The sequence below is a fragment of the Thamnophis elegans genome, chromosome 2 (genome assembly GCF_009769535.1).
Source record: "Thamnophis elegans isolate rThaEle1 chromosome 2, rThaEle1.pri, whole genome shotgun sequence".
NCBI classification, from domain to species: domain Eukaryota; kingdom Metazoa; phylum Chordata; class Lepidosauria; order Squamata; family Colubridae; genus Thamnophis; species Thamnophis elegans.
In genome coordinates, this window is record NC_045542.1 from 38,341,575 (window position 1) to 38,413,663 (window position 72,089).

General features: G+C 41.7%; 1 protein-coding gene across 1 annotated transcript; it reads right to left on the minus strand.

Annotated features, from left to right (window-relative positions):
- Positions 1 to 31,249: 31,249 nt before the first annotated feature.
- On the minus strand, positions 31,250 to 43,643 carry CACNG5 (calcium voltage-gated channel auxiliary subunit gamma 5). The gene is made up of 5 exons (XM_032212220.1): positions 43,436 to 43,643; positions 40,320 to 40,406; positions 38,543 to 38,683; positions 33,308 to 33,453; positions 31,250 to 31,507 (listed from the first exon to the last, which is right to left on the minus strand). The coding sequence occupies exons 1-5, from the start codon at positions 43,641 to 43,643 to the stop codon at positions 31,250 to 31,252; spliced, it is 840 nt and encodes a 279-aa protein (XP_032068111.1).
- Positions 43,644 to 72,089: the final 28,446 nt, after the last annotated feature.

Sequence of the window (72,089 nt, forward strand, 5' to 3'; positions counted from 1 at the left end):
CCAATGCGCCCATCACATTTACCCAACAGCGTTTTTCCACCTCTGGGTACTTGCAATCCTGACCGGAATTGCAAAATACAGAAAAAAGTTTTGGAGCCTCTGTGGAAGAAAGCCTCCCTCCTTTTCAAAATCATAACTCAGCACAAACAGGCTTTTGGGATGGCAGAAAGAGAATCCTTCTGATATAAGTTTTAATGAAGCTTGCTTAAACCTGATTTTTCATTCCTTCTACATGACTTCATCCATTTATTATTTATTTGGGGCATACACTTATAAAAAAAAAGTGGAACATGCATTTTCAAACGAAAACACTATTATCAGCAATGGGAGGCTAAGATTTTAAAACGGGGAAGAGGAAGGAGATGGTGAAATTCATTCATTTAGAATGCCTTAAAGCACTCTAGCTAAAACAAGGGACTTCTTATCTATGTATTGCATTGAGAAGTCATTTTGCCTGGCTTCAGCTTTCTTGTTCATCATTTGCACTAGATAAGGCCGATTTCTGGTTTTATAACATGAAGGAAAATCTACTCAGTTTCTCCAAAGCAAGAACCTACTTCAATTAAGGGCTAATAGTTCTTAGGGGAAACCCTGAAATATATCTACTAATAAGACTTTTGATTGCATGTCGGTGCCATCAATAAATCTAAATATTACATGCCTACAACTGGAATGCTGTTATTCTCTATAAACGGCTTTCTCAGATTGGGATTCACAGACTAAAAACAGTGCAATAGTTCTGCTCCTTAATCATGGGTTTGGGGTGAGGGTAGAGGCAAGATTGGGAGTGGCAAAGGACAGCAGATGGATTAATGGAATTTAATGGACCGCCCAACTCTATGAAACTCAAAACACTGAGAGCAATGGAATCAAAAATAGCAAGAAAGGAACAATAGTTAGCTGGCAGATTTCATGAAAGTTCTCCATTGGCTCAAGGATAGATGGATAGTACTTCAACTCAACAAGAAGGCTCTTATAATGGCCTTATCTCCTAGTTCCTTCAAGGTGGTGGTGATGATGTCACAATGATGTGTAAGAAATAGTGAGGGCTATATAGCAAAGGGTTTATTCAATGGGACCACTGATTTCTGATACAGGTGGTCCTTAACCTATGACCATAATTGGGCCAAAAAATGTCTGCTGCTAATCATTCAGTTGTTAATAAGTGAGTCACTGCAGTTGTTAAATTAGTAACATGGTTGTTAAGTGAATCTGGCCGCCCCATTGTCTTTGCTTGCCAGATGGTCACAAAAGGAGATCACATGACCCTGGGACACTGCAACTGCCCTAAATGATGTTCATCCATCCTGTTCAAAGAGGACCTTGACATCTTATTGAGGGGATGTCAAGACTTGTGCGTAAATTGGACTAAAGTGAGGGAGAGGTTCACAGAGTCAGACTCACTCTCTCTTCCCAGATTCCATCTTGCTCCATTAGCAGGACAAGTCGAGACAGTTGGGCTATCTTTCATGTCTTGCCATGCTCTTAGCGTACCACATCGTTTGCACATCACCTTCATGACCATTGTCCTATTCTAGCCTGGTTTGGCCAGCCTGTTGAAGATGTTGCCCGGGGTGTGGCCACTGCGCATGCTACAGCTACTAGGAGCCACAGGTGAGAGCTGAGTGACAGGTGGGAACCAAAGGTGGATGAGCTGCCCCAAAAGCTGCCCTAAAACAAGCTGCCCTAAAAGGACTCAACATGCCCCTACACCAGGGGTGCTACCCCTCCCTGAATACCCCATACACTCCTGTCATAAATACCTGCCAGTTGCCAAGCACCCATGTTTTGAACCTGTGACCACAGCGAAGCTATAATGATTGTAAGTGTGGAAAAAATGGTCCTATGTCACGTTTTTCAGTGATGGTGTAACTTTGTAACTCTAAATATGTCTGCTCCTGGAATCTGCTGTTCTTGTACTATATAAAACACATCAGTTCTGCCTTTGGTTTTCGCCCCCGTTTCAGTTAACCCAAAAACAAAAAGAAAATGGAGCGGAGGGAAACAGACCGAGTCTATGGAACAAATATTGTTTTCCTAATCTACATGTTCAAATGGTTACCGATGCAGCCTGGTGGTGTGACAGAGGTTTTGTAGATTCTCAATTCCTGAAAATCTCCGACGTCAACATTTTAGCTTCCGACTATCTCAAAATGAAGCAGGCAAGGTAAAGGTTAGAAATACTCTTTTTTTAAAAAATAAAATTGGGTGGCCAAGGGTGGGGGAAGGCTTCAAAATCCCGCAAGGCAATTACATCAGTGAAAGGCTCACAACTGAGTCTTGCAGAATTAACACTGTTAGTCATCTGCTGCTTTTAAGATAATCGTCTGCTGAATCTACCGAGGCCTTTGAATTTATTTTCTAGCCAGCCGCTTTAGTAAGTGGCCTTCCATGCTGGGTGAGCCTGAACCCAAGAGAATAACTTATTTGTACTTCATGTGTACCACAGCTTTGACTTTAAACTATCCACCGTGGACCTCACACGTTTCCTAAGAGGTCTGCAAGGGGGTGTGCATAAGCGTACCAGCGTGCCTACCATCCCTGTCCTACTGTCCCCATTGATTTGTACTCATTTCATGTGCTCATGTCCATGCTTATACTTATTTGTAATCATTTATTTATATTCTTTTCATCTACTCATGTCCATGTTTATACTTATACCTAATACCTGAACATGTTTGACAAACTAACTAGCATTTTTTTGGAGTATAAGATGCACTAAGGTTTTGAAGAGGCAATTTAAAAAAATAAGTTTTTGCACTCTGCAAACCTCCCAAAAAACAGCCTGTTTTTCGCAAAAACACCCCCCCCCCTTTTAAAGGCATGAATAGCCTTTAGGAGGCTTGTAGAGTGCTCCTGGGGGATGCCCCCCAACGAGCAAAAAACAGCCCATTTTTTGTCAAAAGAATTGCATGCGTAGCCTTTAGGAGACTTATAGAGTGCTCCTGAGGGGTGGAAGGGGGGTAAAATTGAGCAAAAAAGGCTCGTTTTTTCACTCATTTCTGCCCTCCCCAGCCCCCAAGAGCATTCTGAAAGCTTCCTAGAGGCTCTGCATGGCCATTTTGGTGAAGGGGGTGGGGTTTCGGGAGACAAAAATGCTGTATTCAGTGTATAAGATGCACCCAGATTTTAAGCCTCTATTTTGCGGGAAAAAGGTGCGTCTTATACTCCGAAAAAATATGGTAACTAAATAAATACATTTCTAACTGGACTTTTCATTGACTTCCACAGTCTCCCTGCAACAGGGTGGGAAGGTCTTAAGATTAAAATGTGAATGCCAAAGTAACATTTAACCAGCATAAAATCACAGGGTCCTTCGATTACGCCAAAGCTTCTCAACATTTATGGAAATGTAACCATCTGAAATGATATAGGAATTTGTGCAGCTCTTGCATGTATACAATTAAAGATTTCATCTGGGGTTTAAGATGAGGAAGAAATAAATGTGCAAGTAGTTCTTGATTTATAATCATTCATTTAACAACTTTTCAAAGTTATAGCAGGGCTGAAAAATGTTATGTGATCCAGTCATCCCAGTTACAACTGATAAACCAATGAATCAAAGCAAATTATAAAAATCTCTTGGTCCAGGAATGAATGCAGCCAACATCCGGGACCGATCTGTGCAAAGGCCTTCCTAGACACAGATGCCACCTGCTCTTCAACCAAGAGCTGCATATCAGAAAAAAACAACCCTCAGAATGCACATGCAGTCCCAAATGAAGAAGTCCTACCCAGACTACTACAGAACATCTTGTTGAAATCATCTAATTTCTCCAAAGTCATCTCTGTGAGATGGAACATTTTCACACTTGGCAATATCTTAGTCAGCTTTAAGAAGCTGCTAAATGGCCATTCCAGGCATACCCACGCTGATGATATCCAATTTGGTAATGAGGAGATAAAGGAGGAAGGAAGGAAGATGAAAGAAACCCACCAAGCTCAGAGAGCACCAAGGGATCACATAAAGCATACCCTCACACTTACATCCCACCCCACATTAGGGAGCAATTGTGCTTGTTTTCCCACCAACAACCACCAAGGAGTAGTGGGAAGGAAAAAGAAACTGGGAAAATCCCCCAATCATGTTCCTGAAATTATCCCATATTAAATCAGTAAGGGCAGTACCTTGTTTCTCAGGCACAATAGGAATTAACAAAAAGCACAGTTTCTGCCAACATATTCTTCTGCCACTTGAAGGACTAGACAATAGAATAATGCAGCCACCTGCTGCATTGCTTACTCTTAAAGAGATAAATGCCTATTTGTGCAAAGAAAAGGCAATAACATTCATTCATTCAATGATATAAAAAGAATTTTAAAAATTGCTACTTCTTTTAATAGTGTGGGAAGGAAGAGATGAAGGAAGAGATGGAGGAGATAAAGGAGGAAGGAAGGAAGATAAAAGAGGAAGGTAGGTGGATAGGTAGGTACAGGGATGGGCTTCAAAAATTTCAGCAACAGGTTCTCTGCCCGGTTGCTGGGTGGGCATGGCCGAGTCAGCCTCCTGCACAATGATGGAGGGAGGAGCGTTTTTGCCTTCCCCTGGCTTCCCCTGGTTCCTTGAACCTCTGGGAGGACGAAAACTGCCTCCCCCAGGCTCCATCAGCCCTCCATTTCCCTCTGGAACTGGGCCTGTTTCCGGCCTTCCAGAACTTCCGGGAGGCCCATTTCCCCCCCTCCCCGAGCCTCCGTGTGAGCCCTACACTGACCTTGCATCCAAAACGGGCCGCATGGAGATTCCTGGGAGGGGCAGGGTGAGGTGGGGTGGGAGGGGAGGGGAGGGCGGACAGGGCCAGCCAGGGGTGGGATATAGAGGTTCTCTGAACTGGCCATAGAGTTAGCTACTGGTTCTCCCGAACCCGGGCGAATCTGTAGCAGCCCACCCCTGGGAAGGTAGGGAGGTAAGAAGGGAGGGAGGGAGGAAAAAAATGACTTAAAATGCATATATCATTACAGAATAGAAAAGTCTATTGAAACTGTCTGCCTTTTCTATTTCTTTTGTTGGCTAACCTCTGTCAAACTTTGAAGGACTGTAATGAAAACTGGCAGAATTTTGTTTCCACGGTGCCGAGAGTCCAGAGGCTGCAATTTCCAGATATAAATACCTATCAATTGGTTTCCCACAAGCATCAGAGAGGTGAGGGAAGAAAACCTTTTCTTTGAAGTAAAATCAGACATTATGTGTGTGGGATGGGGGGGGGAGGTGAGGCTGTCATTTACTTTTCATAAAAGCTAGCAAGTGTTAAAAAAAAAGAGGGGATAGAGTTTTCTTTGTACTGCCACACTTTTCCATCTTTGCCTTTTTAGCAGGGGGATAATTTTTTAGAAGAAATTGGAGGACGTGATCTGTTAAGTAAAAGCTGCCAAAGCGAGTGAGTTTTGTTTATTTCAAGTTTTAAGTACAATTCAGTTGCTTTCCTGGTAAACAATCAAATGCAGCTTAGTGTGTGACGCCACCCAATATCTACTGAATTGAAAGAGCCACCTGGGCTAAGTGGGACTTTACTCTGATGGAGGCAGATGAATAGGTTTGCAGCCTAAAGTCATTGAAAAAACCAGCAGGCAATCATGTCAGACCAAGAACCGCCTGTGCCATATCTGGTCAAGGGTTAGTTCCCAGAATGGTAAAAATTCAGAGGATTGTTATGTAAAGAGACAGCATCAAACTTAATAATACATATTATTATTGCAGCAAGAATGGTCATTGCCCAAAACTGGAAAAACAGGGAAATTCCACAAGTGGGGAAGTAATTAGGAAAATTCTAATTTGTGCTGAAATGAATAATTTGACATGGGAACTGAAGAACAAAGACGAATCAGAATATTATAAGATCTGGGATAAATTTTATCGATGGTTGGAACAAAAAAGGAAAGACCCCAAATAAGCAATGACTAAGATCTATAGAATGGAGATTAGAATTATGTATGAAATCATAACAGTGAAAATGTATAACACAAGAACAAAGCAACATGGATGGAAATACGATATCCTTATATTTGTAAATACTGAATAGGCCAATTGTAAATAAACATGGTGGTTATAATATTTAACTTTATATTCTAGTATGCATGGCAAAGACATTGCCAGGACGGTTACACTGTGTCCAATGTTTTAATGTGTGTTTAATTAAAAAACGATATTAATAATAAAAAAAACTTTTCCAATACAAGCAAAGAGACCAGGCACTTTCCCGGATGACAGGAAGACTGTTGGGAACAAAATTTTAAAAAAGGTCTCCAACTAACATCCATGAGATTATAATGGGTTCAAAATGGAAAGAGTTCAGCTGAAATTCTTGTCATCTCCTTCCTTTCATCCCAGCAAATCTTGCCAAAGAGAATACGGTGAGAATCTCACTAGGAGGAGAATCGCTGGAAGCAGCTTCTAAAAAGTCTGACATCTCTCGGAAGGATCAGAGGATAAATACTGTAGCTCTCCAAGGCTGCTCAAGGGCTTGAATTAAATCGAGAAAACAAACCTGTTCCACCGCAAATGAGGAATACTATATTTCAAGACTACACCACATCATCATCTAAGGAACTCTTGATGACCTCATGAACAGACCCATGCAGGGTTTTTTTTGGTGTTGGTGACAGTGCAACAATGGGTTGTCATCAGGGATAGTATTCATTTACCCTCCCTACTGGTTCGCAAATGTGGGTGCGCGCATGTGAGTGCCCACCTTCGAACATGCACTCAGCCTTCTGTGCATGCGCTTTTGGCTAAAAAAAGGGCCTAAATGGGATGCCATAGTTTTGCTGCAACCATCCACTTTACACTCTATTTGTGAACTATTGGAAAGCAGTAGAAGAATGAAATTTTATATTTGAAAACCTTGTGTTGCTAAGTTATTACGCACAAAGCTTCACGTTTCTCATACCTTTCCTTTCAGAGATATAAAAAGCCAAACGTTTTTTGAGTCACAGTCATTTTCAGCCAACTTTGCTCCAAATTATCTAAATGGAGATTGCTCATGAGAATGTTTTTGCTATTTTGTTTAATAGAGCACAACTTTGTACAAGATCAGTGACGTGCAGTCACTAGAGGCAGGGGAGGCGGGGGCCTCACCAGTCTCCTGAGGAAAAGGAAATGACTTTTAAAATAATTTAAAAGGCCAGGGTAGTTGCTCTCAGATTCTAAGTCACAGTGACTCTGAGTCTGCTTAGTGCAGTTAGTAGGAGGAGGCTAGAGAACTATGGGCCTCCTTTGCATAAGGAATTTTTCGCCTTTTAAGAGTTAACCAAGGGTTAAAAGGCAAAAAAATTCCTTATGCAAATGAGGCATGTGATTCTCCTGCCTCCTCCTGCAGAGGGCACTTTGTTTAGAGGCTATTTTAAAACATTTAAGCAGAGTCATCCACGTGGTGACTCTAGCAGCAACTATCCTAGCCTGCCTGGCCCTGGCTAGATCAAATCTTGCATTTTTGACGCAGCTGGAAGGTATGTGGGTCAGAGGGAGGGGGCAGGGGGGAGGAATTCAATTTATTTGTAATGTAAGTAATTGTAATTTGTTTTTATTATGTGTATGTGCATGTGTGTGTGTGTGTGTGTGTTTTTTAGCCGCCTCTGCTGGTGCGCGGGCTGGCACATCTATTTTTATTTTTCATTTTTTCATTTTTTTTCATTTTTTAAAGCCATGCCGCCTCGGTGCGCCATAGAGCGAAACATGTCCTGGTTTGTGGCCGGGCGGCATGCACTTTAAAGTGCAAGCGTGCCGCCTGGCCACAAACCAGGACATGTTTCGCTGAATGGCGGCCGAGCCCTGCTGGCACTCTAAAGTGCCGGCTTGCCTTCCGCACCAGCCAGCCTGGAAGGCAAACCGGCACTTTAGAGCTCGGCCGCCATTCCGGGCCGGCCGGCCATTCAGCGCTCACACCCAGCGCTCGCACCCAGTGGTCGCATGTCCACCGGACGGCGCCGGGGAGGAAAGGAACTGCGCGGGTCCCACCGCTGATGGTACGGGCGAGGGTTGGCTGGCTAGGGGTGGGGGTGGCTGCTGCCGAGGCCTCCAGCTTTGCAATCCTGGGCAGGGAAGGCGAAGGTTCGCTCCGGAACTGCGGAAGACCGTTGCACCGGGAGGCCTCCGCCCCGGGGATCCCCCGCTCCCCCCATTCAGATTACCCCTGAACCCAAAGGAGTCTGGGCGCAGGGGTGCAGGCCAGGGAAGACGGGGTTTGGGGGCGCGGAGGAGGAAGGGGCGATCTCCTTCTCCGTTCATCTGTCCTGCTGCAGAGCTCCTCCCGGGGGAGGGGGAGGCAGCGAGTGCGCTGATCCCTGTTTGCAAGACCAGCCCTCCGCCTTCTTGTCCCATTGGGAAGGGGGGGGTTGGAGACATTGCTGCTTGCAATTCCCCTATTCCCCCCCTCCCAATATATGTGCAGAGAAAGAGCCAGGCTTCAGAAAGGAAAAGATATTTTTAATAATTTTCTTTGTCTGAATATGATTTCCCATTGAGGAAAAGGGGAGTTTTAATTCCCCACCAGTAAAAAAAAAGTTTAGTCTTTGAAGGGCCCTTGTGTGACATCTGCCTCTGTGTGTGTGTGTGTGTCTGTGTGTGTGTGACATCAGTGCCTCACCAGCCATAAACCTCACCGCACGTCACTGTACAAGATGGCCAAGTTTTGTTTCTCTCAACAAAATATTGCCAGAGATATTAAGTCTCAAAGTTGCTGAAACCTCAGAGTCATACTGTAGAAGGCTGCGATATGGGTCAAACAAATGACTATATCTCTGCAAATATTGCATTGGCAAATGTAACACTTTATCAATGTTCATTGGAGATGTGTGTGTATGTTCACACCAAATTGCATCGGAATCTGTGATGGTCGAGCAGGGCACTTTTCTGAAATCAGACCACTTGGCATGGAATGACCCAGTGTCCTGGGGTCATGTGACCATTTTGTCAGCCCGGGCACTCTCAGCAGCTTGGGGTTGCCATTCCGTTGTGGGGAGATTTGTGACTGGGGTGTTTCGTGACTTGGATTGCTGCTGTGCCACACGTGTTTCCCTGCCGCAGCAAGAGCTTGAAGGACTCCTGCAGTGACTTTCATATGGAATGGCACCAGTGCAGGCGTGCCAATGTAATCCAGCATGGTCTGCCACATCATTGGAGTATCGGGTGTATTGCCTGTGTGTAGGAGAGGCCGGGGCACAGGAGGGTGGGGCACAGGAGGGCTTAAATGGTGGAGGGAAGTATGGAATTACAGGTTTGACTTTAATTCACTCGTGTTTTGCACTGTGTGTTTGTTGGAAGTACCAGAACAGGCTTATAAAGATTATATTTACCATGAACTACCTGCTTAGTTGTCTTGTTTGTTTTCTTTGCCTGAACAGAACCTGACACATCTTTTGTGACTTTCTGGCAAGCAAACTCCATGGGGAAACCAGATTCACTTAACAACCATGTTACTAATTTAACAACTGCACTGATTCAATTAAGAAATATGGCAAGAAAAGTTGTAGAATGCGGCAAAATTCACTTAACAAATTTCTCACTTAACATTATCAATCTTCGCTCAATTGTAGTCGTAAGTTGAGGACTACCTGTAAATAGGTGTGAAGGTATGCTCTGTAATGATTGAAGGACATATTGATTCCCTATAGAATTTCTGCCGACTTTCATACCTCCGCCTCAAAGGAATTGGTTTTGCTCACTTCAAAAACATACTAAAGTACTGCCTTGAAATTTCTAATGGGCAGCCCATCCAGACATTGATCATCTGATTCACAATAGTTAACTCCAAACAATGCACTAAACCAGACAGTTCCAGACCATTTGCTGAGCTCCAGTGAAACACCTCAGGGCCTTACACCAGCTCTAATTAATAACCAATCAATGCTATTTATTAAGTAATATTTGTGACTAATGGCACACAAGGCAATCAAATAAGTCACTGACTTTTTATGGGAAATTTAGCTCAAAGACTATTCTGAGATTAGCATACAAAGCAATACATCTATGGAGAATGTAATATATTCAATTCAATTAAGGAGAAACTAACAGTTCAAAGAAAGATGAGAAAGCAAGGGATTCTGAGAAGCGGCTCACTTTAACTGAGCACATACAGGGCTTAGCTCTAGAAGGGGGACGAAAATAAAGATGTAGCAGCCTTAACATTTTTTTTTGGTACAGCAAAGAAATGGACAAATTCTAAGGCTTGTTGCAGCAAAGAAAGAAAAGCATCTGGGTAGGATAAAGAATGGGAAGATGGAGGCTATGACGTTGCAATGAAAATTGTATCCCTTTCATTTGTGTAATGTCACACTTACATATGGGGGGAAAAAGAAGGGCTTGTATCATGGCACCACTTCTGCCAACTTTTCTGATTTCTCCCCATGGATATCACTGCAATGGGTGGAGTGGAAGACAAAAGAGACACCAATTCCAAAAGAAGCCCTGAGATACCAACTCCATCTGTTTTCGGCATATATCATGGTGAGGCATGACAAGACCATTGAATTCTTTGAATGCTTCAAAGTCTTAGTAACAGACAACCATAAATAAACTTCTACGTACCTTCACTGGCTCCATTATTTTTCTTAATGTTTCCTATCTTCTGTTTGACATGTACAACCTGCATGACTATTTGAATCCAAGGCTCAGCTGTATCCACTTGCATGCTGAGGCAACTCTCAAAATTTCTGGTGATGAATCTGAATATCCCAGTGCAATCCCTTCAAAAAGGCCTTTTAGCTAAAAAAAATTATCATTTACAATATCTATTACTCATCATTCTTTTCCCTCATCCCCTTACCCTAGGAATGAAAAGATAAAAGCACCCTATTAATTCCCTAAGTTCTCAAAGTCATTTGATTTTCACTTCTGTTCATTTGCTGAACTTCCCTAGAAAAGTATAAAAATGATGCTCCAACAAAGTAACAGAAGAACAAGAATCCCAAAAATTTCTATTGTTTCAAAAAAGAAAAGGTTAAAATAAAAGAGAGTAATTTTGTGTTTTAACTTTTTCTTTATTTTTCAATAAAATTTGTATTTAAAAAAGAGAAAAGAAGATTCAAAGATCCATTTTTTGATGACATCCAGGATCCAATTAGTAAATAAGCACCCCATTTTCTAGCTTTTTTAAATTTTGAAATACATTTTGAAAGATCTTGTCAGCATTATAGATACATAACTGTCACTTGTTTCAAGAAAGTGAGCGAGAGGGGCTACTTTCAGCATGTCTACCTAGCACAGTGATGGCTAACCTTTTTGCTATCATGTGCCAAAAGCAAGGGGAGCGTGAGGGGGATGTGCATGCGCATCAGGGAAGCCTCCAGAGTGCAAAAAAGGCCAAAAATGAAGGACGAAATCATCTGGCACACTGGAGCTGACAGGGCAATGCCTCGCGTGCCCTAAGAAATGGCTTCGCATGCCACGGACCTAGCATAATGGCATATTTGGTATAATAACAGTCATGCAGGAAATGTAGAAAATGAACTAGACCGGGAGGGGGGGGGTCAAACTTGATTTCATTGAAGGCCGCATCAGGGTTGTGTTTGATCTTGGAAGGCCGGGGTGGGTGTGGCCAGTTCGACATTACTCGTGTGGTGACCCAAGCGCTCTACCAGTGAAAACAGGCTCCTGAGCTCAGTTTCCGGTTGTGATGGCCTCCTGTGGTCCTCCCAAGCTCCATTTTTGATGGCAGAGGCATCGTGGGCTGCTCCCTCGCTGTTTCCAGGGTGGCCCCACAGGCCTAAACTAAGCACCCCGCAGAACAGATCTGGCCCGTGGGCCTTCAGTTTGACACCCTGAACTAGATGAATACATGTCTTCCTAAACAAAAACAAATATGCTCTGATGTGAGGTTTCCCCACTCTACTATGCTGTTTTACCCATGAATTACAAGGAATTCCAGCACGTAACAGTGCTGTAGCATAATAAACATTTGTAATTTAATGCCAGCACAGCAGTTTAATAATTTTATGTCACCAGCCACAGGAGAAAAAAAAGGGGAATGTTTTACAGAGCAAAGAAGGGCATCTACTATACACTGTGTATTTGGAGGCAGAAGAAATATTGAGCCTTGGTGCAAAGAGATGGCGTGCTTTTAGGGAGAAGAAAATGCATTTTAACCTCCTAGACCTGTCATCTTTACAGTGGAAGCTTTCAAGTTAAACTCTTCTGCCACCTCATGGCCAGGGAAAGCAATTGTCAATGTCTCTCTCAGTCTCTCTGTTGGTCCCTCCCAAGGCTAATCCAAAATAAGTGGCAGGCTAAGGCCAAAAGACTGGATGGCTCCATAGCATCCCAGCTATTGCAAGTGACAGAGCTGGGAGTTGATGGCCTAGATAGCATGTTCTACCACCCTCGAGAGTGGCAGGCTATTTTAAAGGGGCTGAACGAAGTTATAGGGTACCCACAACGCTGTTCTTCAATAGAGGAAAAATGAACTCTGTCTTCTCATGCGGTTGCCTAAGGTATCTTCCTTCCTTTGCTACATGGTGGGATAGGCCCCATAGTGAGTACCTTTGATAAACTTTGGATACCATGAAATAACAGTGGAGATTCTGATCTTATTTCCAGCCTGATTTCTAGCTGTAAGCCAGTGAAGTCCATATCCAAACAAAGCTTCCTTATTGGATTATCTCAGCTGGACAGGTAGATAATAAGATTTGAGTGGCATGTGATCTTCTACACAAACAAGGCAGGAATGTGCGAAGAATCGTCAGACTGTGATCTGCTAACAAAGAAAAGTAAAAACAGCAGCACATTCATTGCGGTATTAATGATAGACGCCTTTAATCTTCTGATTAAGAGATTCTCTTGTTCCTAACCAAATTCATTAGTCAGTCTTTGTTTCACATTATAATAAAATGTTTTATTCACATTGACGTCTTCCCAATGCAGTCCCACCAATGCATGGAAAACGACATGGCAGTCACAAATGGCTTCAGTGCAGCAGGGAAATAATCATTGATCAGATCTGGACTACAACTCTAATAGTCAAGAGAAAGATAGCAATAGCAATAGCACTCAGACTTATATACTGCTTCATAGTGCTTTTACAGCCCTCTCTAAATGGTTTACAGTCAGCACATTGTCCCCAACAATCTGGGTCCTCATTTTACCCACCTTGGAAGAATGGAAGAATGAGTCAATCTTGAGTCAGTGAGATTTGAACTGCTGAACTGCAGCTAGCAGTCAGCTGAAATAGGCTGCAGTACTGCACTCTAACTACTGCGCCACCTTGGTTCAGATGTTCAGGTGGTTCTGTTCAGATATTTCAGGGCTCAGAAACCTTTTCCCTCTATTTCTCTCACCAGTATGTACACATACACATTTGTGTACACCATCTTTGAAAAGCAGAGACCAGGATGAATGGATGGCTGGATCAATAAATGGATGGATCGATTGTCCCCTGAATATTAACACAAAGGATATAAAGAGCCTTTGTGCCTATAATTCAGAAGCTATGGCATTCCCTTTGAAGGAAAGTTTCCTTTCGCAGGCAAAATTCATGAAAAATAATGAATTATTTATTCTTTTAAATTTTATTTCACACGGTCTTGGTTGGATGGCCAGCCTAGTTTTGATACAATTTGAGTGATATTGGGTTAAATACAATATTTACATTCTACTTCCCATGTTAAAAAATATTGAGATGTGAGGAACAGAATAGGTAGTCCTTGACTTACAACCACTCATTTAGTGACTGTTCAAAGTTAGAATGGCACTGAAAAAAGTGACTTATGACCATTTTTCAGACTTACGACTGTTGCAGCATCCCAGTGGTCATGTGATCAAAATTTGGATGCTTGGCAACTGGCATGGATGTATGATGGTTGCAGTGTCCTGAGCAGTGGTGAGATTCAGCCAGTTTGCACCACTTCGTGAGAACCAGTTGTTAACTTTCTGAGCAGTTTGGTGAACTGGTTGTTGGAAGAAATCATAAGGGCAGAGAACCGGTTGTTAAATTACTTGAATCCCACCATGAGTGTCCCAGGGGTCATGTGATCCCCTTTTGCGACCTTCTGACAAGCAAAGTCAATGGGGAAGCCAGGTTCATTTAACAACCGTGTTGCTAATTTCACAACTCCAGTGATTCACTTAACAACTCTAAAAGAAACATTGTGGGGCAAATGGGGCAAAACTCACTTAACAATTGTCTTACTAAACAATGCAAATTTTGGGCTCAATTGTGGTCATAAGTCGAGGTCTTCCTATACTCCTGAGAAAGCATCAACACCACCCTTTTGCAACCTTCTAACAAGCAAAGTCAACGGGAATCCAGCCTCACTTAACAATTGTGTTACTAACTTAACAATTGCAGTGATTCACTTAACAACTGTGGCAAGAAAGCTCTGGACCTAAACTCACTTAGCAGCTATCTTGCTTAGCACCAGAAATTTGGGGCTCAGTTGTGGGTGTACATCGAGGACTACCTGTAATTAATACATGTCTGTGTGTTTGCCAAAGGATCGAACAACGACTTGTTTCATAATACAGTCAATAAGACAAGTGGGTTGTGTTTTGTTTTTGTAGTTACCGTGCTGCTCTTATTACAGCTAGGAGATTTGATTGTAGTAGAGGATTTGCCTCTCACAAGAGAAGGGAACACGGCTGCTTTGAAGTTCTGTCCCTCACTTGCCTTGTAAGGGGAGGTAGTGTGATGATTAGGAAGCCACAACTTGTGTGACGACTAGGAAGCAAAAGTTTGATTTTAATCATAGTACAGCCTGAATGTGATGTTTAATTAGGAAGAAAAGTATTTTCCCGACTCTACTGTTGTGTTTGGTACAGTGTTTGATTGTTAACCAAAAGTGTCTTGAGACAGTTTCCTCTTTTTTGATCAGCCCCTGGTGACCTCCTTGTGTCATGTTTTTGCTATCCTTTTATAACTTGCCTGTGTGTTTTCGGTTTGTTTCTTATGCTGGTTGGGAAATCTTGCCTTCTGGGACAGGTGGCCTCTTTTTCAGCACCGTTTGATACACTGCATTTCAGAGCCTGGATATGCCATGTCCTGATCCAGATCATATGGACCTAGTCCAGATCAGGGGTGGGCTGCTACAGGTTTGCTTAGGTTCGCGAGAACCCGTAGCTAATGTTATGGCCAGTTCTGAGAACCCCCAAATCCCACCCCTGGCTGGCACCGCCTGCTCCTCCCACCCCACCCCTCCCAGGAGTCTCCACGCAGCCCATTTTGGATGCAAGTTAAGTGCTGGGCCTGCGCGGAGGCTCGGGGAGGGGGAAGTTCCAAAAGGCCAGAAACGGCCTCCAGAGCTTGGGGGAGGCAGTTTTCATTCTCCCAGAAGCTCGAAGAAAGCCTCTGGAGCCTGAGGAAGGTGAAAACGCCCCACACACACACCGGCCCTGGTGCAGGAGGCCGACTAGGCCACGCCCACCATGGCCACACCCACCAAGCAACCAGGCAGAAAACCAGTTGCTGAAATTTTTGAAGCCCACCCCTGGGCCAGAACCACCTTTTCCACTTGCCTTATCACCAGTAGAGGACACCCAGCACAGAAATGAATGCCATTGTCCTCCTCCCACTCCCAGTCCAGGCCCATGTTTTCCAGCTGTGATTCAAAACTGCTCCTTTCGAGCCTAAACCATATTAAGCCACCAGAACAGCTAGCCATCCATGTTTTGTTCTAGGAGCAGTTCTGATTGGCTGAAGTGGCCAGTATGGTTCCTCCCTTCCAGTAGGTGACCACTCCCCTGGGCAGCTATTTTGTTCCAGGCTGCAGGGCCGCCCTGTTCTGTGCTGGACAACAGTTATTATTCTTTTTATAATCTTGCAATTGATCCATTGCTGTCTTGTTAACTCAATGAACTACATTCAACCATAGAAATCAATGGAGAAGTCACATTCACTTAACATCTACGTTATTAACTTAACTGTGGAAAGAAAGGTGGTAAAATGGGGCATAACTCATTTAACATCTGTCTTGCTTTTAGGATGAATTGTGGTTAAGTCGAGGTCTACCCGTATTAGGGATGTTAGCTACCTGGAGTTATCAAAATAATAAAGATAAAATATCGAAGATCCCACCTCTACGCTATTTGTATATTGGTTCCTATCTCATTCAGGTTTTTTTGTTAACTTTTAATGTTAAATGTTTAATGTTTTTAATGTTTTATAATGCTGTTTTTATGATGTAAGCCATCCAAGGGGGACGCCGTGGCTCAGTGGCTAAGATGCTGAGCTTGTCAATCAGAAAGGTCGGCAGTTTGATGGTTCGAATCCCTAGTGCCACATAATGGAGTGAGCTCCCGTTATTTGTCCCAGCTTCTGCCAACCTAGCAGTTCGAAAGCATGTAAAAATGCAAGTAGAAAAATGGGAACCTCCTTTGGTGGGAAGGTAACAGTGTTCCGTGTGCCTTCGGCATTTAGTCATGCTGGCCACATGACCACGGAGACGTCTTCGGACGGTGCTGGCTCTTTGGCTTTGAAACAGAGATGAGCACCACTCCCTAGAGTCGGGAACGACTAGCATGCATGTGTGAGGGGAACCTTTACCTTAAGCCATCCAGAGTTGCCTTACAGTGAAATGGGTGGCATATAAATTCAACAAATAAAATACAGTATTTTTCAGAGTATAAGACGCACCGGAGTATAAGACGCACCAAGGTTTTGAAGAGGCAAATAAAAAAAAAAGTTTTTGCACTCTGCAGACCTCCCAAAAAAGGCCCATTTTTCATGAAAACGAGCATGCATAGCCTCTAGGAGGCTTATAGAGTGCTCCTGGGGGCTGGAGGGGGGATTGAGCAAAAAACAGCTGGTTTTTCGCTCATTTTTGCCCTCCCCAGCCCCCAGGAGCACTCCTAAAGGCTCTGCACGGTCATTTTGGTGAAGGGGCGGAGTTTCAGGGGCCAAAAATGCTGTATTCAGTGTTTAAGACGCACCCAGATTTTCAGCCTCTTTTTTGAAGGAAAAAGGTGTATCTTATACTCCAAAAAATACGGTAATTAATTAATAAACTGATGCTATTTTACTGCTATGAAGTTGAAGTATTTTCCTGCAGCAAAGTTTCCCTGGACCTACAGAGGAAGGCAGGAATGAAAGAAGAATCTATCACTTTCCCTGTTGCTTTGATTAGGGTAGCATCAGAGTAATGATGGAACTATAAAGGACAAAAAAAGTGCATGTGTGTATTAGTATTAAAGGCTATAAAGCGGGAAGAAAGAATGAAGCCATCCATGCATGTGAAGATCAGGAAAAGAAAGGAAATGGGGACTGGTGAGAAGTGGACAATTCCTAAAAGGAAAAAGTAGGTACTAAATATTGGCTTCAAGAAGAGGTGGGAGTAGCATGGGAGAAAAGCAGCTTAAGCTACAGGTGTGGAATTGCCCATAGGTTCATTTCAAAAAAAGGTTGTCAGGAGGAAATGAACCAGAAAGCTACAAGACATCAAGAAGAATGTTGTAACTTACAAAGGTGCAGGCACGTCGATGTAGGAGAAGTATGTTGCTCTATGATGGTCAGATAATTAGTGTAACCCTGTGTGCTTCAGAAATGAAGTCTATCAGGTCACAAATTGTTTCTCTTTAAAATATGTGTGTTCTTTGGGCTTCACTGCAGCTTCACAGTTCTGACACTTTTTGGCATTCAAAGTGTCAGATCATTTGTACTGATCATTTTCAATTCAGAGCCATACATTGGATGTAGACCATTTCATTGGTGGGGCATGAGGCAACTGCCCTCCCTGTCAGCCTCTGTTTTGCTGCTTGCTTTTCGGCTGCCATTGAAACGGGGAGGGAGGGCATGGTAATTGGGTGGGGGAAATAATCTGTACAGGAGGACTGTTAATTGGGAGTTGTTCTCACCATTTGTTTGCGCATGTGGAAGGAGGGGAGTTTCCTGCCAAGGCCAACTGTCCGGCATACCAACCTGATGATGATTTTTGAAGATGTCTCCCACCTGACAGCTGTGGAGATATATGATTGGACTATGGACTGGGGTACCAAGGGGAGGGGAATGAATCATGCATTGATATCTAAATGCTTTCACGCCTTTTTGCTCAGATTCAGCTTTACTTAGCTTCTCATTACTTATAATCAGTAAAAGTACTCTTAATTCTGCAAAATGGAGTTGAGTGGTTTCTTTCTTGGTTATTAAGTGAAGGAGCCGTGACACTCCCCTTCAAAAGGAGATAAGCTTCAGAAAGAGGGAAGAGAATCTCCTAATCTCCCTGATGGGCGTTCAAATCCCTAGCACCACGTAATGGAGTGAAGTCCCGTTACGTGTCCCAGCTTTTGCCAACCTAGCAGTTGAAAAGCACCTAAAAATGCAAGTAGAAAAATAGGATCACCTTTGGCGGGAAGGTAACAGCGTTCCATGCACCTTCAGTGTCTAGTCATGCCGGCCACATGACCATGGAGACGTCTTCGGACAGTGCTGGCTCTTTGGCTTTGAAACCGAAGATGAGCACCACCCCCTAGAGCCGGGAACAACTAGCACATATGTTCAAGGGGAACCTTTACCTAGTAGACTCTATGACCAAAGATCTAGGAAGGTGAAGGAACAATGGTGGAAATAAAGTCTTATCATCTGGGGCAAATTTTTTAACATTTAAAGAAGATTGTGAAGTGGACTCCAGATTTAAGGTTTGGTGTGGTGTAGTTTTATTTAATTTGAGACAGCTACAGCTCAGACGCCTCTCAAAAATGCATGGCCATTTAATGATGTTTTGAAATTTTGGTTCCATGAAAGCACTGGAAGCTTCTCTTACAAAGCTTTGGAACAGTTTAACAGTGAAAGTAGACCCATATATCTAGAGGGGAAAGGAAAAAGGAAAGGGAAAGGAAGCCTTTAAAGTGCTGTTTCTTATTGGCACAGACGGGGGTGCTATACAACAACTGCTAGAACAGCGGTCATCAGAAGACTTGATGAGGAAAACAGGAAAAATAAACATTTAAAATGGAAAGATAAGGGGGGGGATCTCTCCTAAAAATGCTGTCTTTTCTATAATTTCTCTCAGTGGACATCACAGTTTTCTCCCAGTTGCCTTTTACAGAAAAATTAGCCATCCATAAAAATCAAGATACCTAATGACCTGTTAATTGCTCAGTTTCCCCATCTCTTCTAAGAATTACTAAAACTTTACCTGAGCACAAGAGGCTGCTTCCATGGGGATTCTGTAGGTGTAGAAGGGATCAAGATTAAAATGCCTCTTTTAAGCAAGAGCAGAAACCAGTGCTCCCAACAGAGCCCAAGGAGTCTGGCAAGGAGACCCTTTATATTTTAAAGATCAGTTGAGGGGGTCCTGGAGAGCAGCCCCCAAGCCAGATGTGGTATGCAAAAGCATCTTTCCAGTCATCAAGGTGAATCCAAACTTTATCCAGTTTCACTCATCCAGAAACAGCCATGTTGATAATATATAATTTAAAAAGGTATAGTGTTCCTTTTAATGTATTCAAGAATCCGAGTTGCATTTTTCTTGCCCTACTAATTATTGATATGTGAAAACAATGAAATACACTGACTCTTTGAGTTTTTGCTTAGACAAAAATCCAGAAATGGTGTAGACTTTCGACTCTTTTCTTCAATTTAGGATAATAAATTGCCTCAGAATGATGTACAATATTAACAATAGCCCAATAATGTATATTGCCCAGCTACATTTGCTCAGAGCAAAAGTATCATGGCAGGACAAGGATGGTACACCACATTAAACAGGCTTACATGATGTGGAATCCCAGTAAGTGAGCTAAACAACATATGATCAGCCACTGGTTTCCATTTGAGAGAAGAACTTGCCAGCCTTCCTGGACATCCTGATCAGCAGAGACCACAATGGCAAACTCGAAACACAAGTCTACAGAAAAACCACCCATACTAACCTGGTGCTCCACTACCAAAGCAACAACCCAACCTCCCATAAGGGAAACTACATAAGGATCTTATTTAAATGAGCCCAAACACACTATAGCAACCCAAAACAGCAGAGTAAGGAAATAGAGCATCTATAAACATATTCCAACAAAATGAATATCCACCCAACTTTACCAAAAAGTCCCTGACCACTCAACCCAATAAAGCACAACCAACACAAACTTTTTAAAAAATTACACTACCATACATCAATAGTATCTCAGAAACCATCAACAAACTACTACAACCACATGGAATGAGCATAGCACACAAGCCAACTAAAGCCCTTCAAAGCATCCTAAGGAAACCAAAAGACCCAGCAACCCCAGAAGAAAAAACAGGAGTGATCTACAACATTCAATGTAAGACCTGAAATGTAGGACAAACAGGTAGAAGATGAGCAAAACACATCCATAAACACTAGCAGTCAGAAGAGATGATGAAAATTCTTTAATTTTACAAAATATAGACAGATTTAACCATAGTTTCAACTGAGAAAATGTCACCATCCTAGACCAGGCCAAGTCCAAAAATGACAAGGAATTTCTAGAAGCCTGATACTCTGATGAATTAACCATCAATAGACACATAGACATTAACGACATCTATAGACTATGCAAAAGGGATTATCACCGAGCCCAAAAAGGAACAAAAAACCCAAGCATCTCTCCACCAACAATCAGCACACAGCTCAGCATAGATTAACTCCAAGGTTAATATCAGACCAACAATCACGTAAACAGCACCCCATCAAGAAACTTCCAAACAGCTAACAGTAAACAGTCCAACCAATAATCTCTAAGACTGCCCCCACCCATACAGACAGGGAAAGCCACCAGAAACTGACAGCAAAAAACATTCCTTACTAGCACTGATGATGTTACCTAGTTTGGGTAATGAAAAGTCTTCAAGAAAACAAGCACACTCAGAGAGAACCAAGGACCCCTCATTCTCACATTCTCACCATATTTTTTCAGACTATAAGATGCTCTGGACTATAAGACGCACATTAGCTTTAGAAGAGGGGGAAAAGTCTGCCTCTGCTACCCATTCGTTGCCGCTGCCGCCCATTCACTGCCAACCATTCAGTGCAGCCCATTCGCCGCCGCAGCCCATTCATCACAGTCTGTTTGCCACTAATCGCCACACACAGAGCAGCTGATTGGCGCGGCATCAATTCCCCCTACCCCCCACCATAACATTCGCTGTATAAGACACACAGAAATTCCCACCCAATTTTTTGGAGGGAAGTGCATTTTATAATCTGAAAAATACGGTATTTGTCATCACACACATGCCCATATGCTGTGTGTGTGTCTCCATGATCAGCAGCTGTGGAGATCAGCAGCTATCAGGTGATCAATGTATAGCTAAGGTCTCATTGCTGCAAGCAAGTTACAATTATTCACAAGTTAAGAATAAGAAACTTTTCTTCATCTCCCATCTTTTCCCCCAAATTCTAAGATCCTACATATTCCCCCCCCACTGAGGAAGTTTGAGGAAGTACTTGCTAGGAAAACAATGGAAAAGTATTTTCCTTACTTCCTTCACAAAAGGGTGGGGGAGGACCCTTTGAGATGATAATGTTGCATGCCAAGGATAACAAGGCTCCAAGTGTGTGATTTGCTTAACTATAATTAGAGAGCTTTGCATAACATTCTGTAGGAAAAAAACCCGAATTACATTTTACCTTAGTGCAAACCCCATGCAGCAAGTTTTCAACACAAAGGACATCCAAAAGAAGTAAGACAACATATATTTTCTTAGCCAGCCTTGTCAATCATCTCTTACTGGCTATAAAGCCCTTGCTTCCAAGATCTTTCTGATTGCTTCTTCCAGGCTATCGTGGAAAGAGCTTGACTTTCCATCTTGCCTTTGCAAACAGGTGGTAGTTCTGCATTCTCCACCTCTTCAGCTAGTCAGCATTATAGTTCATTTGCAGTTGTGCAGAGATAGCAGAATTGTTCTCTTCCTAGGCAACAAGCTGCATTGGAGCCTTAATTTCAATGCTGGTGAAATAGATTATGAGTCCCAATTCAGATGGAACCAAGTTCCACTAAGATATTGCAGCCCCGTACAATTCAGGCAGGTCTATTGGAAGAGTAGGCAAGGAATTATTTTTACGCTTCTTTCTTTCTGTTGTATTTTAGTCCTCACTGTTTTAATTCCTATAGTCCACCAATTTATTCAATCTATTTCAATCTATTTTCCAAAGCATCAAAAGGGTAAGATAAGCAACAATAGATAGAAACTAATCAAGGAGAGAAGCAATATAGAATCAAGGAGAAATTTCCTGACAGTGACCAATTAATTAGTGGAAAGGCTTGCCTTCAGAAGTTGTGCTCCAACGGAAGGGGTGGGGTTGTTTAAGAAGAGATTGGGCAACCATTTGTCTGAAATGGTATAGGGCAGTGATGGTGAACCTTTTAGGCCAGTAATGATGAACCTTTTTTGGCTCCCGTGCCAAAAGCGGGGGGAGCGCAAGGGGGTTGTGTGCGGGCGTGCCATACCCATAACACTATGTGTGCGACACACAGACCCCGGCGTGCGCATGCTTTTGGCACATTTTTTCGCCCTCCCCAGGTTCCAGAGGCTTTCTAGGAGCCTGGGAAGGGCGAAAACAGTCTCCCTCATCAGATGCCTTCTGGAAGCCTTAGGAGCTCCTGAGGGCGAAAAAATGGGCCTACGGGGAACCCGGAGTTTCGGGAATGGTGACTTCTGGTTTGTTCGTAGGGCCATTTTTGACTTCCGGAGGCTTCAGGAGGCTTCCCTGAAGGCAAAAAACAGACCTTCAGACAAACTGGAAGTCACTTCCGGTTTGCTTGTAGGGCCGGTTTTTGCCCTCCGGAGCCTTCAGGGAAGCCTCCTGAAGGCTCCAGAGGGCGAAAAATGGCTTCAAAAGAAGGCCGAAGTCAGCTGGCCAGCTGACAGGGTAGCAACTCACATGCCTTAACAAATGGCTCTGTGTGCTACCTGTAGCACACGTGCCATAGGTTCGCCATCACAGTTTTAGGCACAGAGTGTCCAAACCGGAAAGCACATGTGTGCCAGAAACCTGATGACCAGCTGGCCAGCGCACATGTGTACCTCAGAAACTGACAATCAGCTGGCTGACCTGGGGCAACAGTGCGCGGGCCCACAGAGAGGCCTCTGTGTGTCACCTCTGGCACACATGCCATAGGTTTGCCCTCATGGGTGTAGGGCATTGTGTAGTGGGCTTCAGTAGGCAAGAACCAGACCAGCATAGATACAACAGCATTTATTGACTCAAACTGGAACTCAGGAACTGCAGGCATTTGTCTGTAATTTATACTCTGGGCCCACAACGCCTTAACCAATTGTAACACATGAAAAACCCCACCCAAATATGAATGTTAAAATTTCCCTCCAAAACAGTTGGAGTTAACAGTTAACCCTAACCCTAAAAGTTAGTTTCATTTTAGCAGGGCTTAACACAACTATATATATTCAATATATATTCAATACTAATATTCCTGCCTGAGCAGGGAGTTGGACTAGGTGATCTCCAAGGTCCCTTCCAATTCTGTTATTTAGTTATTCACCACAACCTTGTATATATGGCAAACAATTTCTGAAGTGGTGCACAAAGACACACAAAATTAGCAAGTAAGTGGTGAGCTGCCATGTCAGGTGAAATATTATACTTGTAAATACAAGTTTCATTGGTGCGTGTGGATGAGTGCCTTATGAGGAACGTATCAGCAAATACAGTAAAAAATCACATTGCAGGTCTCTCCTGTATCATTAGTCATTTTAATGTCTTTAAAATATTCTTACATTTCTTTACTGTAATTAAAATCAGAGCTTTTAAATTATCTTCTGATTTTTTTAAAAAAAAAATTGGATGCCACTAAAGTCGTATGCTTTAATTGAAAGTTGACTTACTTGAACAGAAAATTGGGCTATAAATTTAATAACAAGTGAATAAAAATGTGCTCACTGAATATGTAACCCTATACTGTGTCTCCTTTTGGTTACATCCTGATGATACTCCCAACTTTACTTTTCTTTGCTTTTCAGACTAATTGCTCTGTAGCCTGGTTTCTTAGTCTTCTCATCTTTGTCCTTCAGGCAGCCACATCTACTTTTCTTGTTATAAATGCTTAATAACTAACTAAAGGCACAAAGAAATAAGACATCAGTAGTCACAGAGCAAACAACAAGCTACTGCCCTGAGGGCTCCTAAATTTGTCGAAGTACAGGTTGCATTACTTCCACAGCACTGTGGAGCATCAAATTAACGGAGACTGCAAAATTACATTCTGAAAACCGATCAGTGCTAGACAGATAAACCAAACCGAAAACCACTTGAGGAATGAGACTCACCCAAAGGTACTCTCTTCATACCAAAAGGCCACAACATGTGGGAGTAGCCTCAGTTATGACATCACCCAATGGTGGGAGTCAACATTTTTTACTACCGGTTCTGTGGGCATGGCTTGGTAGGTGTGACAAGGCTTGGTGGATGTGGCTTGGTGGGCATGGCAGGGGAAGGATACTGTAAAATCCCCATTCCCTCCCAGTCAGCTGGAACTCGGGAGGCAGAGAATAGATGGGGGCGGGGCCAGTCAGAGGTGGTATTTACCAGTTCTCCAAACTACTCAAAATTCCCGCTACCGGTTCTCCAGAACTGGTCAGAATCTGCTGAATACCGCTTCTGACATCACCTGATTAGACTATTCTTAAAGAAACTAGAACACCCTGGTGTGAGTAGAAGTTATTCCACCGTGACAGTGGTTCTTTCAAACATAAGCACAAAACTGCAGAGATCCACATTGTGGTTTGGCCCAACCTTCTACAAGATGACATTTGGACTTTTTCCTATCTCCCAAAGTGCAAAAGAGAAGTGTAAAAACACATCCACACACATACATCAAGTATCCTTTCTCACTGATATCTGACGCTCTTCCAAGGTCAAAAGCTCTATTTTTCTATCCTGGAGACTTGGTATTTTCTTTCAAAATGTGCATCAGTAATATTTCCTGAGTTTGTTTTTTATATGCACCAGCCATTAAGTCTTTAATAGCTCACCTGCTACCCAGGATTTCTATTCCTTGTTATGCCAAAGACTTCTGAAGCTGCCCGATTCAAAAATGTTAGTAATAGAAGAGTCTTTTGATGGGGCTTTGCAGCTATGGAGATCATGAATATTTCAGCTGAAACCTTTGCTGCAAAAGGCAGCATGCATGGTGCATGGGGAGACATGCCAACTTCTTATTCAAGGCTAGTAGCACTTTAGAATTTCCACTGCCTCATCCTTTGGAGAACTTCTCAGGTCCTTTCTTTGCCAGACCCAGCAGGTACAGCTAATAATTATGATTCTCCCTGAGTCATGCACGTAAACAAAGAAGAAGAAAAGCAAAGAAGGGGATTGTTTCGGGCTGTTTGTGAAAAGGGACAAGGGCACCATCTTTCTTTCCTTCTTTTCTTTCTTTCTCTTTCTTTCTCTCCCTTCATCCTTCCTTCTGTAGGAAGTTAAAACCCACCCTTCTCCTAGAAAATATCCTGGGAAATATTGAAAAGGCAGAATATTATATTTCCTTGGACAAGAAATGGAGAAACATATTTTTAGACAGGAAACAAACTCACGCTAATGAGTTTTTTGTCCCCCCTCGAATGGTATGGTTGTTGAGTGTTTTAAATTGTGGTATTGTTTTGTTCGTGTTCTTTTTTTCCTTATTTGTACACCCCCCCCTGACTTGGTTGTGAGCTGCCCTGAGTCCCCTCCGGGGAATAGGGTGGCATAGAAATATAATAAACTCAACTCAACTCAACTCAACTCACTCTTAATAGCCCCCACCTTTGTCAATGGACCATTAAAAGGCCTGAGCCAGTCTGTTCCAGATAGCAAAGATCTCCCCGCCCTTCAGCTCCGGGGTGATGGGATTAAGGTATGATAGTATTAGCCCTTTACCCATTTCATCACAGGACACCTGGGAAGAAGCAATACCCAACCAAACTTGGACTCAAAACACAGCCTACAGAATTGCCCCTGCACCACCCCCTGGGAGTCTCACCACCAATCGGAATGCATTTTTACACAGGAATGGGATAGGGCCCAAGAGAGGGCATAAAACCAGGGACTTTTAGCATCTCTGCCTTTTTTTTCTTCTTCACCCAACATCTGGAAGCATGTGATCACACTTTTCTGTTCAGGAGCTCAAGCCATGTGATCATGTCCACCATTAAACCATCTTTCCAAGCAGCCTCCATGTTTCCAGTGTCTTTTTCCCCACTTGGAACTGAACCCAGAAGGACATTTCTTCCAACACTTCCTTATCACACAAAAAATTGGAAATACTTAAACTATAAAGACAACAGCTGCCCAATCACGATACTGCCTCCAGAGAGAAGGCTGGGATCATTGCTCTTGGCACTGCAGAAGGCTTGGATGACTCTTCTTTTGCAGTAGGCATTTGATTTGTCTAGATGGAGATCAGGGAGCCATTTTTAGTTATGTTGCACTGAGTTCGGAACATTGTGTTGTAACTGTGGAGTGTTTATTGTTTTATTGTTCACTATCCAGAGTTGATTGATTTGGAGAATATAAACATGATGCAAATATTTTTTTTAAAAAAGTTCTTAGCCAGTTTGTTGAACAAACCACAATTCATATGTAATGGGTTAAAATTCTGATTTAAATTTAAAGCTTGTAAAGCCAAAAATAAACTAATGTCATTTTAATGTACTAAATGTGTGATGGCACAGGTGTGCTGATACATTCACACTCTTCACAAAGAGGAATTAATTGAATATGCTTAAGTCAAAATAACTCCCAGGGTGTTCAGTGAGATATACATGTAAGACTAAGTTTATGGCTATGCAATGCAGTCCTGTGGCTTGTTTCCATAGCTCTTTGGGAACCCCAATCAATAAGGGTAAATAGAGTTCAGGAAAATGGCCTCATAATCATGCGGGAACAAATATACCATTACATTTTAAATTGCAATAAAAGCAATTTATTTCATTTATAAGAAAGATATGCATTTATCAAATGACTTAATTTCTCCTCAGAGTACTTATACATAGATAGATGGGATGTACTGTATGTCAATCTAATAAATTACACAAGCTCTGGCTTTTAACCCCCTAATTGTGGAGATTTCCCATTGAGAGTTAGAAATTACAACTTTGTGTTGATGAGGGAATTTCTCCAAGTATTTCATTTCATTAATCTAAATGTATAGTAAAGTCTTTACCAAAAAAGACTTTTGTTAGGAAACTTTTGGGAATGATGCACAAAAGCCAAAGACTTAAAACTCAAACTTAAAAGGCCCTTAATACTTTTATTCTGAAAATGTGTTGCAGGACTGTAGTAAGTCTGCTAACTTATGTAGGAGTATATTTGCTTGCACTAAGTAGTTCTTATATGAAACAGCTACAATTAGACATCCTAAATTCACTCTTTGCCCAGGGTCCCAGTTTAGATAGATGATAAGATAGATAGATAGATAGATAGATAGATAGATAGATAGATAGATAGATAGATAGATAGATAGACAGACAGACAGACAGACAGACAGACAGACAGACAGACAGACAGACAGACAGACAGACAGACAGACACTTATATTTTGCTCCTTTTCAGCCCTCCAGCTGTTTCAGGAGATTTGCTTTTTATGAAAAAAAAGTTGAGGATATATTTACTGATTGAGGATCTGTCTTTTCAGCAGTTAAGCAGAATGTTCGATTGTGGATAGTATAATTCACATAATATCAAGATGTAAAATAATCTCAAGATACATGCTAGTTTTGCCTGCTTACAAAGGACTTTTAGAACATGAATCACATTTCATGCTATTGTCCTAGGCAAATATAGCCTTCCATAAACATTTATTAATCAAAAGAACAGAACTATTTCTAGTGTATTAATCAAATCTACCATGTGTGTGTTGGTCATCAAGCATTATTGAACTACCAGTCCAAGTAACCTTTACTGTTAGGTATATCGGCTGAGACTACTGGGAATTGTAATTTAGCAATCATCGGAGGAAGATAATTCCTTTGTTTTGTTTTTTTACCAAGTATATACTGAGCCATGAAGCAAGCTTCCTTCTTCTTGTTCCCATGAAAATAAGGACTAGAGAGCTTGACTACTGTGCAATGATATATTTAAAAAGGATTGGGGGTGGGGAGTAAGCAGCTTTTTAACAAAAAACATTTACCATGAGAAAAAAAGAGGACATGGTAATCCATTGCCTGTTACTCTGAAACTGAAGGTTGCTGAAAGAAAATCGGAGTAGAGGCATACAGTTTTTGCAGTGTAAACTTAATCCCTGAAATATATGATTAAACCCCATTAGCACTCAGCTCAGCTTCTTTTCACTGGCATACTTGTAAATTAGTTTCTCATCCACTACTATATTCCAAAATTATAAATTCCATATACCCAAATGATTACAATGAATTTGTTTCCAAGTGCTTAAGGTTGGTGCTAAGGAAACACAGGTAATCCTTGATTTACAACAGTTCGTTTACTGACTGTTTGAAGTTACAATGGCACAGAAAAAAGTAACAAGACATAAGTTCACCCTTATGACTGTTGTAGCATCCCCAGTGTCATGTGATTTACCTTTGGATATTTGACAACTGGTTCATATTTATGATGGTTGCAGTGTCCAGGGGTCATGTGATCACCTCTTCTGGCCTCCTGACAAGCAAATTCAATGGAGAAGCCAGATTCTCTTAACTGAGTTTAAGGCTGAGATACGTTCTGATGACATATGTGGCTAAGGTTTATATGTGAAATAGCCTAAAATGAAGTTGCATTACCTATTCAGAAGGAAAAAAAGGAAAACATCTCTACCAGACATGATCAAAATTGTTCCCGGCTGAAACGTCTTTTCATTTTAAACAGCACCTTAATTTGAGATTTTTCTACTTAACTCCTTAACCAGTCTTAAAAATCTATCGCAGAACAGACATGCCACATAGAACGTACAACTGTGACTTGAACATGAAAAAAAGAAAGCATAGAATACAGAACAGTTTGAGAGAAACAGAATATTTACTCATGTTAACATGTACATAAAATACTATTAATTTAAAACAAAACCAGCTGTGGAATTATTATCATGGATACAGCACTTTTTAGAGCATGCTGATTCCCTTTGACTGAAGTCGCATAAAAAAGCCACTTGCTAACAAATAAGCAAACAGACAAACAAAGCTGGTTTCTTCCACTTAGGCTGGAGTGGTTCTATTTGCTTCTCCTGGATGAAAAGAGAATAGCGTCACTTTGCCTTATCAGGAATCGCTTTGCATTATCAGGAACAGCAAGTGGATGTCCTATAAAATAAGCTGTCAGATGAATACAGACATATTGCCATTATATGGAGACAGAAGAGAGAGAGATTAACTTAATCAAAGGTTGTATTAGAAGTGTAGTAAACTACTTTCCTTAGTGCTCATGGCACATGCTCAGATTAGAGTGCACAGAGTACTATAGCTTAAATTTATTATTTTTTAAATTTATGTAGCCGCTGAACTCATACATAGATGACTCTGGGCAGCTTCAACATTTATCAAGAGAGCATAATTCCCATTTTTTGTTCGCTTGCTAGACTTGGAGAACTAAAATCTTCAATATTTAGGTACAGCTGTAAGATACAGGTCATTATTGCATACACTTTCAGTGAACAAAAGCCATCGATAAACACAGTGAGTAAATGAGAATGCTTATATGTACATTTGCCACATGGCCCTGTGGTAGGTGAGGAACACAAGTAACCTTGCTTCCGGGTCTAATTATTTTTAACTTCTTAATAGTGTACAAGGGAAATAAGTGGCCATCACTGTTAAGTATTTTCCAGAGAAGGGAAGTCTGGATATTTCATCTGCTTTTGGTTACAGGTTAAGATAACATGAACCAAAATTTAGAATTTAGCTAGAGCAGGGGTGTCAAACCCAATCACTTTGCGGCAGGGGTGAAATTCAACAGGTTCTGGAGAACCGGTAGCAGAAATTCTGAGTTGTTCAGAGAACCGGCAAATACCATCTCCGGTTGGCCCCAGAGTGGGGTGGGAATGAGATTTTGCAATATCCTTCCCCCAGGAGTGGGGAGGGAATGGAGATTTTACAGTATCCTTCTCCTGCCACGCCTACCAAGCCACGCCCACAGAGCCGGTAATAAAAAAAATTGAATCCCACCACTACATTGTGGGCTGTATCATGACATATCAGAATTATTTTTGCTGTTGTGGGGCCAGGTGGGCATGGCCTGTGGGGGGTGGTCTGTGGGCTACTTTGACATGTCTGAATGTTGAACATCACAGATTTTTCAGCACAGTGAAAAATCAGAAGATTGGAATTTGGATGTCTGAAGTAACCCTCTGAGCAGTGTAGAATTGTTACAAAAGCTGGTACAACTATATTACCCAATGCATATATATATGCACCGTGGATGATGCACTGTGGACACATAGTATATGCACAGTACGTATATGTATAATACACTGTGTATAAATAGATCCTTAGTGTAATATGTAACCCTAGTCCTCCTCCCCTTTCTGCAAACTTTCTTCATGTAGGATCTGATCTGAATGCTGGCACAATCCAGCAGTCCCCTGGATTCCCTTGTAGGGGAACTAAAAGTAAAGGAAATAGCACAATTGACAAAAGCAACACTACTAAATTGCACTTTGGGCATCAGATCTCTTGTTGGTTTTTACAACAGAATAAGAAAATTTTGTTGATCTGCCATAAACGTATTATTAGAAGTACAAACCTACGGTGATTTGAAAACAAGAGGTTTGTTTATACTCACACAGCATCAGGCACTTTATTGTTAAGATGTTGCTTTTCTAGAAACAAAAGATTTGATCTAGTTGAGAAGCTGCCAAATTAGAATGTGATTCTTGATGGGAGTTAATTGTGTTTCCCAGTGAACACTTCAATCTTCCAGGATAATGATATGCAAAGACGAAATGATTTTAACTAAATACACGTTTAGTTTAGACTATGAATTACCTGTAACGAGATACTAATTTTTATATATACTAAGTAATGATGTGAATTTCTAAATTCACCAGGCATTATCATCTGTTGCTTAGGGCGATAATGCATTTCTGCTAAAAGTGAACCAAGAAACTCCCCTTGCCCAACCAACTTTCCAATATCTAGATTTTCACAGTAGGTGGGGTTCTTTGCCCGAGCTATTGTGTATCTCGAGCTATTGTGTATCTCGAGCTATTGTGTATATCCAAGTATCTGGCATAAGGATCAGTTGCAGGATCAAAGGCCTCACTAGAGTTTATTGACTACTCCTACACGCATTGCTGGGATGGGCAGGAAAACCTTCTCCATTTCTAAGTAAGAAGAATATCATTCATTAGAAAAAAAAAAGTGCAGATTCAGGACCCACGGCCTCCATTGTCACTTTGTTCCCTAAAAAGCAAGAGGGGTGTTGTCCTTCAGCATGGGGAGGAGGACAGCTGGTCATAATCAGGACATTTAAGCAGAGCCGGGTAATTACTGTTCATTTGGAGGGAGGCATCGCTGGAGATGTCAGAAGGGCTGCGTCCCCGCACCCATGCCTCGGGGTGAAGGAACTGGCCTGAGTAATCGGAACAGTTGCTAAGACGAGGTCGGTAGAAGCCAGAGTGTGGCCGGTACATCTCTTCAGCAGTGTATCTTTTCATGAAGAGGTAAACGGACATGACACCTGCGCTCTGCAAGAGAGAAAGGAAGCATGCCTCTTTCAACATCAACAATGCCATTTCTCACAATCTGCCATGATTAGAACTCTTCTCACTGAAAGGAGCAGATCTGTGGGAAACATTTGCTGGTCAAACTACTTTGTGTTTAAAATATAACATCAAGTACCAATTCATTTGCTATTGACAGAAAAGCCATCAATCACTGGTCCACACTTTCGTCTGACAAAAATATTCCTTTGCAGGTCTTCGAAATCAATAAGCAATTTTGAAACCTGTGATGTTTACGGAGATAGACCTTTTCTTTTGGCTTCTAATTCAAGGCATTTGGGGTAGCTAAGAATGACAGTAACCCAACTGGATAGCTTAGAGGGAGAACACTTTATTAGGATTCCAATTTTGAGAAGACAGAATAATTGATTTATTCTTTCTTCTTTTTCTTATAGGAGTAATATTCTCGGAAACTATCCTTTCCTGCTGGGATTCAGTTTCAACTCTGTAATTTCTTTCAACCCCTTTTAGGCAGCATAGGATTATGAGCTGCACCTTCAAAAGAAGACTCCTAAAACGTTCTCCATATAAGAGGGAGGCCCAATATATTTACCAGCTTTTCTTTCTTTCAAATGATAATCACAAGGGAACAAAATCTCATTTAGAGGAATCAAGCTGAAGTAATCAAGGCCTGAAAACATGGTGTTCAGGAAAACTACGATAAACTGCTTAGATGGAATAGAGGTTATGTCAACTGAACAGGTAAATACAGGAATTGGGCACAACTTAATTAATTCCTGGCAGTATAGAACAATTTGTTACTTTAGCTCAATTTACTGATTTGTCTATTGCCTGATCCCTCTTGTTCACTCAGGGAAAATGCTCTTTCTCTAGTATCGTTTTCAAATGTTTTTTCAGTATGGATCACAAATCTGTATTGAAAATATGCTTTGGAACTGAAGAGGAGTTACCTGTTATAAGCAGATAACAGAACAAACATTTAAGACAGGGCTGTGATATACCTAAGTGGCTGAACATTCATTAGAGTTCAAAATAAATTTCTAAAAATATTTCACAGTGCGGCACATGTATGAACTTCACAATTTTTGATTTTGATGTTACTGATAAGTTACATAATGATAGGGTACGACTTTGTTGCATATTGTGTGGAAGGGAAAAAAATTTCATCAGTAAAGCTAATTTACCTTATTTTGAAGAAAGAACCCCCCCCCACCTGTGTTGCTATAATCAAAATGGTTTCCACAGCTATTAAAAATCTGGAGTCTAAACAGGCCTGAGTTACACTGAATGTTAGAGTCAACTATTTTATAAATGGAAGACCTCTGACATATAACCTGCAACCCTAGAATTCTCCAGCTAGTATGGCTGTTGCTGAAAATTATGGGGCTTGTTGATCAGATATGGACAACAAGGTGTTCAGATGAGGGGAGACTGCTGTGATGGAATTATTTTGTTATTAATTTAAAGCAGTGGTTCCCAAACTTGGCAACTTTAAGACTTGTGGACTTCAACTCCCAGAATTCTCCAGCCAGCAGAGCTGGCTGGAGAATTCTGAGAGTTGAAGTCCACAAGTCTTAAAGTTGCCAAGTTTGGGAACCACTGCTTTAAAGGAACGGCAATCAAAAATTGGCACAACGTGATTGCCATGGAATATACAAGGGCACCGCCAGTCCTCTTGGCCCCTCGTCCCTTCTTTGCCCCTAAAAAAATATAGAGAAAAGATAGCAAACGTATGTTACCAAGTTTCTGATCAGGCGACAACAATATGTACTTTCCATAGGATGTCCAAAGTGCTCATCTTACCTCAGTTAGGAGGAAAGAAATGGCAGAAAAACCAAATGACCAGCCATATTTGTAAGTGAAGTATGTCTCTGAATCCTTGGTTCTATTGAGCATTTCATCATTGATAGTGGAGATGTACAATACGAGCCCCACCACCAGAGATAAACCTGGGAAGCAAAAGGTTTTGGTCAAATATACAGGAAGAAAAAAAATAACTTACTGCAGAGAATCAAAGCAACCTTCAGCTCGCTTTAGGAGAAGCATAGAAAATACATGATCTCTCCAATTGCTATAAGAGAAACCTCTTCATTCTGGTTCCTACTAGAATAGTGCATCACCAGCACAGCAATATCTAGGTGTGTGGACTTCAAGTCCCAGATTTCTCACTGAGGACTATGCTGACTGTGGAACTCTGGGATTTGAAGCCCACACAATTAGAAATTGCCAAGATAGGCAAAACACTGTTGAATTATTGGAAATCACCTTCCAGATGACCTTCCTGGGACTGGGGGTTAAGAGAAGTGACGTCTGGACTTCCGGGGGAGGAGGCTGCCGTCACCGTTGGCTCAACGGAGCTGCCCTCAGAGTTCTGGTCTGTGTATCTAAAAGATCTATAGATATCTCTCCTTTCAGGCAAGAAAGGAGCAGGGAGGAACTCAGTCGTTAGAATCCTCTTTGTAGTTCACAGCCTTTTGTTTTTCGCTGTGAACGGAGAAGAGGTTCAACAAAAGCTGAGTTTTTTTTTTTACTACAGCCAGATCTTCTCAGCTGTTTTTTTTCAGCTCAAGGCAGGTCATCCCTCCCCCTCAGGACAAATCTAAGCTATTTAAAATCAATCCGAGCAGCGACCATTCCTGAGAACCTTTTTTTTATTATTATTCAAAATACCAGCTTCAATTTTATAAAAAACTCCTTTGTCTAACTGCTTTTCAAAATGGCGATTTTATAGCTTCCGCATTTGATATATGATATATTTAATTAGCCCTGTTTTCCTGAAGACTTCTCTTTACTAATTGCCAAAAGTTTATTGAAAGTATTTTATCTTAAATCAAGGTGAGCAGAGACTTTGTTTGTTTTCTTTTTATAATGGCTCCCAAGTCAAAGCAATCTAAACGTTTTTTCAATAATACATCCCAAGCAATTGCTATAAAGCCGCAGCCTTTGCCTTCTACGCCCTCTACTGGAGATTTGTTAACAAAAGAATTTCTTTTTGAAACTCTTAAAGAATTTAGGGAGGAAATGAAGCAACTTATCTCGGAATTATGTGATAAGCTTGATGCAAAGATTGCTCAAACAAAGGAGGATATGATCGGGGTCATAACTGTAATGACAGATTATATTGCAGAAATGGAAGATAAACTGGAGCTTTTGGAAGAAGCTAATTCTAATCTGACATCTAAAATTGAAATGTTGCAACAGGAAGTTGAAAATGCAGAAAGACAACTTGTTATGACAAATTATAGAAAGACTGCGTTTGCAATAAGAGTTAGGGGATTGCGTGAAAATGAACAGGAGAACTTGAAACAGACCTTTTTTGAGGCTTTCAGTCGTTTGGTGGGAAGTCCGGGACTCAACTTTGATTGGCAGATCCAAAAAATTTACCGCCATAATTCGTGGGCAGCAAAACAGAGACAGCTTCCGAGAGATATAATTATATATTTTGCTACAAAAGAATCCAGAAACGCGATACTACAAGAGTTTTACAATAACAGGCTGCGAATTGATGGACAGGACTTGATCGTTTTCAAAGAAATACCACCCCAAATGTTAAGAGCCAGGAGAGACTATGCTTTTCTAACTAAAGAACTCAGAAATAATCAGATACAGTACAGATGGGAGGTGCCATTTGGCATTACAGTTACACTTGATGATCAAAAACATCGCCTCAATTCTGTTTGGGAAGCTCGAGACTTTTACTATAAGATCCTAAAGGCGGGACTTCCTGAATTACCCGGACTTGGACAAAGACAAGGAGAAGTAGAAGAGAAACAACAAAACACACAACTACAAGGCAGGAGGTATCGTTTTCCCCCTCCGGAAGGGCAGAAGAGCAGAGAACAAGGATTTAGTTATGCTTCCAAAACATTTGCTTAATTTTAATTTGAATAATACTTTGTGACTTTTGTCTTGTATAAAATGGTATAGTGGTATACCAATGAAGAGACATTAAGGCTGAAAGAAATGATGCTGATTTCCTCGGAAAATATACTGTATGGGACTTAAAAAAGACTTGATGGATAACTTTGAACTTTTATACAAATTGTTTATGATTTATTCTCTAGGGTGAGGAGGGCGGAGATCGTGATGTTTCTGGATTGTGGTTTAGGTTGAATGGAGTTGGGAAGTGTGGTGCAGACGGGAGGGTAGTGAAGGTTCAATTAGAGCTTATTTTGAGCCAGAAAGTAAGTTGATTTTTATAGAAACTGCTATTTGAATATAATGTTTGGAAGGATATACCCAGGGAGTTCGAAGGAAGGTGGAGCAAATATGAGAGGTACGGATGATAATAAAATATATATATGGACACGGGTAGAGGCAGGATGAGAGGAGTTGGAATGGAAACCGAGAGAAATATTTGAGGTGTTTAAATTGCTTTATAGAGAAGGAGGTAAAAGGGACAAATTAAAGGTTTGGAAACGGACAGATATTTAGGTAAAGAGATAAGGCCCCAAGCTAGAGTAGAATTTTATTTGATTAACTCACTTGGTTTTAACATAGTTTGAAACCCTGCAAGTAATAAATTAACTGAGATTAGGAATGATGCACATTGCTTAAGTTTTAATAACGATGGGAAGCTGAGCTTAATGTAGAGAGATTTTTCCCTTTTTTTCTTTTTTTTCTTTTTTTTTAATTCCTTTCTTTTTTCCTTTAATTTTCATCTTTTAATTTTTAATCTATTTGGTTTTAATATACTCCAGACTGTGCTTGATAAAGAGCTATGGCGGGAATGGGATCTGGGAAGTCATGGGAAGGGGGCTAGGGAGGGGGGTTCATGGGGGGGAGGGTGGAAATATAGTTTCAACTTCCAAAACAATAAGAATGCACTTGTATACTGTTGCTCTTTTTTCTTTTTTTTTTCTCTTTTCCTTTTATTTTCCTTTTTTTTTCTTTTCTTTCAATTTTAGTGTAAAATGCAAATTGAATAGATTAATGAATAGTAGAAATACACCGAAGTGAGGAGTAGAGGGAAAGAAGAGGGAGGAGTCAAGAGGGAGTGAGAGGGGAATGTAAGGAGGGTGAGATGGAGGGAAGGGGAGAAAGGAATGTCTGAGGGGGAGGGGAAGTAGAAGAGGGGAATGTTGGAGGGGAGAAATGAAAGTTGGAGGGGGAGAAGAAAGGGTGTATGGAGGATTGAAGTGTTATGTTGGTTTTCCATGGCGGAATAGAAGATGAGTTGTGTTTATTGCTTTCTTAATTGCACAGTATATAAGTGATTGTATAAAATGAAAATGAAAATGAAATAAAACAGTTTTCAATTCAAAAGAGAAGTGACGTCTGCTCTTATCCTGGACACAAAATTAGAGAAAGATGTTGTAGGACTCGTCTCTACTCCTGGGAGTGAACAGGAATTAAAGTCTAAGAATATCTAAAGACCATAGATTTCCCAGTTTGTTTTAAGGGGGTACTTGCAAGTGTGGATAGGGAAGAGGCATTAGGCGAAAGTTGCATCTGTGGTTACTGAGAAATGAGGATTTAGTGCTGAATTAAGCAACAGATTTAAATTCTTAGATATTCTTCTTCTGATCTACTTGTAGATCGCAGACTGTAAGTAAAAGCTTTTAAGCTCTACAGCCACAGTTGCTTGTTTAGTACTCTGTTAATGCTATGAATAAAATAGGGACTTTCGCTCTCAGATGGAGACACGTTTCCAGAAATCTTTTTAGTTCAAGCCTCGTACATTAATTCCATTCACCGTTATGTCATAGAGCAAAGAAAGTTTGTTTAGAGCTACATGGAACTGAAATGTAACCAAGATTTTAACTGTGAACAAACTACAGGCTTTTATTGCTGATTTTTTGCTTCCTTTATAATCCGCCATATAATTACATAAATAAAATGTATTTTTACATTTTTCTTTATAATATTTTGTTTTGGTCTCTTAATGACCCCCGTAATCCCTTGCATCGGGGTGGAGTCGGGGCAACGGAATGGAGCTGAGTGTTTACTGGCCAGATGCCCTTCCTGTCGCCAATGCAGAGTTTACAGCTGATATTTTACTCATTGTGCCCAGAGAGAGAAATACCTGCCGCTACCTTGGACAGAACTCACAGCCTCCTGATTGGGAGGTGAGAGCTCCACCTCTAGGTCACTGCACCACTCCATAATATTAAAATACATCTCCTTGATGATGTTGCTAAACCAAATAATCTTCCATATTGTATTTTATTTTGCCATGAATTTAGAGCTCTATTTCAAATATCTCAGCTGAAATACACTCAAAAGCAATTGTATCAGAAATATGTTGTTATTGTTTTTTTAAATAACAGCCGTTGTAATGACGTACAGGATATATCAGCTATTGCAAGAATAAGGCAAAACAGTGACAAAGAATCTCTAAAGTGTCACAGAAACATCCGATTTAATGGAAGTTTTAGCTGCATCTTTTATCTTATTTGGTTTTATTTATTTAAGGGGATATTATATTTAGAAATTCTACTTTATGCCCATTGTTATGCATCCTTGTAATAGACTTTGGCCCTTACAAAAAAGAGTTTCAAATAAAATAAGGTAACATTCAGTTGTGGCTAGATCATTGAGGCAACCAGGCCTTTTACAGATAACATAACAAATGTTAGCCATATTCAAAGAAAAACTAGTATTTAAGCAACTGCACAACTATGGCATCCTGTTCCAGTGAAGAGAGGCACACTGTCATGTCACAGTACAACGAAAAGCTAAATTCCACATATGCTAATATTCCTAAACTGTTGCCTATTCTATCTCACTTCTCAGACATCTGCTCCAGTGGATTGAATTCAAATACAGCTTCCAACAATGGTTGTTTTGAAGAGAGAGAGAGAGAGAGAGAGAGAGAGAGAGAGAGAGAGAGAGAGAGAGAGAGAGGGAGGGAGGGAGAGAAGGAGGGAGAGAGGGAGAGGGAAGGAGGAAAGAAGGGAGGAAGAGAGAAGGAGGGAGGGAGAGAGAGGGAGAGCAAGGGAGGGTAGGAGAGAGAGAGAGAGAGAGAGAGGGAGGGAGGGAGGGAGGGAGAGAGAGAGAGAGAGAAGATGCCATTTAAGATGGCATCTTAAAACTCACCAGACAAAATAAAGAAGATTCCAGACACGAAGGCCAAGATGGTTCTATGTGGCCGGATATGTCCTATGTTGCTCAAGATGAATCCAATAAACATGAAAAAGAGACTCACCAGGGGGAACGGGGTGGCAGAACGAATCATTTCTATAAAAATCATAAGTGAGAAAGAATCATTGAGGGTCAAAATAAGATCACAAGTAGAGGGGATATTTTTTTGTACTTATAATTCATGAATTTTCCAGTTTCTTTTTTTTAGTCTCTCTTTCTATGCAGTTTGAGGCAACCCTTAAATTTCAGGATCACAAATCAAATATGTAACTATATTCTTATCTGATATTTTAGAAAAAAATGTGAGATACAGATGCATGCCTACAGAACGCTCACTTGTTGAAAAGATCTTTTTGCTTTGCATGAATTTTACGTTATTTCTTTTCCAAATCCGTTTCCTTGGCTTGGGTTTCTTTTAATGATAAGTCCACCTGAAAAGCTAAGGCCGCAGTAAGGAAATCTCAAGACTCCATATGATTAACCTTGTGGAGGTAACGTACGTGAAACGTTCTGAATTATTGAATCACACTGTGGACAATGTGCATCAGTAGAGAACAAGATCCAGAAGACCTGTCAATCCAGTGGGAGAGAAGGGTCATCTCCATTATAGCTGCTGGGAGACTGAAAAAAGAGGCTAGGTTTGAGAGTAGTGGTAAAAGCATCCGATTTAGAGCCATACTGTCCCACCTCTCAGAAAAAGAGACCTTAGGGCCCTACTGCTATGGGGTAATTCCATATTGAATGGGGGAAATGATAGTATCTTCACGGATTACTATACATCTCCTTATATTAAGCCTCAATGGCTTTAATGACCTTTCCATCCATGAAGGTGGGCCCTTCTCCCACAGGGCATTTTGATTTCATTCATAGGCCTTCTTTTTCAATTTTCTTCACCAAATTTGTGATAGAGAGGTTTCCTTCCTTTCCATTTGCTTTTATTCTTCTTTTGTGGGGTGGAGAAGGATTTGAAAGGAAGAGCTATCGGTATCCCTTTCATCTGGGTTGTCTATGGTATCATTTTTGTCAAGGCAATCTGATTTCCTCCAGATGTTTTGGATATCAATTCCTTCAGTGGCTAAGGATGGTGGGGTTTGCAGTCCAAAATATCTATAAGTCATGAAGTTGCCTACTCTGGACTTGTTACTTGCATGATAAGTTGACTAGGATAACATTGTATATTCTGTCCACATTATCCGTTGCTTGGATTCTCTTTCCACACTGTTTCTGGTGATCGGTACCATCCTTGATGAATGATGGCATTGTTGCCATGGACACTAGGAGAATGTCTGGCAGCATTACTCTTAATGCATTTGCTCTTATTTGAAATAGTAACCTACTGGTTTGCTGCTTGAACAATTATCAGATCACAGCAACAGTACATGGGAATCAACAGTGGCCCAGTGGAATGAGATAGCAAGAACAGCAGTGAAGTAAGTCCTCTCTTTTTCCTCTCTTCGCAAGCACTTAGATACAATAGAGTTATCTTCAAAGCAAACAACCAGAAAATGAAGCAACGGTCCGGGCTTCCCTCCTTTCTCCCTCACAACCACTTGCTCAAGTAGTGCTGCAAAGAGCTGGACAAGGACTAGATGGCACCAAAATGTGTTTTCTTCATCAATTTGGCACCATCTAGTGGCTATGTGCATTTATGCATCCCAGATTAAGATTCTTATCTCTTTTCTACATAAGGACACATAAATCTTCCCTGACTCAGAAAATAGGAAGCACCTACTTAAAACATTGATAGTTGATTCAGAGGTCAGCTGGACATTCATGGGCATAACGTACTCTATTGTGAAACACCTCCCATGTTCTTCACCTGCAAGAAGAGAAATCTTAGAGAAATGAACTGCTTTCTTTCACACCCAAAACTTTATTTACAACTTTAAAGATTTTGAGTCAATTGTTCTCTTCCCCACTACTGATCAATGAGTTCCTAAATTTCCAAAGATTTCAGGCTAGTCCATGCAAACAATTGTAAAAATGAGTAAATAGCAAATATAAAGAATCTAGGTGGATTTAGTGCTTTGTAAGGTATTGTGGGATAGGAGTCCTCCTAGAGAATAAAAGGAAGAATCATAAGAGTGAAAGCTACACAGTTAATGAATGATTGAGAGAGCTGGGTACGTCTGGTCTAGCGAAGAGGACTATGGGAGATATGATAGCGGACTTCCAATATTTGAGGGGCTGTCATGGAGAAAAGGGAATGGACCTCAAAGCACCCAAAGGTAGGACAAGAAGCAACTAACAGAAACCTATCAGAGAAAGCTCTAACCTAGAACTAAGGAGAAGTTTCTGGACTGTGAGAACAATTAACCAGTGGAATTTCTTGCCTTCAGAAGTTTTGGGTGCTCCATCACTGGAGGCTTTTAAGAAGAAACTAGTCAGCCATTTGTCCAGAATGGCTGCTTAAGTAGGGGGTTAGACTAGAAGACCTTCAAGATCCTTTCCAACCCTATCATTCTCTGTTCTGTGTTCTAAGCATAGGAGGCCTTTAATTGTTTCTCTGTCCCATCATAATCCTAAACTATATTGGTTCTGTCAGAGAATTCATGACTGGCAGAGACATGGTAACAAGGTCAGCCAATGAATAGGCATATCAACTAAGTCAGCCAATGAGGGCTGTTTAGAAACTGAAACAGTATTTTGCTGGAGACAGCTAGGAGCCTGGGTGTGGCTTAGGCTCAGTTTATCTGCCCTGTATACAGGAGGTTTTCTTTGTCTGTATTAAGCTCTGAGTGCTATGCTGAGAACTAAACTGGTCTGCTGTTCTGATCTGAAACTGAAGAACCACTCTTGGTATTGTATATTTACCTCATGTGTTATTATGTATATAAAAAGGTTAATGAATCCTGCTGAATCAGTTATCTGTGTGAGCTTTCTGGATTTTATTTTTCTGCAACAAACTCTGACAATTTCCCTCCACACCTGCAAACAAATCTATATGTAAGTTTACTCTGAAGGAAAGTCCTACAGTGGTCTGAACCAGAGCTTTTCTTAAAGAGTTCCAAATGCAGGCATGAGCCTCCTGTCCACATTAGAACTCTAGAGGAAGCAAAATAATTAAATTCTTCTCCTCGCCATAAGAGTTCTAATCCAAATAAACCCCTTAAACCTGCTCCTTACGTTTAAAAAGCAATTCACACATTCACACAAGTGCTAACTGCACATATTGTGTCTCCAAAAACCTGCCATTTAAACACAGGGCTTGCAAAGTATCATGAGCAAAAGAAAATGATTTGTATGTACTTAGACATTTTTCTGATTCATATTCATTTTGGGACTGTGACATTTATTATTGTTTCATCTTTCTAATGACAGATAATAAATGCAAGGTCGGGCATCACTTTCTTGTTCTTCTTGAGTTTCTGGCTCAGCTATGGACAATTAGCTCTTGAAAGGACCCTGAAAGCCATTCATCTAGTTAGGCAACTCATTGAGTCTGGACTGTGGTATCCCTACCATTCATTATAGCACTGGCACTCCAAAGGTCTAGAGAAGATTGAGAAACTTATTACATAGGAATGTGGTCCTGATCCTGGTGTTCTTATTAGGAGTTGTTCCCTCCTCTTTCTCTTAACCACAGATACTCCTCAACTTACAACCATTTAGTCATCATCATCATCTTTTAAATACCCCATAATCCCTTGCGGGGTGGAGTATGGGCAACTGAATGGAGCTGGCAGAGTGTTTAATGCCCTTCCTGTCAATAATGCAGAGTTTTTGTTCAGCAGATAATATTGTCATTGTGCCCAGAGAAAGAAATACCTGCCTCTACCTAGGATCAAACTCATAGCCTCCCGATTGTGAGGCGAAAGCTCCACCTCTAGGCCATGCCACCACTCCACAATCATTCATTTAGTGACTGTTCAAAATTACAACAGCCCTGAAAAAAGCGACTTACGACCATTTTTCACACTTGGTTGTAGCATCGCCATGGTCATGAGATCAAAATTCGGGCGCTTGTTAACTGACATGTATTTATGATTAGTGTTGTGGAGCAGGGGTGGGATCCCACTGGTTTAACAACCGGTTCGTTGAGTGTGTGCTTTGCTGCACACACGTTCGTAGTTTACAGAGAAATCCTCATTCAGCATTTCACCTGATGGAGGAAAACAGCTGAGGCGCGGCAATCCACTCTGCCACACCTATCAGCTGGGTTTCAGAAAAGGGATTATAGGTGAGTATAGCGCAGGGCTGGGCGGGTGGGCCCAGCTGAAAGATGGAGTGAACCGGTTCGCTCCCAGCCGATAGTCGGAGTTACCGGTTCGCCCGCACTGGTCCGAATTAGTAGAATCCCATCTGTCTTGGGATCATGCGACCTTCTGACAAGCGTAATCTTTGAGGAAGCTAGGTTTGCTTAACAACCATGTTACTAACTTAACTGTAGTGACTCACCTAACTGTGATAAGAAAGGTCGTAATATGGGGCAAAACTCACTTAATAACTGTCTTGCTTAGCAACATAAATTTTTGGCTCAACTATGGTCACAAATTACCTACAGACCTTTCTGGATGGGTTTTTCTAACAGATAGATTTGTATTCCTATAATAATTCTGTCTGCATCTATGTACATCTTAGATTTAATTCATTCCAAACCATTTAATAGAGAGGGTTCCCTGTCTTTAAAATAAGCTAGCCATTCCCTCTCCTTTAAAATACTTGAAAATAAAAACAACAAAGTAATGTGGACATGCATTAAAGAAAAGAATTATTTCTATAACCATTTGTATAAATTAAATCATAGGGGGGAAATTAATGGCAGTTCCTAATCCTCCCAATACTCTTAAGGCATGAAGAATAGAAGCATGAAGAAAACCAGATTTACTTTTGCCCAAAGCACCATACCTGCCAAAAAGCAAACCCTCCAGAGGCCAGAATGCAGAGACATCTTGATTTCTGTACTTTGGTTTTGGGGCAGGATGATCCCTTCCTCCAGATACAACCAATAGTCGGTGCTCACCGCAATCCCCAGAAATCCCAATCCGCTCACAGCAAAGACACTGCTGAGCAGAGTCAGCGCTTTCCTGCCGCAGGTGCTCATTCTCCAAAGCATTGGGGTATGATGGGGCACCAGAGAACTCCTGCATGGACAAAGAAATCCATCGTCACTAACTCCAAACTCTTCATCTCTGTGGAGCAAAACTACATCTACTCACCTTCTCTCTTATAGTCACTTTGAGTGTATTTTTCAGAGTATAAAATGCCCAGGAGTAAAAGACACATCTTAGTTTTTGGGAAGGAAAATGAGGAAAAAATGAGGGGGAAAAATTCTGCCTCTGCCTACCAGCATCCATCGGTATTCATCTGGCTAGCATCCTTAGCAAACAGCCTGGTCAGCTTCAGCACATCAGCCTGATTCAGCACGAGCAGCTGATTGGCGGGTGGATCGGCCTCCCAGAATATCCCCAATCAGCTGTTCCCAGAGGTGAACATTAGCAACATGCTTCGCTCGCACAGGCCTTGTTGGAGCTGATAGGAAGCTTCAAAAATGCAGTTGATCATCACAGGGCACTCCAGTGAGTTCAGCAGGTGAAGCATGGAACTGGTCCGATAAGGCAGCAGCTGTTCCAGCTTGCCATTTTAGCCTCTCTGCCTCACATTTTCGGCCTCCGAATGCTCCATTTGAGACCTGTTCAGGGCTGTGGGGATTGCTAAAGCACAATACTGCCAATCGTTGGCCGAAAATGCAATGCGCAGATACCAAAAACGGGACATGCGGAGGCCTAAAAAGCGATGCGCAGAGGCCGAAATGGCAATGCACGGAGGCAACGATGTACTCTGGCAATCCCCACAGCCTTGAACGGGTCTCAAACAGAGCATTCAGGGGCTGAAAGCGCAAGGCGCAGAGGACAAAAATGCAAGCCACAGAGAGGGCAATGGTCTGAGGCAATTCCTGCAACCTGGAACAGGTCTAAAATGCAGGAGGCCAAAGGGTGGGGGCTGGCAGATGGGCGGTGCTACATTTGATGTATAAGATACACCTGAATTTTCACCTTCTTTTAGGGGGGGGAATGCGTCTTATACTCCAAAAAATACCGTACATCATACTCCTTGTAAGATAAGGCTACAATCACAAAATGTTAGCCAAGATGTAGCTTTCCCCACCTCCCCCCATGTACCTCTTAGTTGCCATCAAGTGGTAGTCTGAATCTTGTTGCCAGACAGAGTTGGCACATAAGAAGATGAAAATCCAAGTTGTAAAGAAACCTTCCTTCGACATGTCATAGAGCAGTTTTACTTAATTATTATGCAGTTTCTACAATCCAGTTTAGGCCACAAAGGGTCTGAGGTGTTGCCCATGCATGAATTGCTCCAAGATACAAATGCAATTAAATGCATAAATAAATAAACATTAAAATAAGGGCAGATATGGTAAAGAACTTATATAAAATCAAAAAGTCCTAAGCCAGGACTCAAGGTTTTTAAAGCCACATGCTTTTATCTGAACGAAATATCCCAGAGCTGGGAATGTAACCTTGGACAGATAAAGGTAATTATAGAATGTGATAGATCACCAATAAGTGTGGCAACATGCTGTCAAACTGATTGTTACCTGGAATGTCCCTTTTTCTCTCTCCATCATAACATTTCCTGTTGGCTCATCCAGTTATATCTAGTCTGCTGCTGGCAACCCACTTGGAATTGGATGCTAGCAGCAGCCACACATCAAAAACAACAGGCTGACATTGAGAGGAAACTTTCCCCATTGTGTCATTACATTAACAGCAGGACAGTTAAACTGGATGTGACATGACTAGAAGACTTCAAAAAATATGTGGGAATAGAACAAGGGACTAAGGTAAACTCTGGCTACTACTGCTGGGGGAATGTTGGGTGCTTCGTAAGCCGATGAATGTCCCATTTGAATTTGGGGCTTGTCCCACCAACCTGGGCATTGTGCTCAGGTTCTTCAACAGACTTCAATAGGTATGGAAAGATTTCCCTTAAAAAAAAGGTATTTGAAGATCTCCAATCTAGATGAGGGTGGATAAGGACTGTTCTGTGTCGTGATGGAAGCCACACTGAAAAGGTGATGACACCATGTCTAAAAAGTGAATGAAGTCAACAAAAATGAGGTGGATCTAGATCAGTGATGGCGAACCTTTTTCACTTCAGGTGCCAAAAGAAGGCACTTGCGCCATTGCACGCACTCACATACCCACACCCAATAATTTAATGGTGCTCCTGCCATGCCCCCTGCGCATGCATGCATGACCCGCCGCCCTGCTGTCCTTCACATGCACAACTTTTGTAGAGCCTGGGGAAGGTGAAAACGGCCCATATTCCAACTTCCAGTGGGCCCAGTAGGTCCGTTTTTCAGCCTTCCCAGGCTCCAGAGGCTTTCTAGAAGCCTGGGGAGGGCGAAAAATGCCCCAACGCGCAAACCAGAAGTTCGGGAACGGACTTCTGGGTTGTCCGATGAGCCATCTTACTCCCTCCAGAGGCTTCAGGAAGCTTCCTGAAGCCTCCGGAGGGCAAAAAACGGCCAAAAATCAAGGCTGAAAATCAGCTGGCGAACGCACACATGCGCGCTGGAGCTGACAGGGCAATGCCTTGTGCGCCCTCAGAAATGGCTCCACGTGCCACCTGTGGCACGCATGGCATACGTTTGCCATCACGGATCTAGATAATAATCCCTTGAGCCCCAAATAATTTGAAATGGATTGCTTCCAAGGTTTTAAATTCAGTGGTGAAATTCAATTTTTTTTTACTACCAGTTCTGTGGGCGTGGCTTGGTGGGCATGGCAGGGGAAGGATACTGCAAAAACCCCATTCCCACCCCACTTTGGGGCCAGCCAGAGCTGATATTTGCTGGTTCTCCAAACTACTCAAAATTTCCGTTATCGATTCTCCATAACCTGTCAGAACCTGCTGAAATTCACCCCTGGTTAAATTATATATAAACGTTTAGAACACGCACAATAGAATCACACTAAAATACAGCCAGGGGGTGGGGGTGGAATTCTGCCAGTTTTCATCAGCAAACAAACCTTCAATGGTCTAAAAGCCACAAACTGGTAAGGGGGTGGTGGTTCAAGAGCAACTCAATCCTAGTCAGAATAAAGTATAGTTTCAGTCATAAATTAAACTTTGCAATAGAAGATAGGGCAGTAATTAACTCAAACTAGGTCATTTTTAGATAAAAGGGGAAATCCCTTGAGAAGGCAGTTGAAGAATGTAAACAAAGGAAAATGTAATACTACTGAAAATCAGAAAGAAAGAAATTAAAACATCAAATTAAAAAAAAAACCACATGGAGGCAACGAAGATTTCTTGACACTTTGCAAACGTCTAACAGCTCTTCCACACATCATAATTTATTCCATCTGCACAGATGATAAAGTAGGTTAAAAACTTTATTTTAGCACTCTTTCACAAATCAAAGCTGACAACTGAAGCACAGAAGTGTCAATACAGTGATTAGAAACACAATCTCCTTCAGAATGAAGGGATGTATCAAACAACTAAAACAGTGATAGCGAACCTTTTGTGGCTCGTGTGCCAAAAGCAAGGGGAGCGCAGTGGGGTCGTGTGTGGCCATGCCACATGCATGCTATATGCATGCATGCATGACCAGCACTTCCCCCCCCCCATTTTTGGCGTGCTTTTTCGCCCTCCCCAGACTCCTATAAAGCCTCTAGAGCCTGGTGAGGGCAAAAACAGCCACCCGCATCAACCCGGAGGCTTCAGGAGCTTCCCTGAAGCCTCCAGAGTGCAAAAAAACAGCTCTACAGGCAAAATTTGGGAACGTATTTCCAGTTTGCTTGTAGGGCCAGTTTTAGCCCTCCGTAGCCTTCAGGGAAGTCTCCTCAAGGCTCCTGAACTCTCCGCAGGGCTAAAACTAGTCCTATGAGCAACGCGGACTTCTGGTTTGCTTGTAGAGTCGTTTTTTGCCCTCTGGAGCCTTCAGGGAAGCCTCCTAAAGGCTCTGGAGGGCTAAAACTGGCCCTACGAGCAAACAGAAGTACGTTCCTGAACTTCCAGTTTGCCAGTAGGGCTGGTTTTGTCACTTCCGATTTGCTCATAGGGTCGTTTTTTGCCCTCTGGAGCCTTCAGGGAAGCCTCCTAAAGGCTCCTGAATGCTCCGGAGGGCTAAAATTGGCCCTATGAGCAACCCAGAAGTGACTTCTGTTTTGCTTGTGGCATCGTTTTTTGCCCTCTGGAGCCTTCAGGGAAGCCTCCTGAAGGCTCTTGAGGGCTAAAACTGGCCCTATGAGCAAACCGGAAGCATGTTCCTGAACTTCCAGTTTGCCCGTAGGGCTGGTTTTTCACACTCCAGAGGTTTTAAGGAAGCCTCCAGAGGGCAAAAAAATGGCCTCAAAAGAAGGCCGAAGTCAGCTGGCCAGCGTGTGCCTGCATGCTGGCCAGCTGTCAGGACAAGCACTCAGTTGCCCTGACAAATGGCTCCACATGCCACCTGTGGCATGCATGCCATAGTTTCGCCATCATGTAACTATAATATTGACTTGATGCTACCACAGTCCACAACAATACAACTCATGATCTCTTTGGAATTTAATCCAAAGGCCATGTCACTTAGTGACAGTAGATTTACAGGGAAATGTTATTTGATTAGTCCAGTAGCTACAGAGATTCCATAGTACAGGGCTGTTAAACTCCTGGCCCGTGGGCCAGATGCATCACAAGCTGGTCATGCCCACACCTAGTTTAGCAAAGGGGAAAAAGTCCCGATATGTCATGTGATGCTGCCGAAACATCACGAGTTTGACACCCCTGCCATAGTATGACTGGAAAGTAGAAAAGGAATTGGAGCAATTCTAGGCCTTCTTTAGTTACCCCTTCATTTCTAGCTTTCAAAAAGATGATACTCTGATAAGCTGTTATGTAAAACAGGCTTGAACAACAGCTATAGAAAACAAAGAACCATCTGCCAACTGAAAAAAAATATATGGGGTCATGTCTAAGTAGAGGAGACATGTGATTTATTTTGAGAAGAAAGGAGATATAACTGAAGGCTGCCACACACTTTTATGCATGAAGCTGATAAATTATGATGGCACCAAATCAATGCTCATCTTCTAAGGGTTGGAGTTTTAAGAGTCCTCAGCTTCCAAAATGCCCACACAAATTATAGCGGTATCTTTTGTCTAACAAGATGTGATTAGATGTTTCCCTGAAAATAAGACCTCCCTGGATAATAAGCCCAATCAGGCTTTTGAGCACATATACTAAAATAAGCCCTCCCCCGAAAATAAGCCCCCATGAAAAATATTGCAACTCAGCAGCAGCCATGAGATGACCACGCTCATCATTTCCTGCATCTCAAAAATAATAAGACCTCCCTGAAAATAAGGCCAAGTGCTTATTTGGGGTGGTCAAAAAAAATAAGACCCTGTCTTACTTTGGGGAAAACACGGTAGTATAGTATAGTATAGTATAGTATAGTATAGTATAGTATAGTATAGTATAGGATAGGATAGGATAGGATAGGATAGGATAGGATAGGATAGGATAGGATAGGATAGGATAGGATAGTAAGGTATAGTATAGTATAGTATAGTATAGTATAGTATAGTATAGTATAGTATAGTATAGTATAGTATAGTATAGTATAGTATAGTATAGTATAGAATAGAATAGTAGTATAGTATATGTTATATTGTATTGTATTGTATTGTATTAAGTATATTATATTATAATATAATACTATACTATACTATAAAAAGTATAAGATAATATTATTATATTATAATAATATTATTATATTGTATTATTTATATATTATAATTATATATGATATTAATGTCACTTTGTAGGACTGCCCCATCCTGAAGTAGTATACCAGACCAGAAGGCTATGGACCATTGATGGCCATGCAACTTTCTGATCTCTCAGCGCTCATTGGAGAGTCTTAAGCAAGTTTACTTAACACCCCAGTGTTCCGGACTATATAAAGCTGACACTGATCAAAAGGAAAGTCTCACCATCAGCACTTGCAAATAAGCCAATTGTAAGTGTAGCTGCTGACTGGCTGGTGCTGTGCTATTAATTGAAAGCAGAAGATGCTTAGAGTCCCACACCAACCTCTTGTTCTCCTGCTGCCACAGCAACAAAATTCAGCAGGACTTATTCTTGGGTGCATTTACCAGATGCAATTTCAAAGTACTCAATGTGTTGAGTACTCTTGTTTAACATTATTGGATCCATTTGCAGTGAGAACTTGGATTTTCATAATTAAACCACTAATTCCGATGCATGCTGGCAGGCAAGGCCGTTTTTAACACACTTCCAGAGATCAATCAAATGTGACGGCCATGTTGAGGTAATCTTGAAAGGATCCAGTACCTCAGAAATGACACTCCTTCCGCATCCCTCATGATTTAGTTGTGGCTCTTCATCTCTACTGAAGTGAACTGGAGGAAAACCAAAGAATACTCTATCCAGAGGACAGAGCCATCAGTTGGTCAAACGCCAGTAAATTAGCTTTCAATGATTTGTGGATTTTACTCTCAGCAACTGCCATTAAATTCAGTTCTGAGTCCTAGCACACTGAGGACATGATATACACGTACTGTACAATGTGCTAAATAAAGCACAGAAAATCTTGTCTAATGCCAAGACTGTTCAATTCAAACTCAAAAGATGTGTTTGTTATTATTGCACAGGGGGCATTTTCAGATCTTTTGGAGTGGATTTCCATTTCCTTTTATAAATCTTCCCTTTTAACCTTAGAGCTGTCTTTGGGGATGGGGTTACAACTGATATTTGCAAAATCTTATTAGACTTATGTTGGCTTATGTGGGCACAAAGGATAACTCCCAAGTTATCACATTTTCGTTTTATCAAGACAAAAGCTGGGGAATGAGAGAACTTTTGTGTCCAAAATCTTTTTATTTACTCCCAGATATACATCTTCCCGCTCCTGCTTAAATAACAGTGGGAGATGGGTTTAAATCCCTGCCAGAACATCACCAAAATAAGATTTCTTCCTTTGTCTATGGATCTCTATTGGCTTCCTTCAAAATGAACTGCACTCTTTGGACATCTTTCCAGAAGTGAAAGGTTGGCATCAAAACAAGTCACAAAACCAAACAGTAAGTCCCCTAACCAGGGGTGGGCTGCTGGGGGTTCTCAGGGGTTCAGGAGAACCTCTAGCTAAGATTCTGTGCAGTTTGGAGAACCCCCCCCCAAATCTCACTCCTGGCTGGCCCCTCCCCTCCCAGGAGTCCCACACGGCGCGTTTTAAATGTAGGCAAGTACAGGGCGTGCACGGAGGTTTGGGGAGGGTGGAAAACAGGCCTACCAGAAGTTCAAGAAGGCCGGAAACGAGTTCGCTTCTGGTCTCCAGAGTCTGGGGAGGCCATTTTCGCCCTCCCAGAGGCTCAAGGAAAGCCTCCAGAGCCCGGGGAGGGCAATCCCTCCCACCATGTTGCAGGAGGCTGGCTAGGCCATGCCCACTATGGCTACGCCCACCCAGAACCCAGGCAGAGAGCCCCTTGCTAAAATTTTTGAAGCCCACCTCTGCACCCTAACTAGTGAAACTTACTATATGAGCCCATTAAAAAGATAAGACATCTCACCAAGGACATTAATTCATCTGTATAGTTTCTTTGGAAGTCTTGCTGTTGTCTTATTCCAGTGGTGGGTTCCGGCCAGTATAGCCAGGTACGGCTGTACCGGTAGTAGCCAGGAGCAAGGGCCACCGGTATGGTATGGTGGCTCATTTGGCCCACCCGCTGATGTTCCATAGCTGTTTATAATGCGACCGGTCAATTGCACATGCGCACAGTGTGCGGTGCCTGCGCAACCTCCGGCAAGCAGGTGAGTGTTGCAGGGGTGGTGGTGTCCGCATGCATGCACAGCACGCATGCACAACTAGGACACCCGGCCCCATGCACAAGGTACCGGTAGCAACGGGGACCAGAACCCACCACTGCCTTCTTTCCTATCTTAGCCACAATCTTGGAGTTTGCTATAGTTTCCCATCCTAGTACTGGCTAGCTTTTCTTACCTTCCAAGTTCAGACAAACTGCAGCAAGTGCTGAGGTATTTATTAAACAATAAGAAATGCTCTTTCAGCATTCTGGGAAATTGCATCTAGTACAGCTGGAAAATATCAAGCTGGGAAGACTCATCTTTTGTTAAGTAATGGACTACTTTGTCCTGATCCTGACAACAGGCTGAATCTGTGAAGTTGTATTCTAAAAACACCTTTTGAAAGAAAGCAAGTTTTAATGTCTGAATAACAGACAGATACCAATGATCATGGTTACTTTTTGGAGCACTTGAGAGAAAACAAGAAGGGTTTGGAATGACTTGGCTTTTCCTTCTGGTTTCACATCTATTTCATTTCCTGGACAAAATTCTATTCCATTATTTAATATCAATATTAGCTTTTTGAGAAAGGGCATTCATAGATTTGAAGTTAGATGGCACCAGTTTGCTGATGATACTCAGCTCTTTTTCCATTCCTGCTACTTTAGAGTTAGATACATTCAGGGTGTCCTAAATGAGTTTGATGTGGAAAAATAATCTGCACTTAAAACTCAGAAACAATGATTTAGGATTCAGGAAATATGCCTTTTAGGATAAGGATGCACCCCCATTTATAGGCCATATTCTAATCTGGCAAGATTCCTTGGATCCAGCTCTTATGATAGACAGACAGCCACAATATTGGTGACAAAAATTTATCACCTGATAAATCACCAGAAGGTGAAAGACCTGGTTTCACTCACACGCCTGGGCCAACTTATTGCCATGTGTTTTTTTAAATGGGGCAGTCCTTGAACTTGATGCAAAAATTGCAGCTGGCCCAAAATACAGTGAATGGTGCCTAAAATCACACATTGTCTCCCTGATGAAACAGTTGGTGAGTACTTGCTTTTCAGATCAAATTCAAGATGTTCCCTGTGATGCTTGAAAGGTTGCACAAGTATTACCCCAAGCTCCCTACGAATGCCCACTTTCAGATCAGTGTCTTTTGTTAGTTCGGCCAAGGATGCATGTGGGCTCAAACACTGGTGTTTTCTCCATTGCAGACCCCACAGGGTGTGACAAATTATGAGTGGAATTGAAGCAAGCCCCCTTCTTGCAATCTTTGTATTTTGAGTTATATCTTTTTATTATTAATTGTTTTTATCAGGGTTATTTTTAAGAGAGGGAGATTGCATTGCTGCAATTAATCCAGAGATGTAAAATTAGTTGGCCACATAGAACTTCAGAATAAATCAATTGCTAATTTCTTGCTGCAAAACCTCATTTTAGTTTTCTGCCATGTCAACTGGCATCAAACTCATTCTTTGCAGGCTTCTTCTTAAAAGCTCCATGCTATTCTCACCTCTGCCCAGCTGCCCCTATGTAATATTGATGTCCACAGCTATGACTGGCACTGTCTCTGATGTTGCTCTGTAGATGGTGCCAGCCATAAGCAAAGGACATCAATATTACATAGGGGCAGCTGAGTAGAAGCAGGCGAGGAGGAACTCAAAAATTACATAGAAGAGCTCCAGGAAAGAGGATTTGCAAATAAAAAGGAAATCATTGTTCTCATAGCAATCTTTGTCTAAAGGAATGTTGTGTCCTCTACAGGTGAAATTGGGTTAATTAGACTGCTTGTATACCCAGAATCCTGATCAATTTCAATTGGAATAAGTTTTCCAATGCTTTGCAAATGAACTCCAGATGGAGTGAATAGATGGGGGTGGGGGAATCAAGTTATCATTGGCAGTCTTTTAGCTACTAGTGATGGAACATGTCCACTGACCTTATTTGCTATTCTATTTCATACGGCCAGGACATTTTCCCCCCTTCAAAGTCTAAATATTTGCAGTTTGAAGACTCAGCAATTCCCCCATCATCTACACATCAGTTGAAACAGAAGCCTGTAGGTTGCAATCCCATAAAAACCCCTGTGGGAATAAATCTTCCATCTGGAGGGTACCTGTGCAGGCTTTTCCAGTAAGGGAGTATTCCAGATGGGGAGAAATTTAAAGGCTAAGAGCAAATAGTTCGGATTAAGGAGAAAAAAGAAGAAAAGGAATGCAAATTATCTGACAAGGGCCTTTTGAAATTAGCTCTCATCTCAAAGCCAGATAATTGGTACATAAAATAATTATTGTCTATAATGTCTCACGTTGCTTTCTGTAATTTTCCTGCATTCTCCCCCCCCCTCTTTTGCTATGCAACAATTTCTTCCCTTTCAGTGCTTTAGGATCCATTTTTCCTCATGTCATCTGTAGCTGAATTTGTTCTCATTTATTTTTTAACATTTACTGCCCATTCTGTTGTTAAATATTTCCTTGCACATCAGAAATGATCCACTATGTTCACTCTTACTGCAAAAATCACCCCACATTAATTCAATGGCACTTCCAGCATGATAAGAGTACAGTACTCTCTTGTCCTGGAAGGAGTTCTTTCAGAAATGTCTTTCATTTTTTAAAATTCAATGATAATCAAAATACTATTTTTTTTAAAGAAATCCAAATTGTAAGAGTCTATTTTGGGTAAAGTTATGTTTTCTTTCTTTTCCATTTTTGTTATTGTTGTATGCCATCCTAAACAAAAAAATTTTTTGTTTTATTCTTTCTTCAAGAACAGGGACTGAAATCTAAATAACAATCCTTAGAATAAAATGCCTTTACAAATACTGGGAATGTTAAAATGGCTCTAGTACTCAGTCCATCCCTTTTCAGAGGCACCCCATGGGGAAGCCAAGAGAGAAAAGCACCACCACACTCTTGAGAATAGAATAGAATAGAATAGAATTCTTTATTGGCTAAGTGTGATTGGACACACAAGGAATTTGTCTTTGGTGCATAGGCTTTCAGTGTACATAAAAGGACAAAATAGATCCTTCAAGAGGTACAGCACTTAATGATAGTCATAGGGTACAAATAAGCAATCAAGAAAGAATCAATATCAATATAAATCATAAGGATACAAGCAATAAAGTTACAGTCCTGAAGTCATAAGTGGGAGGAGTTGGGGATAGAAACGATGAGAAGAACAAGATTCACCCTTTTTGTATGTGCAGTAGTATGTCCAAGCACATACAAAATGGGCACAGCTCGAAGTACCTCGACATAGCGTGGCTTTCATCATTTTGATTGAAAACCTCCAATTTGGCAAAGATCTTTTTTTTCAAACTTCCATGCAAATTTGGAACCTTTTAAGGTAAAATAGCTGCTCTGATTGTCAGGCTCACAAATTAATTTCCAACTGAAATGAAGTGGGAACGAAGCTGCCTAGTACCTCAAAAAAGTCAATTGGTCCTGGAATTAACAATCAAATCTCCCCCAGGGTTGTTCCAATGTTGCCTGGGCCTTTACATCTCAAACCTGAGATGCCAAAGATAGGTACAATACTTCTGTACATACACATCCTCTTGTAATACTTCTAACACCAGCCTTATTGTTGTGATCTCACAGTCAAAACTGAGAAACAAACTCTTTTTTTATCAGTTTCCCATTGGATTCCTACACACTGTTCATTCTATTATTTTCATCCTAACAACAATTCTACAACAGCTTAATTTTAGTCCTACTTTATGCAGAGGAAGAGGCCAAGACACAACAAAGTCAGCTGAGATTAATTAAGAGGCATCTACATTTTTACTTTCTGTGATTAAAACCATGCAACAAATACTCAGTGGAGGGGGGAACAGATTTGAAAACATATGCGAATTAAGATTTAACTTTAATCCAGGTGAAATTCAATTTTATTTTTGATTTACCTATTTTCTGGAACAAGTTCTCAGCATGCCAGCCATGGGACACATGTAATACATGCCCCATATCCCTTCTCTGTAAAATACTTTGATGATCTTTGTCAGGAAACCAATGAAGCTTAAAAACAACACCTCCCTATTGGTATAAAGGCCTCATCCTGAGATGTGTCAGATTATTGCTTGACTCTAAGATGATTTTCTACTCCAATTGGCAGCAGCACCCATTCAGCCTTTTCAATACCCACCTGGAAGTGCCTGAGATTTAGATGTTTTGCAAGCAAAGGTTACATTTCTTCTCTAAGTTGTGACTCTTTCAAATGTGTGACTTTTCAGTTTTAAAGATAAGTAAGACTTCTGGCACATTACTGCCTCAGATGAAGAGGGTTGTCTTTAGATGACAACTGAATATCTTCTTAGCTGGAGTGGAGTGAAAAACTACTCACTCCTGTTCAATTCATAAAAGATTACTGATTACTCTTTCTATAAAAGAGGATGGAAGACACAATCCAAAGAAAACTTCTCTAACTTCTGGAATCAATATACTGTTAATTATCTTATGAGGCATGATCTTCTAGTGAAACCAACATTTTTTTAAATGAACATTAAGTGTCAAGACAGATCCAGAACTGATATTGAAATAGCCAAATCATCTTGCAAAATAAATATTACAATGCTCGTAATCTTTAACCAAGAAAGAACCAAGAACCAAGAAGAAGAGCATGCTTCCACAAGGGAGAGGTGAGCTTCAATAAAAATTAACAAATAAATTAAGTGGAATAAAACTAAAAAGATAGTGTAGAGTAGCGGTTCTCAACCTGTAGGTTGTGACCCCTTTGGGTCTCCACCTGACATCGCTTTTCCCCCCTCCCCCCAGCACAGGCCTTGCTCCGTTGAGCCGGCTCTGCTTAGTTCTGCGGGATCCGAGAGGGAGACCATTAGCTGCTCATGTCTTGTGCGCGTGCACGCAAACAAAATACCCTCCTGGGCCAGGATCAAGGCGGAGGGCACAACGACTCTCCTCCCGCTGTCGCCACTGTGCAATGAGGTGAGTAACTGGGTATGCAGCACAGAGGAGCCACACTACGCAGGACACTCCTCAGCGCCAGACTCAGGTCAGCGTGAGCCGCAGTCCCCTTCGTGTTGGCTCAGGAAGGAGGGTAATGGGGAGCAGCAGCAGCTGGTTGGGTGCAGGGAGGGAAGAGCTCCAGTTCTCCTGTGCTGCCCAGGGCTCTCTATGCGCAGGACTCTGGAACTCTTCCCTCTCTGCATCCAGAGATGGCTGCTCTGGCTCTTTCTTGAGCCAATACGAAGGGGACCGTGGGTGGCGCTGACCTGAGCCTGGCACTGAGGAGTCTCCTGCGGCAGCGGAAGGAATCGCTATCCCCGTCGTCGTGATACTGGCCCAGGAGGGTATTTTGCTTGCATGCGCAAGAAAGAGATGAAAGAGAAAAGGGGAGAAAGAGAGAGAGAGAGAAATGAAAGAGAGCTGGAAGGAGAGAATAGAAGAGAGGGAAAATAGAGGGAAACAAATTAGAGGGAGAAGGGGGAGAGGGAGAAAGAAATGAAAGATAGCTGAAGGGAGAGAATGAGAGAGAGGGAAAAGAGAGGGAAACAAATCAGGGGGAAAGAAAGGAAGAGAAAAGAAAAGAAAGAAAGAAAGAAAGAAAGAAACTTTCTTAGACCTATGACAAAAGCAATGGCAAGCTAGATCTCTTGCCAAGAAAACTGCCGTTTGTCAGAAGGCACAAAATGAAAGCAAGTCTAATATTTTTTAAAGAAAATAACAGATGGCAAAAAAATGCATCTGAAAACAAGATTAGTTATAATTTTGGATAACGTATTATATTGTCAAACTCAAAAGAAATCAAATTATACACTATATTGCCAAAAGTATTCGCTCATCCATCCAAATAATCAGCATCAGGTGTTCCAATCACTTCCATGGCCACAGGTGTATAAAATCAAGTACCCAGGCATGCAGACTGTTTTTACAAACATTTGTGAAAGAATGGGTTGCTCTCAGGAGCTCAGTGAATTCCAGCATGGAACTGTGCTAGGATGCCACCTGTGCAACAAATTTCCTTGCTCCTAAATATTCCAGTCAACTGTCAGCTGTATTATAAGAACGTGGAAGTGTTTGGGAATGACAGCATCTCAGCCATGAAGTGGTAGGCCACATAAACTGACGGAGTGGGGTCAGCGGATGCTGAGGTGCATAGTGCGAAAAGGTCGCCAACTTTCTGCAGAGTCAATCACTACAGACCTCCAAACGTCATGTGTCCTTCAGATTAGCTCAAGAAAAGTGCGCAGAGAGCTTCATACATCACCAAGTGCAATGCAAAGCTTTGGATGCAGTGGTGTAAAGCACGCCGCCCCTGGACTCTAGAGCAGTGGAGACGCGTTCTCTGGAGTGACGAATCGCGTTTCTCCATCTGGCAATCTGATGGACGAGTCTGGGTTTGGCGGGTGCCAGGAGAATGGTACTTGTCTGACTGCATTGTGCCAAGTGTAACGTTTGGTGGAGGGGGGATTATGGTGTGGGGTTGTTTTTCAGGAGCTGGGCTTGGCCCCTTAGTTCCAGTGAAAGGAACTCTGAATGCTTCAGCATGCCAAGACATTTTGGACAATTCCATGCTCCCAACTTTGTGGGAAGAGTTTGGAGCTGGCCCCTTCCTCTTCCAACATGACTGTGCACCAGTGCACAAAGCAAGGTCCATAAAGACATGGATGACAGAGTCTGGTGTGGATGAGCTTGACTGGCCTGCACAGAGTCCTGACCTCAACCTGATAGACCACCTTTGGGATGAATTAGAGTGGAGACTGAGAGCCAGGCCTTCGCATCCAACATCAGTGTGTGCCCTCACAAATGCGCTTCTGGAAGAATGGTCAAAAATTCCCATAAACACACTCCTAAACCTTGTGGACAGCCTTCCCAGAAGAGGGAAGCTGTTATCGCTGCAAAGGGTGGACCGACGTCATATTGAACCCTATGGATTAGGAATGGGATGTCACTTACAGTAAGTTCATATGCGAGTAAAGGCAGGTGAGTGAATACTTTTAGCAATATAGTGTATATCCTATTGCTGTTAGTACAATCTTGTCAGCTTCTATCAACTTAGAGTTCACTATGAAAAGATTACAGACAAGCAATTTCCTACAATTAATAACTTTATTTTGGATTTGCTATCCTATTCAATGAGAAAGAAAGAAAAAGAAAGAGGGAAAGGGAAGGAAAGGAAGGAAGGAGGGAAGAAGAGAAGGGGAGAGGAAAAATAGAGAAAAACAGAAATGAGAGGGAGGGGGAGAGAAGAGAGAGAGAGACTATTCCCACAGAAAACACTGAGCCATGAAACCTGGGTAGGCATGTCTGGGGGGGGGGAGGCATGTGACTGGGTGGGAGTGATGTTGAGTTGACCACACCCACCCAGGTTTTGTGGCTCCGGGTGTTTTCTTTTCTGTGGGAAATGGATCCAAATGGCTCTTTGACTGTTCAAGATTGCCGACCCCTGTGCTACACCATGCTTCAAGACAAAATTTCATTTATTTGTAATTAGAAATACATATTTCACAATATATAATTACATATTGTTTCTGTGATTAATCACTATGCTTTAATTATGTGGCGCAGTGGTTAAATGCAGCACTGCAGGCTACTGCTAGATCAGCAGTTCAGCGGTTCAAATCTCACCGGCTCAGGGTTGACTCAGCCTTCCATCCTTCCGAGGTGGGTAAAATGAGGACCCGGATTGTTGGGGGCAATATGCTGACTCTCTGTAAACCGCTTAGAGAGGGCTGAAAGCCCTATGAAGCGGTATATAAGTCTACTGCTATTGCTATTTTATAGCAATAAAAATACATCCTGCATATCAGATATTTACATTACGATTCATAACAGTAGCAAAATTACAGTTACATAGTGGCAACGAAAATAATTTTATGGTTGGGGGTCACCACAACATGAGGAACTGTATTAAAGGGTCGCGGCATTAGGAAGGTTGAGAACCACTGGTGTAGAGGAACTTTACCCGGAGGGCAGAAGGGCAGAAGAATCTGAGCAGTTGGTTAGTTTTGTTGCTCTAAAATCTATATAGACCAAATAGTTAACTGAATGATAATTACACTCCAAGGCAGATTCCTCAACCACTCCATTGACTTAAGATACTCCTGGAACTATTTGGCTGGACTTGTACTACCGTGTTTCCCCAAAAATAAGACAGTGTCTTATTTTCTTTTGACTCCCAAAATAAGTGCTTGGCCTTATTTTCGGGGAGGTCTTATTATTTTTGAGGTGCAGGAGGCGGCGAGCATGATCACCTCTTGGCTGCTGCTGTGTTGCAATATTTTCGGGGAGGGCTTATTATTTTTGAGGTGCAGGAGGCAGTGAGTGTGGTCATCTCATGGCTGCTGTTGTATTGCAATATTTTTGGGGAGGGATTATTTTCAGGGGACGGATTAGTTTAGCGCATGCATTCAAAAGCCCAATTGCGCTTATTATCTGGGGAGGGCTTATTTTCGGGAAAACAGGGTATCACTTCTTTCTCTCTTGTCTCCCACCTTTAGTATTTTTACAAATAATCTAAGTCAGGAAACATTCAACACACCTTCCTCCTATTTTCCCCATGACAACAACCATATGCAGTGGGTTAGGCTGAGAGAGAGTGAATGGTCCAAAGTCACCCACCCATCTTTCATGCTCAAAGTTGGACTAGAACTCACAGTCTCCTGATTTCTAGCCTGGTGCCTTAAACACCAGACCAATTTTGGTCTCACTTTGAACCATGATTTACTCAATTAGTCCACTGAACCATACGTTGGCACCCAGCCTGGGTTTGCTCTTCCTGGTACGTTAAAATGTATTTGGCTGGTTTCTGATGTAGTTCTGCTCCTATATTAGTTTTATTTGAAGGAGAAGAGACGACCAGAAAAGCTACCAAAAAGTGACTCTATTTCACAAAGATACATTATTTAAAAAATCAACTTTTGATTTTGGGACTTGAAGATTAAATCTGACCTGAAAATGGAAACAATACAAAGCGCGCACTGGTTGAATCACCCCACTGAATGGAATACTTCTTTTCTAAAGTCCTCTGAAAATGGCACAGAATTATAAGCCAAAATGAGCTGAATTAGAATTGAAAGATTTAATTTTATTATTCGAAGACTGAACAGAGCCAAAGGCCATTACCACACTACATCTGTGTGACAATCAACAACTCTTTTTGCTAATGACCATAGTCAATTTTGTAAACATCTCTTCTGTACTGTCTGCATTTCAGGATTCCCTGGACTTGTTCTTCCCCATCAATCACAGTATAGATTAAGATTCTCACTCAGGATTATATGCCATACATCTAATGAAGTTGGTTATGATCCACATAATTTACAGCGTGGAGGAAGAAATGGCAGACTGCAGACTTTTCCATGAAAAGAGCAAGCGGGAATCTTGCTCAAACTAGAACAGTCAGCACCTTTGAAAGGACACTAATTTGCATAATTCTTTTTCCAATCACTTTCTGAAATTATTTGTTAACTGCTTTTCAACTATTAGTAATCTTTGTCCTGACAAGTTTCACAGCACAATATGAGTTTCCCTCTTTAAAATGACAGATGGAATGAAACATTCAAAGTTGGACATATTGAAAGATATTTTTGAAAAATGAGATATTAATATTAATAGTGTCAAAAGAGACATCTGCCTCTATAAAGACAGGTTTCTAAAAGGAGTTATGGAAGAGAAACAAGTTTTACCTGACAAGATTGAGAGTGCATTGAATGTGCTTGCACAAACGTAAACATAATGAATGACATGGAAAAAGATGTTATACTTGAATATAAAAGAAATAGGATCATGTTTTAGTAATTAAAAAGGATATACAAACAATAAACCAGGCTATACAAAGAGTGACCTGGATAATTTTCTCATATTGGATTTTCAAGCACGATTGTTGAAATTTTGAAGAATCTTATAAGCTAGACCAAAGGAAAAAACTGAAAAGAAATGAAGAGATCAAGTTCTCCTTATTTGAATGGAGTGCAGTTTAAGATTATTAGAAGGGAAAGAATATAAAGCTAATTTGTTTGATAAAATTTAACATAGATACATTGCTATTTCCGGTAACCCTTAATGGACTTTTGATGACACCAGGACTGAAATGATAAAGTTTATAGATTTATTTATAGTTAAGAGATGTGATATAGAAATTATTTGTTGTGTATTAAGAGGAGAGGTAAGTCACTAAAATAGTTTATACTTGTGATGAGAATTGGATGTTGCTTTCTTATATATTACTTTTCTTTTTCTTTATTATACACTTTTCTTTCTTTTTTATATTTCCTTTTTCCTTTCCTTTTCTGCATCTTCTTCCTTTTATCCTTCTTGTTTGTATTAATATTTCCTACTGTAATCATAATCTTAATAAAAAATAAAGGAAAAAAGAGAAGTCCATAGCCTCATGAATTTGCCAGTTTTCAAAATATAACACACACACACACACACACACACATACACACATCTCTTTTTTTTTTACATTTAAGGACAAGTCTTTTTGCTCAAGGACAATTGCCCAGGAGATAAGGCCTGAGCTATTTCAGAACATATTTTGTCTGTAAGGAAACGATAAGAAGAATTATAACCAAGGTAATTGGAGTCACAATGTGGATCTTCTCTACATTGAATACTTTTACAGTCCTGTGGTTTAGTGCTCACTTTTTTGGCACGATTCTCCCTAAAGAAAATGGGTTTTTTTTTAGCTGTTGTGATTTAAATTAAGGTTATAAAAGTCCCTGTAACTTTTTTAAAGACACCTTTAGACATAATAGAGATGTGGGGGCAACCAGTGATTTCTTCAACACCAACTCTGTTGCTGCAGTGGTAGTCAGCAACTCTGTGTCACTTTGTACATAATTTAAGCCATGATGCAGCAGTGAAGTAGTCCCACCTACAAAGGAATTACTAAAATTAGCCCAAATCATGTGCTTTTTTGGGAATTCCAATGAGAAAGAAAGAAAATATAGACACTGTGGGGGCAAAGCTTGTTCAAACCATATCAATTTCTTAATGGTCCTGCAAGATGGTGAAATTATGAGCTCTGCCTCTAGTTAACTTTACAACGTCTAAAGAGGAAGGTTCCTTTTTGTTACAAGCTTCTCGACTCAGTCCTGTCATTGCCACAAACTCTGATGGTGAAACATACTTCCCAGCAAGAGTTGATTCTGAAGGGGCTTCAACCCTTAACAAGGCTTGGACAAACTGGCAAGAGATTTTGCTGAACCCAATATACTTCAAATTACATGATAAAGAACTGCTTGATCAAGCAGAATCCATTTTGCAGAATCCCTGAATCTGTACTATTTGAGCCATTCAAACATTTCTCAGACTTTGTATGTGGATTCATTTTAACCCCTTTTTAATTTAGTGAACATAATTTCTTTTTAGCATAATATTTATTATATAACAGATTCAGATTCACTACCACCCCATGTGAGTTAGTATATCATTGTAATGGCTTCCATATATACTTCAAAGATAATGTTATTATTTCAGGAAATTTAATTGCAGTGCCTTGACAGCTCAGTACAATGTTGTAAGTTAAGAAAAAGAGTACAGGTGCATAATATACACGCTACATGTAACAGAATAACAGAGTTGGAAAGGGACCTTGGAGGTCTTCTAGTTCACTCCCTTGCTCAGGCAGGTAATCTTATACCATGATATTATAATATCCTAAAATATCCCCCAACCCGGGTTTGGCATGCCAGCAACTGGGCCATGCAAAAAGGCTAAGTTCCATCCGCGAGATGCAGGCAGCACACGAAACCACATCCCTCCGGTCTGCAGAAAAAACCTTCTCCACAGAACCAGTCCCTGATGTCCAAAGGATGGGAGGGGGGGGCATTGTCCTAAAAGATGGAATGGATAGTACCAGTAGATGAGAAGGCTCACTCTGATACCTCCCATTTCATACTCCATTCATCATGGTGGGGGGGGAAAAACATCATTTCCATTTTCAACAATCCCTTCTACTATTCTGGGACGTTTCTACCTCATTTGTTGTTTTTGTAGATTATAGACCAGTGATGGGGAACCTTTTTTGGTTCCCGTGCCAAAAGCAGGGGGAGCGCAGGGTGGGGGTCATGCATGGGCGTGCCACACCCATAATGCTATGCACGCGACACCACCACCCCTGCACGCTTGCGTGCATGACCAGTAATCCCCCGCGCTTTTGGCACACTTTTTTCGCCCTCCCCAGGCTCCAGAAGCTTTCTAGAAGCCTGGGGAGGGTGAAAACAGCCTCCCTGCCCGCTCCGGAGGCCTCAGGAGCTTCCCTGAAGTCTCTGGAGGGTGAAAAACAGACTATGGGGAACCCGGAAGTTCGGGAATGGTTTTTCCATAGGGCCGATTTTTGATCTCCGGAACCATCAGGAGGCTTCCCTGAAGGCTCCAGAGGGCGAAAAATGGCCCCTACGGCCAAACCGGAAGTCCGTCCCTGACTCTCCGGTTTCCCCTTAGGGCCGGTTTTTCGCGCTCTAGAGGGCAAAAAATGGCCTCAAAAGAAGGCTGAAGTCAGTGCGTGCATGTGCACTGGCCAGCTGACAGGGCAACGCCTCACATGCCCTGACAAATGGCTCCGCATGGCATCTGTGGCACACGTGCCATAGGTTCACCATCACGGTAATAGACAATAATATAGGCTTTAAACTATTTTGCATAATGTGCTTCAATGGTCCCAATGAGGACTACCTGTATTGACTGCCAATCATTGCCATTAAACCTGCTAATTTTTCTTTCCTCCCTTCCACTTGTCTTTTCTTCATTTACTAAAATCTTCCAGTCACTTAAACAAGGCAATTTTTCTTGGAAGACCTTTTATATCGTCCACAAACATAAATTTTTAATGAGATCATTTTTAATGTGACAAATATAACTTAAAAGTTTCAATAAAAATGAAATTAGAAGACCCCAGTCCTTCAAGGCTGCAACTTAATAGCTTACTGTCAGATGACAGTAAAATAGCCTTGAAAGTATGAGTAAACATTTTAGCATAAGATATAATTTTAGGCTTGAGCACTCTTATGCTCAAAATTTTTCTAAGCTTATTTTTAATAAGTCTTTTTTTAGGATTGTTTGTGTTAGAGACCACCCTGGATTGCATTCCTTTCAGAAAAGAAATAGAATAGAAGTTTGGACTAATGTTCTATTCGTTCTAAAATCTGTTTCTGACTCATGATCAATTTCTGGTAATTTTATGGACACATTCCTAGTTTTAGGGTAACAGCAATAGGAGAGTAATTTGCTATTGGTTTTTTTTTTTTTACAGCTTGCTTTTTGTTCTCTAGTCTACAGTCCTAGAGATTTTCTAGTGGCATTAATCAGACCTCACCTAGTTAGCTTTTTAAATCAGCAAAGGTGGGTTCAATGCTATAATCTAATTCAATATATTTTGAATACGATCAGCATGAAACCATCTGAAAGTGCCTATCTTGAATTACTGTACCTGTTTGTCTTTTTAAAAATTGGAACAATTTTAGAACAAATGGAAAATGGCTTTGGAAACAGTCATGGCATTGACGTCACTACATCACTGATTCACACTAATCAGTGCTTCTGCAAAAATAATACGGGAACCACTGATTTTTGGATCACTCCAAGTAGGAGTATCTCTTGGTGTTTCCCTCCAAATCATGATCAGGTTCAACCTGGCTTAGTTTTCTGAATCTTGTGCAGGAAGTATCCTTCTGCAGCAGTCCTAGGAATCAGTTTAGCATACATATATGTGTATGCCTTTTAAAGGTTACATTTAGGATTGCAGAAGATGAATGTTCAGAAGCTTACTACATCTGAAATTTGATTATGTGTAGATGAGAAGGAATCCAACTGCATGCAGATATGAAGAATTAGTTTTAACGTAACACATCTGCAGTAATTCAGAAGGCCCTACTCAGGACAATAAACATCTCCAAATAAGAAGAAAGCAATAAGAATATGGCAGGTTGTGGGAACTGGGAAGAGCTAGTAGATGTTCTGCCAGCTGGCCAGCCTTACTCAAGGCATTTCTAACATCGCACATGTTCTCTGTGTCTTTTGGGCTACACTAGAATTGCCAGATTCCAATATTTTCACCCTTCAGAAAAATTAACTGCCGGAAGCTACAACTTTAAGCAAAAGGAGGGTGGGGTGGGTAGTTGTTCAGCATCACAATCCTTTCATTAGACCATTTCCTTTCTCAGGATGGGACAAAACCAGCAGGATCACCTGGCCTGTGTGAGCACAGACTATTCTGAGCATGTCAAAGTGCTGCTTAGTGTGTATCTCCATCTGGTCTCACCTCCCCCTCGCCAGTATTTTTATTGCCTTATCTGCAAGAATCTTCTAGGGAAAAAAAAACCCAACTTTTTTCTAAACCAATCTGTCAGACTACAGATAAGAAATAGCAATTATTTCCTGGCTTCAGATGTCACCGCCTGTTCTCAGAGAAGATCTATCAAAGCAACTGATATTGTAAGCTCCTTGGCCAAAGGGAGTTTGCTCACAAATGAATTTATTTAAGCAAAAGATGCCCTCGCATCATGGTTGATTCATATTTATCTCACATTTTCCAGTTTAGACCATGGATTATCTGGTCTGGTGATTTCCCCTTCAAATACTAAACAGGTTCAATCCTGCTTAGAGTCAAAGTTAAGTTCTATCACAAGCTGAAATTTGCTTATGTATTTGGAACTAAATTCCACTGCTTTCAATGGGCAGAACCATAACGAACCACCTATAAATACGGAGCATAACCACAACTCGCATAAATTACACTTTTTAATTACCATGGGAAAATATCCTTGTGTATTTAATTTTGAGTTTTTGAATCCTGCACCCTTTCCTTGAAGTAAGATCTATTTAACACAATGCAACTTACTTTTCTTAGGAAACTAATAGGATATTTCTGCAATCATACCTTTCTCACCTTTCTATTGTATTAACTAATACTCTGGCAAACTTTTATTATTCCAACAATTTATGATACACTTTTCTAAAGTCCACATACCAATGATTTCCATGTTTACATCTCTTGCAAGATTTACAGCCTCAACTGTCTTTTTTTCAATGTCTTCAGAAATGTACAAGTTTGGGATACCTCTTATACAGTATCTTGAATGCTGTAACAAATGCAAGTTCAAGAAGTAATTCCCCAGTCTTAGTTAGTTCCCTAGTCAAAACCCTACTATTTAAAATTAAATCTGCTGTAATTTGTGATACCCATGAAATCTTTTTAGAGTGGTCACTTTGAAGGATGCCTCAAATTAACATCAAATTGTTAAATTGGAACCAGTACTACCCCATTATCGACTGTATGCAATTATAATACCCTTTCCCCAAAACTGTTCCATGCCATTTTATGTGGAATTTGTTTCACTAAATTGTATGGGGCAAGAGTCTAAAATTATAGCCCCTCTACTATCCCCTGCTGAAGTGGAGCAGAGGAGACATGTTATCCTGCAGAAAAGTTTTTTTTTTCACAGCTGAAATGTCGATTTGTTCTCTTTGACCCCTTGGCCACTTAGAAGACCCCCAATCTGAGCTATAATGAATGCATCTGATCTGCTTTCCTTTGGAGTCATCTCTCCCCTGGCAAGTTGCTGCATTTATTATTAGGGTGCTAAAGCTAATGATTGCCACCCACTCCCCCCCTCCTCTCTAGATGTTAAGGTTGTGTAGGGGCTCCTAGCCCAATTTCTCCACTACCAAGATCACCACCTTGCCAGCCACTTGTTTCCTCACAGACCAAAATTATGTCTCTATTAATATTTGCACCCTGCTCCCAATCCTTATAACTCTGATCTGCTCAAGAAACAACAAAATAAAGACAAATATAAGAATGGGAAAATCACGGGGACTAGCAACTCTGCTGCTAAGTCCTAATTCTGATGTATTCTCATGTATTCATAATCATGTCTATGCTTATATCTGTTATTTAATTCATGTTTGACTAAATAAATAAATACTAAATAAATAAGCAGAGAGCAGAGAGCATGGTTTCTTTACAACAAGCAAGGAAAGTACTGAGGGCTAGGAAAAAGATACGACCCTTTTCCTTCTCTCTGGCGGCTCCCGACTCCTGAGACCATGCAGACTTTCCCGACATTTCGCCAACTCGCGACAGCGGGGCTGCGTTCGAGCGCTCAGAAGTTTCCGAAAGGGCCCCGCACGTCTGAAGGGTGCCGCTATCGGGGCACCTTCGCCCCAGGCCACGCTTCCCTGGGGCTCCCGCAGAGACGCTTCTTATGCCCACCGGCGCTCCCGAAAGAGGATTCAGCCAGCGTCGCCTCTACCTTCGGCCCTCCCTCCTTGCCCCCAAAGGGCCCCTCTGGAGAGCCCCGCATCCGAGCCTCGCAGGGAAGGCGGGGGGTTAATTGCGTCTCCAGCGGCGCCCGATTCGAATTCGGCGTCGGCTACCCACGCACACGCGCGCGCGTTTACAAATACATTCGCGCCGGGTTCGCAAGCGGACTGGAACCCGCCACAGCCGCCTCCGCCTTCCAGTTCAGAGTATAGGTAGCCTCCGGATTTCCAAGTGGGGTCCAAGAGCCCCACGGCCCCATTTAAATTTTTTTTTTTTAAAAAAAAAAACTGGACTCCGGGCCTTATTCTCCCCGCCCAATGGCTCCTTCTCCCGCTGAGGGTTCGGAGGAAGGTGCCCCAGAGGATTTTTCGGCACCGATTCAGCCTCTTACCCGTTTCACCGCTCCGGGTCCCCACCCCCCACACCGGCTCCCCGTCCATCCCGCCTACTTTCCACAGCCTCGGACCTTCGGTTGAGCAGGTGCTCCGTCCGACCCAAGCGGAGTGAGAGAGAAGCGGCAACCACCGAAAATCGAAGCAATGAGAAGCCGCTCTTTCCGCCCCGCTGGAAAAGCGGGAAGCGCGCGGCGGCAGCGGCGGTCTCTGGCTGGTGCTGCTGCTCTAACGCGGGGGGTTTTATCCCTCGCCTTCCTCGGGGCGGGAGCAGGGAGTCGCTGCCAGGGAAGACGGGGAAGGCGCCAAGGGTGGCTCCGAGAGGCGGAAGGAAGGGGATAAATGAGGGAAAGGAGGGAGGAAGGAAAGGAGATAAAGGAGGGAGGGAGGAGAAAAGAGGAAGGAAGGGGATAAAGGAGGGAAAGGAGGGAGGGAGGATATAAATGAGAGGGAGAAAGGAAAGAGAAGGAAGGAAGAGGATAAATGTGGGAAAGCTGGAAGGAAGGAAAGGAGAGGGAGGGAGGAGATAAAGGAGAAGAAGGAAGGAGATAAGAAAGGAAGATAAATGAGAGAGGGAGAAAGGAAGGAGATAGGGGAGGGAGGGAGGAAAGAGAAGGGAGCAGATAGGGAAGAGATAAGTAAGGGGGAGAAGAAGGAAGATAAATGAGGGAGAAAGGAAGGAGATAGATAAGGGAGGGAGGAAGGATCCAAGAAAGGGGCAAAGGTGGCCCACCTGGATTCAAGGTGTGCTGAGAAAAGAGCTGCTGATCACCTTAGTTTCCTTCAATTCTTGAGAGCTGCTGGCCAGCAGTTTGGGACTCCCCTGGCCTAGAAGAGGGAGAGAAAGGAAGAGTAACAAGGCTGAAGTCAAAGAAGAGGGAGCCTCATCTTGGCCTGATTTCACAGGGGGCTTCTGGGAAAGTCTGCACTGGAAAAAAAATAGATTCATTCTTCTCCCCAAAGTATGTTTGGGTCTTCTCTTACCTAAAACAACCAAATCCAATTTTAGTTCTGAACCTGGACAGAAAAAGTCCTTTGTAAAACCCATCTAATCCCTCTGACCTCATTTGTTATTATTTATTATTTCTTTTCTCACAATTTTATACTCCATCAAGTTAGTTGATTAGCAGTGCTTTACAAAAATGCTCTAATACAGTTTGCTTTCTCTCAAAAGATTTCTCCCCCTTCAAAAATGCTTGAAACGCTGGTAATTAATCTTCATATTCTCTATTCTAGCCTATTAATGACATTGGGTCTTATTAAGCTAATTGTTCATGTTAGATTTCCTGCAAAACAAGTTGCCCCCAAAGTGGCATCTCAGGGTTATAATTCACCAAAAAAATAAAACTAGTGCGGCATCTGACCTACTATTTTCTTTTAGAAATATTCTTTTTGAACAGCATCTCACAGGATGAAAATTTGCTTAGCTGCAAAGAACCTTCCATCTCTAGATAGGCATGCGGGTAGATTTGGCAAAGTAAGGAAACACTTTGTTAAAAAACTGACTTATTTAATAAGTAAAACCTTTTCCAATAGATGTGGCTGTAGACCTCCAAACTGCAAGCAGTTCTTTTGGACCTGAGGACTTCAAAGAGAGAAGGAGGATTTTAAAATCTGATTGCATTTTTTCAATGTTAAGCTTACTATGCATATACAGGTAGCCCTCAACTTATGATCACAATTGAGCCCAAATTTTGTGTTGCTAGGCAAGACAGTTTAGTGAGTTTTGTCCCATTTTACAACCTGTACTGCACAGTTTTTAAGTGAATCACTGCAGTTGTTAAATTAGTAACGAAGTTGTTAAGTGTATTTGGCTTCACCGTTGAGTTTGCTTGTTAGAAGGTTGCAAAAAGTGATCACAAGACCCCAGGACCCTGCAACAGTCATAAATACATACCAGTTGCCAAGAATTCTAGTTTTGATCAGATGACCGTGGGAATGTTGCAACAGTTGTAAGTGTGAAAAACTCTCATAAGCTACTTTTTTCAGTGCCATTATAACTTTGAACGGTCACTAAATGAATAGTTATAAGTCAAGGACAACCTGTAATGTTCATGGCCTGGTGATAGCAAACATTCACAATACATAGAGCAAGATCCTGCACCTTATAGGACTTTTTCCAGAATGAGTCATCTATTAATTCAGCTATTTTTTGTAGAAGTGAGCAATTAATTGATGGGAAAATTCAGGCAGAGAAGTTGTCACTGGCAGTCCCATGGTGAAATTGCCTATAACTTGCCATAGCCTGCTTCCATCTTACAATGGTAAGGGAATCAGGATCTTAAGCCACTTTCTAGGATACAGCCATGGTGGCGCAGTGGTTAGCATGCAGTAATTCTGCCAACTGCCAGAGTTTAATTCCCACCGGCTCAAGGTTGGCTCATCCTTCCTAGGTCAGTAAAATGTGGGCTCAAATTGTTGGGGACAATATAATGACTCTAAATCGCTTAGAGTGGGCTGTAAATCACTGCAAAACAGTATGTAAGTCTAAAGGCTATTGCTATTGCTACATCTTGATGCTGGGATCCAGAAGTGGTGTTCAGCAGGTTCTGACCAGTTCTGGAGAACCGGTAGTGGAAATTTTGAGTAGTTTGGAGAACTGGTAAATACCACCTCTGACTGGCCCCGCCCCCATCTATCCTCTGCCTCCCAAGTACCAGCTGATTGGGAGTGAATGGGGGTTTTGCAGTAACCTTTCCCTGGAGTGGGGAGGGAATAGAAATTTTATAGTATCCTTCCCCTTGCCACGCCCACCAAGCCACACCTACAGAACTGGTAATAAAAAATTTTGAATCCCACCACTGCTGGGATCTCTTTCTCTACTACCTGTTGATGAGCATCTTCAAGACTTCCACTCTCCCCTTTCATAATTCATTAATCTTAATTGGATATGGACTGGATTTCTTGAAATGGTTGCCTGTCTTCTGGCAGCCCTTTCCATTGAGGACTCTCCTCTAAAAATAGAACATGTGGCCATCCTATTCCTTATCTCTGGACCCTTTCAGTACAACGTGTCTAGAAATGCAGTGCATATCATGCCCTTCCCTCGGCCCTGCCTGGAATTCTCTGCAATGGCTTGAATATATCATCAGCAAGCAGCCTCTTTCTTTGTGGTTTCAACTCATAAATCGGTTCCACCACAAAACCGCGGTAGACTAAAGCGCGTGTGACTAAAGCGCGGTGACAAAACCGCACCGTCAAAACCGCGCAACAACAGCGCGCCGCCGACAGAAGCGCGCTGTAACATAACCCTAAAAATAACCCTAAACCTAACCCTAAACCTAACCCTAAACCTACCCTAAACCTAACCCTAAACCTAACCCTAAACCTAACCCTAAACCTTACCTTAAGTTAAATCGCGCTTCTGTGGGCGCGCTGTTGTGGGCGCGCTTTTGACATCGCGCTTTTGACATCGCGATGTTGTCAGCGCGCTTTAGTCTACCGCGGTTATGTCGTGCCACGTATAAACCACTAGGTGTCTCCTCCTCCAATCAAACATTTTGATGGGTACCACTAGGAATCACCAGCATTTTGGTCAAAGTTACTAATTACCTAGTAGTTACTAGTAGATACTAACTAGCTACTACCTAGTAATAGGGAGAGGGGGCTTGCTGAAAGTCTTATCACCAAGGAAATGTCATATTTAAAGTCACCTTGGGTTCCGGCCTTCTTGGTGATGGCCCCCTTCCTGTGGAACAGCTTACTCCCAAGAATCCAGATAAAACTCCCCTTACCATATTTTTCAACAACTATAAAAAATGACTCTTAGAGAAGCTGCCTTATTTTTATGAGATGAGCAGAGAAGTAGATGTTGTGGCTTGCCAGCAGCCAGCAGATTTGGCAGCAAATTTGGACAGTTAGGAGGAACATGGGCCAGTCCTGGAGTCTGGGGAAGGCTCTGACGAGTGCTCTGCATTGGAGGCAGAGATGGGGCCAGGGCCGTCTGACAGTTATCAGCTGCCTTCGAAGTTGGACATCAATGGGGCAGAACAGATGGAGCCTGTTCCCAGTGTGCACATGTGCAGAGCTGCCAGGAGAAAGGAACAGCTAAGGAACAAGGGCCAACTCAGGAGTAAAGGCACAGG

Bases quoted from the DNA above. Each gene is read 5' to 3' on its own strand.
- CACNG5 (XM_032212220.1), bottom strand. From the start codon at position 43,643: ATGCTTTGGAGAATGAGCACCTGCGGCAGGAAAGCGCTGACTCTGCTC. The intron at 38,684-40,319 runs GTAGGTGCTTCC...TGATTTTTATAG, and splicing joins ATCAACTATCAATGTTTTAA to AAATGATTCGTTCTGCCACC. The intron at 31,508-33,307 runs GTAAGATGAGCA...TCTCTCTTGCAG, and splicing joins TTTCTTTCCTCCTAACTGAG to AGCGCAGGTGTCATGTCCGT.